We start from the raw sequence: 69954 nt of genomic DNA on the forward strand, positions 1-69954 counted from the left end.
ACTTCGTCCTGAAAGCTTCTTTCTGATTTTTTTCAGGTCAAAACACACCATATAGCAGAAGATGGGCGTCGAGGACCTGTCAGGGGGACCACAAGGACGGGGGGCGCCCATGGGGTAGGGCGCACCCTCCACCCTTGTGGCTGGCTGGTGGCCCCCCTCTGGTGCTTTCTTCGCCCAATATTTTTTATATATTTCAAAATATTCTCTGCGAAGTTTCATGACTTTTGGAGTTGTGCAGAATAGGTCTCTAATATTTGTTCCTTTTCCACTCAAGAATTCCAACTGTCGGCATTCTCCCTCTTCATGTAAACCTTATAAAATAAGAGAGAAAAGGCATAAATATTGTGATATAATGTGTAGTAAGAACCCATAATGCAATAAATATCAATATAAAAACATGATGCGAAATGGACGTATCATCCCCCAAACCTGCTAGCAACTCCAACTTCTGCATCACCCTTGACTTGAAAGACTCCATGGAGCCGAGTACGAACTCCGTCTGCGCGCTTGCCTTGGGGGGCACAGTGATCGTGGTCTACCGCCGCCTAGATCGGCGAGTACTGGAGCGCTGCTTCCCCGCCTCTGCTCGCGCTCTGTCCTCTGCAACTGATCTTCCTCACCGCCCTTGCAGTGTCGATCCGGTCACACACACGAAATTTTACACCCAGCGGAAGGACCCTAGGAAACCGTGTACGTACCTGGATCTGCCACTGAATGAACACCGCCGCCACCAGAAGTGCCGCCTGCATCGCAGATGAGACCCAACCACCCACCACCTCCACGAGCTCTGCCGGCGCGTCGGGATTTTACAGGAGAACCCAACCGCAGCGCTGACGAGCCCGATTCGCCTCCTTGCCCTCGATCCCCCGAATCTGATAGCAAATGTGATAACCTAACTTGATAAGGATCACTAATCACAGGATAATTCACTCTGAGTTGGGGAAAGGGGATAGAATGAGCCAGCTATCAATTACAACTTCGTTACCGAACTGGAGAACGAGTCGTGCTATAAGTATCAACTCCAATGAGATAGGCCAACGGCCCACTAGCCCTATTCCTATTACAAGGCCCACAACCCAATAACCTTTATTCGAATCTTGCACCCCTTTAAACTACCCACAATGGGTGTAACATAGATGGTAACATCGTATATCTTTAGGCAAAACAGATGATGTGACGAGTAATTAATGATGAAAGAGAGACATGTAGTAACATAGCTAGTTACTGTAACATCGCACATACCAAAATAATATGAGTCTACAACCTAATAATAAATAAAGTGTTGCATGATACCACACATATGTTACTCTCCACTATAAAGATAGTAACATAGACTAGTAACATATGCATATTACTACTCTAAGTTACTTCCCATCGTGACTAGTCTTACTTCCTTGCCTCGCCACCCGGATGATCTTGGTCGCTGACACGATGTTGTTTCGGCATGCACAACGAAGGTGCTAGAAGCCATGGTGAATTGAATCTTGAAACCAAAACCGGCGCCAGCTTGACAGCACCCAAAGAAAGTAGAAACACGGCGGACACGTAAGAGGTAGTACCAGGCACCTTTTGTCCATTGTTTTCCCCAAACATACCACGGGAATCTCTAATCGTTCGGAAGTAGTGCAAGTGATAAGATGCCGTCCACTCAACCATCGGCAAGTTCGGCCAGCAGAAAAGCACACTTTCCGCCGGCCATTAGCGCGCGCAGCTTAGTCCGGTGCGCAGAGAAACGCACGACGGCTTCCTTCCGCTTCCGAATCAAGCCGCTCGTGCTTTCTTTTTTCTTTCTCGCGACGAACACGCTACTCGTACGTACCTCCGTTGAGCTGCGCCGCTGCGCCAGCGGGCTCACGTGTGCCGCGCATGGACGCATCAGAAAAGCAGCTGCAGTTACTTGTCCACGTTTGACGTACACGCGACACGTTACACGTATATAAATAAATGCCGGCGAAAAAACAAACTAGAAGACATGCTGTGGGCGCATGAGCAGGATGAGCTGCTGGACTGCTTCTCCCAGCTCGCCGTCCCTGGCGGCGAGGAGCGACAGGCCGGCTTCCGGCGGCGGAGGGGGGCATTGCATAGGGGAACGCCGGCGGCCGAGGAGGAGAGTGCTCCGGTGCGGTGTCTGCCGCGCAACGAGCGGAGGAGTCCTTCTGCTGCCGGTGACAGCAGAGGAGGATGCAGGTGAGTGTACATGCACGCATGCTTGATTTGCTGCCTGCTCGACTCACAGGAGCTCTCCTCTCGCCGTCGAATTCGAATCGGACCTTTGCGATGTGTCCGACCGTGTGCTCTGCCGACTAGAGAAGAGAACATTCCCTTTTGGCCGTCGGAGGCCGTGTGTGGGTCCGAGTTGACGTGACACTCGCGCTCCGTCACGGCGATCGTTTGATCACACAAACAGAGAACATCGAAAAGTACTCCGGCGTTTAAGCGATTTGCAAGGCCTTTCAATAACTCGTTGCAGATGCACCGACAACCCGATGGACATAAAGAATTGCCCTCGCGGTCGCGGGGCATAGGTTGGTGAACACATGCATGCACATGTGTTGTGCGCAACCACCATGAGAAAATCTTGAATTATAATATAAAGAAGCGCGCGTTGGGCCTAACTACCAAGGATTCACATTCGGAGGGTGGAGGCAGTACAAACATTTCTTGCGACGCACGTTTTTAGTACTCTCCGATCCTTTTTACTCTGCATATTAGAATTTTCTGAAGTCAAACTTCACAAAGTTTGACCGTATTTATATAAAAAAATATCAATATCTGCCATGCTAAAGTTATACAATATGAAACTTTAAGTCATGACACATCTATTGATATTAATTTCAGATTGTGAATATTGGTATTTTTTTTCTATAAAGTTGGTCAAACGTTACGAGCCTTGACTTCAGTCAAATCTTATATGCGAACTAAAAAGGACCGGAGGGAGTATAACCAGAACCAAACTTCTCTTTTAGAATTTTAAACTTTTTTGGCACTCCTTCTGTAAAATACTTAAAGCCAGACTTTAAAAAGTTTGACCAAGTTCGTACAGAATATACCGACATCTGCAACACCAAATTAGCTCCATTTTACATTCACGATGTTGTAGATATTGGCGGCTTTCTTTATGAATTGGTCAAGCTTAGAGACGTATTTCTTCCAACAAACATAGAACCTCACGTATTTTGGGACGGGTTAGAAAATGTCTAACATGTTCATGTATGATTAGAAAATCACATCATTTTGTTTCTAACAATGTTTGACCTCATATAACAAATAAAAGATATTTAGTGATTAACAAATCGGAAAATTAAGTGGTATAGATTTGGAATGAAAACGGGGGAAACCGAAAAGCCTGGCACGTACATGCAGGGAAGTTCTGTAGAACCCTGTTGGGTGGCATTTTTTCTGTCTAAACCGTGTCCGGTCTGGGCGGACAAATGGGGAAGTTGTAGGGGATTTCCTTACCTCAGTGCCTTAGTGAAACACTAGATGTGCAATTGTGCAAATGTAGCATGTTAAATAAGTATACTGGTGGAAGTTAAAGGATTGTGTAAACTTGGGCATTCTCCAGGCCAAGCTTTTTAAAAGCCCAACCTCAAAATCTCAAGCCCGAGCCCGGACCGACCTGGCCTCAGACACATCAATAATGCCTTTTTTATTAACTAATGATTTTTAGGATATTTAAAATATATATTATGTCTGTATTTTAATAAAATAATGATTTATGTCTTGTTTGGGCTTATTTTTGGGATTTCAGGCCGGCTTTGGGCAGAAAAGTTGAGCCCGAGCCCGGCCCAGATGTCGGGCTTTCGCGCCGGACTGTCCATGCCCGGGTCTAGGGTTGTGAAATACTCCACTACGCATACAAGGTCTAAAAGAAAACTCAAGTTGTGTTCTCTCCCAACGCATACTTGGTTGAAACCTGTTAGTGCTTTAAACATGAATTTGCACCGCGAAAATGCACATGCCATAGAGATAGGGGTGTAGGCAGGCACCAAGCTGCCGGGGCATGGCCTGGGGCGTAGCGAGCAAACGCTTCGTTGCATGTAGCAACAGTGATGCACTCTAGCTACAATAGCCATTGCAGCTTTAAGAGTGGCCTAGGGCGTAGGCAGATCCTGACTATGACATTGGTGACGACGGCTTAACATTTGCAAACACATGTATAAGACATGAGCCCTTTAAAACAAGTTTTGTGAATATAATATTCTCAAGTTTTCTAAAAAATACCAAAATAATACTCCCTCTGTAAACTAATACTCCCTCCATTCCTAAATATAGGGTGTATAGTTTTTGGCACGGAAATTAAAGAACACACGTGGAGGTAAAAACTATACAAGTTTTGAGCGAGATTACACCTAACTAATTGGCATGAGAAAATAGAGGAGGTTGCCTAATATAAGAAAATGTAATCACATCCCTAAAAAAATTATCCAAACGAGTGGTGCAATGCAATACACCTTATATTTTGGGTTTTTTATCAAAAATCTATACACCTTATTATATCAAGAAACGGATGGAGTACTATAAGAATGTTTAGATAACTAAAATAGTAATCTAAACGCTCTTATATTAGTTTATGGAGGGAGTAATAATCAAATGCATATGTATGGAGGGAAAACTTTTGTTTGTTTGGTTGGTTGTGTGAAGGCCAACCAAGTTAACTTATGGCGGTGCCAATGGTATTGTTCGAAATTGAAAGAGCTGAGCCTAACCACACCGATTAGTTCGTTTTTTTTAGGAAAACCTCACTGGTTAGTTGCCGAAAGCGAGCAGTAATGAGAGCACGCCCGCCCGCACGCACCCGCAAGAAATGCCAGGCTGTCGCCCGTAACAAACCTCGCGGGCGCGCGCCGTCCCGTTCCCCGATCTCGACGCCCACGCTCTCCACCCTCTTTCCGTTAGCTGACTGCCGGCCCCCTCCGCGGGCGCCACGTGCCCCGACGCCGTCAGCGCAGAGGCACATTCCGTCGCGCATCCCGGCGATGCGGTGACGGAGACCGCGGCGCGACCCCTATAAGAAAACGGAGCCGCATCGCCTCACACCGCCACCTCTCCCTTCCAGTCATCTGACATCTGCTCCCGTCCTCTCCTCTTCTCTTCCCCCCGAAGCAGCAGCGTCCCTCCTCTCCGCCCGGATCGCGATGGCCGCCGCCGACTCCAAGATCGACAACCTCCGCGACGCCGTCGCCAAGCTCGGCGAGATCAGGTGCCCCGCCCGACCCCTTCCCTCGCCCGGATCTAGCAGTGGCCAGTAGGCGCCGACTCCGCTCCCGCTCAACTGTTTCTCTGTTCTGTTTTGTCGGTGTCGCAGCGAGAACGAGAAGGCCGGCTTCATCAGCCTCGTCTCGCGCTACCTCAGGTAATAATGCGAATCCCCCCCGCCTCCATGGTTACGCTTGCCTCCGACGATCTGCTACTTGCGTGCCTGCGTGGGGTGGTTTCTGACGGCTGTGCTGGGTGGTATGTCTGCAGCGGCGAGGCGGAGCAGATCGAGTGGAGCAAGATCCAGACCCCCACCGATGAGGTGGTGGTGCCCTACGACACCCTCGCGCCCCCTCCCGAAGGTACCATCTCATCTCAGATGCTTCTTCGCGTGCTCGATTCGGATTCGATTCGAATCTTCACTCACTGTGTGTCTCTGTTTGTGTGTGTGTGCTGCAGATCTCGACGCCATGAAGGCTCTGCTCGACAAGCTCGTGGTGCTCAAGCTCAACGGAGGCCTCGGCACCACCATGGGCTGCACCGGCCCCAAGTGAGCACCCCACCCCACCCATCCTCTTCGCAGCTCCCGATCAGTTGATTTAGCTTGCATACGTGTGGATCGTGCTACTTTCAGTTAGATTCGTTTGAACACTGTAGTCTCGCAGCAAACTACATGCCATGCTCGTATCTTCGTGTGTGCGATCCTGCTTGTGCTGGCCACGGGTTACTGTTGTTGTTAGTTTTCCGGCTGGGCCGTGGTTTTAGCACACCTTTTCTCACATTCAAATGTTTGCTCAATTGCGATGCCATGTCATGTTGGTTTCTTCATGTGTGCAATCCTGATTATGGCCGTGACGAGTCACTATTGTTTGTTAGTTTTCTGGTTTGGCCTCCAAATGTTTGGTCAAATGCAATGCTGTAACTTTATCATCAGTTACTATGGGCTTGTGGCCTGCTATGGTTACCCATATTTATGTTAATCTTGTTTCCACATGTCACTTTTAGATCCACCTGCTATTATACTTATTCCAGTTCTGTTTGTGGAGTTTTTCTCCAAAGTTCATGATCTGGAAGTGCATGACATGTATAATATTCTTCTTGTCGCTTTCAAGGCTCCGTATGTTTATGTTCCTTCTCTTGATTCGCTGTGGCTGTAATACATATAGGTCGACCTGTCTGCTTCCAAGTGCATTAATGAATTAGTCATAGAATTGCCATTGCCTACTCATTTCATTCTTGTTGTGATACCTTTATTACTCTAATGTAGTCCAGTTGTCATGTCATGTTGTGGTTGCCCTTATTTTGCTATTGCCTACTCCAAATGTTTGGGCAGTTAATATGGGCTTGTGGCGTAGTATGGTTGCCTGTATTTCTGTTAAGTTTATTTGCACCTGTCACTTTTAGATCCACTTGCTATTATACTTATTATAGTTCTGTCTGTGGAATCCTCCAAAGTTCATGATTTGGAAGGACATGAACAATATTAATACGGGCAACTTTCTATACTCCCTATTAATACTTGTTAATATTCTCCATGTCACCTTCTATACTCTGTACGTTCTGTTCTTTCTCTTGATTAGCTGTGGCTCCAGTACTTATATGTGAAGTCGGCTGCTTCCAAGCATATCAGTGAAATTAGTCATAAAATTGCTATTGACTGTACTCATTGTTCATTCTTGTTGTGACATCTTTATTACTCTGACGTAGTCCAGTTAAACCAGTACCAGTTTCATGGAGAAATGAAATTGTGAGTGGGAGCTCCTTTGATCCAAAAAAATAGTTCGATTAATCTGGTTCTCTGATCAATGTTATCAAACATTAAGGCTATCAGTTCTCTTTATCTTTCCATTTACGTATACTTGCAGCAATTTGACATATGTGACTGCTGCCAGCCTGCACTGCTGAATATGACCATCCACTTATTTTCTAGACTCTGTTGGCCAGTGAAACATTGATCATTTGAACATGGCGTTGTGGTAGACTATGAATAGAACATGATTTACTTAGGTATTTATTTAGGTGTATGTTTGATACAGCATGCCAATATTTATTTAGGTGTATGTTTGATACAGCATGCCAATATTGGAAATATATTGGAAATATTGGAAATATATTGGAAATATTGGAAATATAGGTGTATGTTCCACTTCATTTTAAATATAGGGACCTTCAGCACGTAATAACATAGCTCACTGCATGCAGGTCTGTCATTGAAGTTCGCAATGGGTTTACATTTCTTGACCTTATTGTGATTCAGATTGAGGTATTCTTAGTTTCTACTGATATTCTCTGTGCACCGACTTGATGTAGTGTGTAATTGTTTGTGCCTTACAAGTTTCACCTGTATGCAGTCCCTGAACAAGAAGTATGGATGCAGTGTTCCTTTGCTTCTAATGAACTCTTTCAACACTCATGACGACACACAGAAGGTTGATATCCCACTTCCCCTATTTATTTCCTGTTGAAAAGATGACTTTCTAAATTTGGACCAACATACTTGCATAATGACCTGCTTGTAGATTGTTGAGAAGTACTCCAACTCCAACATTGAAATTCACACTTTCAACCAGGTATGAAATTAGTACTTTCATCTGTTTATTCAACTATATCAGATTTTACCCCACTACTTGCGGCGTCAATTAACAGACACATGTTTCTCTCAGAGCCAATACCCTCGCATTGTTACTGAAGACTTCTTGCCACTTCCAAGCAAAGGGCAGACAGGGAAGGATGGCTGGTTAGTTTTCTCTAACTATTCTTGTCTTATTCTTGGAATACCAATGGATGATCATTTCATTTTATGATATTTCAAATATTAGCTTTGCCTTTATGCTTTATTGATTCAACTTTGTCGGACTTGACTGTCCAAATAATTTTTTGAAGTCTAATATTGTGGTTTTTGAATGTGAAGGTACCCCCCAGGCCACGGTGATGTGTTCCCCTCTTTGAACAACAGTGGAAAACTCGATACCTTACTGTCACAGGTGAGCACAAATGGCTTAACCTTCTATGTAGGCGAACGGATTACTTTGACAGGTTGATTGGTTGCATACTACTCCCTCCGTCCCATAATGTAAGACATTTTTTGACACTTATATTATGGGACGGAGGGAGTACAACCTTATCCAGATTTTGTTTTTTGACATGGATTAGTTTGCCTTTGTGATCCACATCTTCATAGCGTGTTTTGTTTTGAAGTTTACAAAAAATCTATGTAGTGTATGTTTCTTATACAACAACAACAACAATAACATAGCCTTTAGTCCCAAACAAGTTGCATACTACAAACTTCTTATAATTTAAATAAATAAAAAACCACCTACAATTTGCACATCATCTGTAGGGACTTACTTAACTTTGCTTACAGAATCCAAACACCTTCATATATTATTGTGCTTACTATTTTGCCAATCTTCTCTCAGGGAAAGGAGTATGTCTTCGTGGCGAACTCAGACAACTTGGGTGCTATAGTTGACATCAGTATCCAAATATGATCAGATTTATTAATTTCCAATCTGATTCTTTTCACCTTTTTAGTGTTACTTTGTGCCATAAATGGAATCCTTAACCATCACAGAGATACTAAACCACCTGATCACTAACCAGAATGAGTACTGCATGGAAGTTACTCCAAAAACATTGGCTGATGTCAAAGGTGGTACCCTCATCTCATACGAAGGAAGAGTCCAGGTACACTAATACTTTCCTCCTGGCTTGCCTATTACTAGCTCTTAATTATCTTTGCTGATAAGCAAACATTGAAAGTAATGGCTGCAGTGTAATTTGCAAGTTGCAACATTAACTTTGAACCTACATGACATGAATGAATCACTCATAATTTCTCTCTATTACATGCAGCTCTTGGAGATTGCCCAAGTCCCTGATGAGCATGTAAGTACCATCTCCGTGAACTGTGTTGTTCCAAGTCATGAGAGTATTATGAGGCTAAATAGCTGATGAATACTTTCCCTTTGTGTATTTGTTCAGGTGAATGAATTCAAGTCGATTGAGAAGTTCAAGATATTTAACACCAACAACCTGTAAGAATCTAAGCCATGTCTTCATTTGATTAAGAACTCTCTGTTCCTTCCTAACAGCTTCTGGCATCAGGTGGGTGAACTTGAAGGCGATCAAGAGGCTTGTAGATGCTGAAGCACTTAAGATGGAAATCATTCCGAACCCTAAGGTACATCCGTCATCCTTAGCGTGAATCTCAGTTCCATTCTGTTCATTTGCTTTTTATCTAAGCAGCTAGTTCTTGCAGGAAGTTGATGGCGTGAAAGTCCTGCAGCTAGAAACCGCAGCTGGAGCAGCGATCAGGGTATAGGCAAACATATCTCAAAATGTTGTGTTGGGCTGCCCACTTTTTGTTCTTGATGTACTCAAATGCTTTTCTTTCCTTCTAGTTCTTTGAGAAAGCAATCGGCATCAACGTTCCCCGCTCAAGGTTTCTGCCCGTGAAGGCTACATCTGATTTGTTGCTTGTGCAGGTATATCTGAAATCCCTTCCATGTTTTCTGGTTTGGTGCCATGATGAGACAACTGCTGACCTCATTTTTTTTGTCCCAGTCTGATCTCTATACCTTGGTTGATGGCTACGTCATCCGCAACCCAGCCAGAGTGAAGCCATCGAACCCTTCAATTGAGCTTGGTCCTGAGTTCAAAAAGGTAAGCCATCTTAATCATAAGAATTTTGTCAATTAGTTGATAAAGAAATTGTGTTGAAGAAACACGTGAATGGTGAAAGAAGCTGAAATGTGGTTGTGACTTGCATTTTTTTTCCCGACAAATTGTAGGTTGCCAACTTCCTTGCCCGTTTCAAGTCGATCCCCAGCATCGTTGAGCTCGACAGCTTGAAGGTCTCTGGTGATGTCTCGTTTGGCTCTGGAGTCGTACTCAAGGTAAACTTCTAGGAGTAGTTAACATTCTCCTTTTTGCTGCAGTTAATTATTGTGTACGAATGGACCTAATGCTAATCAAATCTGCTCATCCCATCTGCAGGGCAACGTGACCATCGCTGCCAAGGCTGGAGTCAAGTTGGAGATCCCAGACGGAGCTGTGCTCGAGAACAAGGTAAGCCTTCATTTCACATCCCAACACCTACCCAATCTGAAACTGTGTGGGCTATGTCATGATTGTTATGCATGGTGTCTGACTGACACGTGGCCTTAACTGGCGTCTCCAGGACATCAACGGCCCTGAGGATCTTTGAGCGACGCCCGCCGCCATCGCCAGTCGCATTCCCAGAAACCTTCCGGTCCTCCTTCGCTGAGTTAACCGTCCTGTAATTTTCGTGTGCATTCTGCTGGGGTGTTGTCCTGGGATAGCCCCTTTACATAATAATTGTAATCCCCTCTGTGATGTTCATCTACACTTGTTCTTCCTGGGTGTGCCAGGGACGTAAAATTTCTTTTGGTTATATGATGCCCATAGTTTTCACATGCCTAAATTTGTTTCTTCTTTCGCCCTGCTGGGCTGTAAGAGTTGCTTTTTGCTAGAGTATTTTGTGTCTCCTTTGGCAGTTGTGCCATGCGTAATCCACACTTGGTTGTGGCCATTTTAGATCACAAAGATACCGTCTATTGACAATCTTTCTCGTGGAACCTGAATTGTTTGCTTCCATGCTCCCATTGTGCAAAAAATAAAAAATAAAAAAATAGTGGCAACTTTGTCATGAACTGAAAAGGGATCGTGCTTGGCAACTTTGCATGTGCTTATTCCTTTTCCCAGTTGCCTTGACAAGTATTTTCAGACTGATTGTTGGTTGGTATAGGTGTCGATCATGGTTGCAAAAGAACATGGGCATGAATAAGCCTGCACGGCAATCCAACACTTGCATTGTTCGCATGATATCATGATTCAAAAATCAAATTTAAGCGCCCAAAAAAATGGTAAATGTTCACAAGGCGTCTACAATCCTTAGTAAAGAGTACAAATCCAAATTTGAAACACATAGATAATCTGAAAGATACTCCCTCCTTTTCGGATCTCAAATTTGAAATCTCATCAACCAATGCAGACGATGAGTGGAGGAATGTACCTCATACTTTACAAAACTACCTCGAATAATTTGATGCATTAATCTGGATTAATTGCAGTGCATGCATGCTTGACCACTACTCCCTCCTTCAAATGGATTACAATATACGGATGTATGTAGACATATTTTAAAGTGTAGATTCACTCATTTTGCTCCGTATGTAGTCCATAGTAAAATCTCTATGAAGACTTATATTTAGGAACGGAGGGAGTAATGAGTAGGAACACTACATGCATTGGTGAGTTCATTTTCAATTCTTTCATGAAAAGATTTAATGCACCTTGGAATCTCAAAAGAAGATGGAGATGAGCCCTTTAAATCTGAAAAACAAAAAAACTGAGATAAACCCTATAAATCGGAAAGGAGGGAGTAGTAGATATATGTCCTGTGAACATTCAGAATTTTCTGAAACATCCAAATTTGTTTTTTCATGGCATGGTACATGGTATCACAGTATATTTCCCACACATTGTAACTGAAGAGTTTGCAGGTACAGTCGGAAAAACAATTACAGAATTTAGTTTCAAATTGCCATGGCACTCACGACACAAATCTTTTGGGTAAGCTGACAAAAATCTAAATGCACCATCTATTGAATCACTCAAGACATCCTTTGGAAAGGAAAAGGAAAAAGGGCTGAAAAGGGACTTCGAGAAACACAAGCATTTACAATTCCAGCAGCAGCTTAAACAATCTACCACAACTGTGGCCAGATGCCATGCGATGACCCAAGGATCCCACCCATGCCCAGCTCTATCGACGACCAATGTGATTGCTGTGTCGATGTCTCGCGGCTGGTGTTTAACAAGAGCAATCTCATTATGTACCGCGACGGGTCTTGAACCTTCCCAAACTCACACGGCTAAATGGTTGTCGATATCAAAGCTACGGAGATCTGAAGGGCCGGCCCCGATCCTGCAAATTGAAGTAGGACAAGTTATGTAACTTATGTTACAACATGATTTTCAAAAGAAAGAAAAAGATACCATGTCATAGTAATTAAGTACAATAACTGCAAGAATCTATTAACAGTTCATTGTGCAAAAAGTGCTGCCCGCATGATATTATGGAAAGCTGGAAGGTGGATTATGCATTCAAGTTCAGAGATCATGACAGTGAGAATTAACAGGTCAAGGGGTATTGATCTTGATAACGACCACAGGCTGCAATTATGTGAGTTGTACCTCTTGTTTATAGTGCAATAATGGAATTTGATGTTCCCAGCCTTGACATCTTCAATATACTGCAAAAGTGTGTACAGATGTAAGAAGCTTATGATGTCAAAAGTGCATAACTGGATGTACAGATGTAAGAAGCTTATGATTTGCCAGAAAACACAATGCTTGAACTGGAGGAGAGGGGGCGTACCATTCTCAAAGTGACGATGATTGAAGAAAATGCTAGAGAATCGAATGGTATATCATCCAGAGCAAAAAGTGCACATTCTAGCGACTCGGATCCAGGTGAGAAACTGGGGGTCTTCATTCTTGCTCGGAAAATAATGTAACTCTACTGCATGCCATCATAATACACAAGAAGAATCCACTTAGTGTATGAAGTTAAGCATGAACTGTCCGATTAGGCTACTTTTCACTCACTTGGCCAATAAGCGGAATATCCAACTGAGCAAAAGGTGAAACTATCTCTACATCTGCACAAGCTTCTTCCAACGTTTCCCTTGAGGCTCCTTCTGCTGCAGACTCCCCGACTTCCAAATAACCAGCAGGAAGAGTCCTGTTGATGTAACCTTGATTAGAATGATAGACCAGCCCCAAAATGACAATGTCCTTAGAGAAAAAGGAAATGCTTTGCAAATGCAAATCAAAGAATGTGGCAGAAAGCAATTGGAAATAATAAGTACTAGTGCATTAGAGGGAGAAAATAAGAGGTCTGTTAAACAGGAAAGGAGCAATCCTGGACCGAGGAAAAAATAACAACAAAACAAACACCATTGCTGTACTCCCTCCGTTCACTATTATAAGATGTTTTTACTTTTTTTCTGAATCGGATGTATATAGACACATTTTAGTGTACTTGTTCACTCATTTCAGTCTGTATGTAGTCCATATTAAAATATCCAAAACATCTTATAATAGTGAACGGATATAAAGATCTATGCAGTTTCATACCACAAATAGTACGAAACAGTTGAGTACATACTTCCTATAGATGTAAAATTGATTTTGATACAACATATGCAGGAAGAAAAATATGCTTGATAATAACAGTATAACATAGTACACACATGCAACTCACCAGTACATTACAGACAACACCGAAAAGCCTGATTACAGCCAATAAAATGGATTCGTCATAAGCAGCTTACCAAAGGCCATAAGCCGGTTCAATCTTTCTTCTGCAAAGGAGGACCTTGTTATCGTGCTCCACAAGGCAACCGACAACCTATAAAGATGACCCAGATTAATGACAAAACAAATGGCCAAAAGCTAACACACCTACAAATGTTATTTGCCATATGAATTTTCATAGTTGAGCAATGACAGATATCAGGTCTGTGCAGTGGAACTCAGAAGCAGTTGGCATTCGAAGCAAGCAAATCACACTATCTCGGTTCAAAATGCATATGCACATATTGTCTGAACTCTGAAGATGATTCATACTCTGATCTTCAGTTCATACCATTTTGGGGTTTTCGTAGTGCACTCTCCCACAAGAAGAACAGACAGCCCTCATCTTCTCATCCCCGTCTGGTACGGCCAATTTCGTCGGACTTCCACAAGCTGGGCAGAAAGGGATCCTCGACTTGGGCACCTGCATAAGGGACGGTTAGCGGTGGTTAGGCGTGTATTCGGCCAGCAACATGCGTTTAGACCAGCTAGAGGGCTAGAGCAACGAGTATTATTATCTGATGAAATCAAAGCTATCATCCACTAATTTCGATCCTGAATCGACGCCACATCCGCCACACGCACGCTAGATAATTGTGCTAGGGAGACAGAGCACCCTGGTTGCAACCAGTAGAGGATGCCTCGTGGCTCACAGTTGCTAAGGCAAAGCATCCCTTCCCATCCACCAGTTGCTAAGTCAACGCACTAGGTGGTTCCATCCATCGACGGCAATTATTCTACGGCCCCAGAATCTCAGCTCGCGACGCCGGCAGCCGGGCGCCTAATCGGCGGCACGGTCAGATATCATACGGATGGACACGTGAGGAGGAGGAGGAGGGGAGGACGCAGGCTCACCGCGGGGGCCGGCGGTGGCGATGGGGCGGAGGGGGAGCTGGCGCCGGCGCCGGAGTGGTTGGAGGCCGACATCCGGAGCGGGCGGAGGCGGGCGGCGGCGGCGGTGCGGGGAAGGGGCTGCGCGCGGCGGGCGAGGAGGCGGGCGGCGTGGGGGAGGAGGAGGTGGTGGGATCTGAGGAGGAGCATGGCGGTCGGGGCGGGCGGGTTTAGTAGGGGGGGAGGTTGGTTGGTGGCGTGGGGTGCGGATGGGAGGAGGACGGCGACTCGGGGAAGGGGAGGCTGCGCGGTGAGGTCGGCCGCGGAACACGTCGGCTCGGTCGGCCGGGCGGTGGTGGTTCGGCTGGGTGGCCGGTGGCTATTGGGCGACGCGGCGGGACGGGGTGGGTCGCCACCGGTGAGCGGTGACGGGGCCGGCGCGCTCGATAAACAATTGGGAAAAATGGCGTGGCGGGTTTATCCTCGGTGTCTTTTTGTCCTCGTGAAAGACATTTTTCAAGGGGGGATGCATGCGTTTCTTCTTTTCTTGTTCCAACCGGATCGCCTCATTTTCCCATTATTACTTACTTTGCGCAGCAGCGAAGTTCATGATACAGAGTGATGAAAAGGAAGAAAGGAAAAAGGCAAAAGCGAGTCAATACAATCCTACTAGAATGTGACACGCGTCTTTGCCGTGAAGTTCTTCAGTTGTAAATCGACGAGTACATAGGAGCATCTCCAACGGCCGCATAAAAATTCCGCGCCCAATAAAAGTTTTAGTGCGTCACTTTAGCATTTTTAATGCGCTGGGACCAAAATCGCTTTAGCAGACGCCCAAAAACGCGTGTCCAAAAAGCAGACAGTGTAAATTATGAAGCGCGCGCAACCCGGAGACCAAAATATGCTGCGCACGATGATGTTTTTCTGGAGCTGTTCGGCGCCCCAAAAGAATAAAATTTTAGTGCGCGGAGCTTTTTTTGGGCGCTTGTTGGAGATGCTCTAATTGACGAAGGTTTTTGCGCCCTCAACTTGCCCGCCCGTTTGCGGAAATTACACGAGCGGGCGGCGGGCTCGCGGGGCGATCCAATTTTTTGGTAGCGATCCAAACAACCACCAAATTCTATGGGCTAGCCAATATTTTGGTACCATCGACATTGGCTTGTGTTGTTTCTTTTTATCGATATATGGTCATAGTTGGTGCAAACGGTATGGTCTTCGAGGTGAAGAGAGGTACTGGGTGGCAGGGGCGGAGCTAGGTTGGGGCCAAACCGAGTCTTGGCCCTCCCAGCCCAGAAAAAAACTAGGGAATTATGACAGAAAATGTGTGCCTGAAAAGACAAGTGTTGTGTATAATTTCTTAGTGTGGCCCATTCAGCAAGCAGCCTGGTTACTGTATACTGTAATTTTGTTGCACGCCGTAGCGTTGGTGTCTACTTTCACATGAGCTCTGCATGGACACCATTATTATCTACGAGTAGGCTTATTAACCCTCAGGCAACAAAGCACACTCTTAGGAATGACCACACAAACGAACCTCGAAAGCCCGGGCCACCACAACCCATCATTTTTAGAAAATTTAGCAACTTGGTATGTTCTCGAAGGCCCTTCCCTTATCTGTGCATCATTTATGATAGTCTCTTCACGGACCTACATCGGTTGTGATTAGAGATGAAAAAGGTAATTTTGTTGTGGCTCAGTGCAGTTTCATCCCTGTTGCTGCAGATGTAATGACCATTGAAGTGTTAGCAATACAGAATGGTTTGAATTTTGCTAATCTCATGGGCTCAGCCCCAGCTAATGCTTCGGTGCCTTAAAGCATCTATCTTTGTATCTATGACATGTGGGCCCAATAGATGACTGACCCATATGTCAATGATCCAAAGGCAGGTGCCTTTAAGGCACCGAAGCTGTGTCCTGCTACTGGATAGGTCATGTTTAAACAATGTTTTTGTTCTGCTAATAAAGCAACACATGTGCTAGCTAATTATAATTTTTGTAATAAGACTTTGCTTGATTGGGTAGATGAGCCCTCAGCTTGCTTAGCCAACAAGCTCGTGGACCTAGGGAAGGCCTTGATGCGGGGTGTCGAACATGAAGGTTCCGAGAGTGAAAAATGATGGTTTATGCAAATATTTTTTCTTCGAAGGAGGTGAAGTGTGCCATTAAACTCACAAGGATGGATTCCACTCTAGGGCTTGATGGATTTTCGGTTTTGTTCTGCAGTAAGTTATGAGGAGTTCTGAAACATTCAGGGCTCTTCGGTTACATAGGGAGACTCAGGGCATCTTCAAAGGCTTTCCTCCCGCATCCGTCTGCGGACACAGATGCGGGAGGTCTCTATCCAACGCTAGCCGAATACATTTTGACAACAACTCAAACTAACCAGACGAATTTTGATCAAACATGACCGAATTTCATATAAACACGACTAGATTTCATATAGACATGACATATTTTATTTAAACTTGACGAATTTCAACTATACATGACGGATTTAATTACATTTACATCAACTAAGCGGAGCTTGTCCGACTAGGTCTAAATGGTCGCCAGCGCCCGTTCCCCGTGTCCGACAATGAACCAAGAGAACTGAACCTTCGCCTTTTCCAGCTCCGCCTCGGCGCTCTCCAGCTCTACCTCCGTAACCTCCGCCTTCGGAGGCCCGGGAAGTGAAGTGTCCGCCTCCACATCGCCGCTAACCGACTAATCGGCCGAAGATGCTCAACCCACCAAGCTTGGCGTCGACGGGAGGGGAGGAGCGGTGGCCTTCCTGGGACCAGAGCGACGACAACCTGTCACACACTACTCTTCCTCGTTGTTGCCGGCACCCGTGGACGTGCCGGCTTCTTCGTGGTGGCGGCGAGGCGCGGCCTCGGCATTGTCCTCCTCCTCCTCGCCGGTCTCGCCGAACACCACCTTGCTCGCGTCGTCGTCGCACTCCTTGTCGGCGGCGGCCATCTCCGCCACCCGCTGCCGGTACTGCCAGCGGGTGAGGCGGGTCTCGCGTGCGGAGCAGTAGGACTCGAGCAGCACCTCCTGCTCCGCCATGTCCGCGTCCGGCGCGACTGCTTTGCCGGCGGAGATCTGCTCTTCCGCCTGTAAATGCTATTGGAGGAGGTGGTTGTTGTAGGCGGCGTTGGCCCGCGCGCTCCCAAAACTGCTCCTCTCGCACCATGTCCATGTAACGGGCACGTGCCTCGCCGATGGTCATGATGCAATTCACTGGCGAGGATGGCATGAAGGAGGAGGATGGTGGCGCGGAGGAGGAGGGTGGCGCCGGTTCGTCGTCGACAACGCCCTTCATTGGGACGTCGTCGTCCTCCGGCTGCTTGTCGGCAGCAATGGCGGCCATATCCTTCTTGTCTAACATCAGCTCGTCCCAAAGAGATTTGGCGAGGGAGGGATCCATGGTGGGAGTGGTGCGGACAGGGATCTGAGGTGCATGACTGCGGCTATGGCTGAGGCATCGGTTTTTATAGCAATGGTGGGCGGCAGAGGGACGGACGGGTGGCGCTAGAGGAGACGCCTCGGCAATCGTGTGCCATGTCTGCATTGATGGCACACGATTGTTCGTCTACGTTCGTGTGTCTTTGGTTTGGATCCTTCCGATCTACGTTATTTTTCATCGGCGGTGGTTGCTGTTCTGGGGTGCTGGTCCTATAGGGCCTTAGCACGACGACTTTCCGACTGTCTACTACAACAAAGTTTGCCCGACTCCGGTGATGGAGGGGCGATGACGGCGGCGCGCCTTCGACTCGCTTCGGTGCTTGTAGTCGTCGCTAGGTGGTCTACGGATCTGGATGTAAATTTTATTATTTCTATTGTTTGTTGTACTACCATGATTGAAGATGAATAGATTGGAAGTTTTTCCCGAAAAAAAAGAAGCTAGCAGGGATCGGTCCGGACTCGTGCAAACCTCCCCACGTTGGTCTTCGGTTTGCGAAAGAAAACGCGTCCGGACCGCGCCGCCAACCGAGACCGAGTTGGATGGCTTCCGCGGTTCGGACAGTTGTGGATGGTTTAAGGATCGGTGTTTGTCAAGTTTTGCCCGTGGCTATCAATGATCTTGTGGAGCATACGTAGACCCACAATAGAAACCAAAGAGCTAATGATTGAGTTGTGCACTTAAAATAAATTTTATGTAAATGCTATTTATGTTCGGTACCAACATTTGTTATTCACGTGCGACATTGGCTTGTATGATCGACGTGCATGGATTTGAGAGTCCAGACTTCAGATATGTGGATGCCGGGAGCAAAATATAAAGGCAGTCCGGGCGTGTCCGCAGACGTATATGTGGCCGGATTTGTCAAGTCGGATTGTAGATGCTCTGAAAAGATGGTGTTGTTAGGCATGGCGAGCAGACATATATCACATAATTTAAATCGAAAAGCTAGTCATCATTCATCCATGTCACGTAACTTAAATCAATAAGCTAGTCGCCATTCATCCATATCACATAACGTACACTGAACAAAATACATACATACATGGTCCTAAGAGGGCAGTTCACAATCTCAGATCAAGTGCCACGGCAGGGATCCCAAAAGATAGCCAGTTCACAGCCTCCTATTAGCGGCATTCATGTCAATGCCAAGCAATGTTGGTGACGATATGGATGAGTCAGCTCTAGTTTTTAAACTACTGGGATATGTCACCATGCTCAGCGTTTCCTCTTAAGGCCGCACCGCTGGAGGAGGTACCCGATGCCGTCCCCCAAGGTCGCTTTCCTATCCTCCTTGTTGTTCCACAGCACAGGCACGGTGGTTCGGCCGCTAGGGTTATACTCATTGATATCACGCAGAGCACCGACCACCAACGCGTACGCGTCTTCGCCACACTTTTCTTTCAGTTTTCCCAGCTTCTCATCGTCCTCGAGAAGAATTAGCTTACACCAATGCGTGCACGATTAGGTTAGATAAACGAGAAATACTAAGTCCATTCTGAAAATGGGAGATGTTAACAAACAACTTCAAAACTTACAAGGACCTTGTGGCTGGGCTGACAGGCAAATTATTCATACATATAGGAATTGCATATCGTGCAAGTGTTGTCTGAACCTTAAACTCTACTACGTACCACAGTACAACAAAACATGGCGAACAAAAACTGTTTATGCGTTCTCAAAAGAAAAGAAAAAACTGTTTATGCTTGTTACAAGACGAAGACACGTATGCTTACGACAAGTTCAGGAAAAAAAAAACTCTTGTCGAGCTTTGAGCTCAAACTACCGATGTATTATGCCAAATTTCAACAGCTAAGAGACGGAGAAGTGTCTAACTTAGCCAAGCAAGAAGGAACTGAGAATGAACACTTGATGAAACAAACTTGCCATAGCTGAGTCCGAGCAGAGCAGGGAATACCATTTGCTCTCGCTAATTTAGCTGACTTAAGGAATATCATAAACATTTTTTTATAAAAGGAATATCACAACCTTGCTATTACCATGCTACAAAGTGGCAAGTTTTTTATCAGTGAAAAGTTTGGTTGCATCACACACAGCCCCATGAGCAAATGCTAGATGTACTCTGTTCTAAGGGCTGACGAATTGCAGATAACTTAACTGGTATACAACTGACCTGACCGTCAGCTTCAGAGAAAAGTGACAAAAGGAAGAAAGCAAGTGGCGAGTAAATACAAACCGCCATTTATTAAATTAGATGCTATGCACCTCAATTGAGAGCAGCTAACATTAACATAAGGTTCTGCCCTGGGAACTTTACAGTGTTGCTTCCCGGCATTGAAGTAGCCAAAATCTATGCATATGCCTGGACTCTCGACGAGGTACTAAATGAAACTTAGCTAACCTGCTACTGTAAGCATAGAAACACATGGCTAAATTTTCAGATTCCTTCATCAAGCATCCACCGAATAATTGAAAGCTCAAGATTACAGGTTATTAGAGAACAATAAATGTGAAGATTATTACCTTCTGTTTGCCTTTGCCGTCATCAGGGACAACTTTAAAAGGGTGCCACTGTGGATTTTTAATCTCATCCTCCCACTCTGAACAAAGAATGGTAGCCTCAATTTCTGACATCTTATGTTTGCAAGCATTGGCAAATGAACGTGAATCAAGATCACCCATTCTTTTAATGCCGACATTTGTCCGGCAACTTGTAACATCCCCCAAGCCCTGCGGCGTATGCAACAGTTAGCTCTAAGATGCAATTCAAATAAAATACTGGGGAGGTGTAAGTGTTCAATCAATGAGGTAAGGTTACCTTTATTAGCTTCTTCCAAGCATCTTGCAACTCATCATTGCTCTTCAGGTCCTTCGTAACCAGAATCCCATGGATTGATTCCATGTATTCTATTTTATCATCCTTCTCTTGTAGCTCCTTATTAAGTTCATCTATTTTCCTCTTTGATTCAGAGTCTTTCTGCTTCATCACTTCCAACTGTCCCTTCAGCTGCTTTATTTCAAACTCAAGGTTCCCTGTGGCATCCGGTTTCTGCTGGAAATGCAGTATCGAGTAACAGATGTGACTTTATATTCACATATAATTTGCATCCCTAGCTGGAGTAGGAGTGATATGCTATCATTTATAAAGTCACAGCCTGACCTTATTCCTTTCTAGTTACTGACCATGTTGTTTGGTGTTTTATGAACACGCGCAGATTCGAAAACCTTTTGAACTGGTGATTTAAATGGTTTCACTAAGGGCTGACAGTTGGACTAAGTAAGCTAGCATGAATTCGCAGAACTCGAGGAATCTGAATTTAAAACTAGCCTAGTAGAACTCTATTACGAGTAGTAGTATAAATATACGAGGAACAGGGGATTCATGACAAAAATTGAAAGAGATTTCCAAGTTTTTTTTTAATGGGAGACATTAGGCACGTACCATTTTCTTCTCCTTGTCAAGATTCTTCCTTGTGCTAAGCAGCAGAGCAAGCTTCTGCATCTCAGATTGCATCTTGGACTCCAGTTGTGCAATAGTTTTCAGACCACCATGGCTTCGCAGGAACTCCCCAGTGAGCCCTGCAGTCCTCCAATCATCAGCCAGGGCAACCCATCCGAATATCTCCCCTGGCAGTGGTCGGAAGGTGTGCGCCTCCCAGCCCCGTTTGCCACGCCCTTGTGCCTCGAAGTGGTTCTCAAAGTCCAAGGCTTTGCCGAGACAAGCATAGTCTTGTCCAAACAACACAATGGCAATCCCAGTGTGGTGGCCGAATTGGTCGCCCAGAGGGATGACCATGTGCGGGCAGAAGCGCAAGAGCCGCTCCTTCAGGATCCCACCTCGCCGCATCCCCCCATCTTTCCACCCACCCATCCACTCAGTAGGCACATTGAGCAGCACGCCCATCCAGGGCCACACGAACTGCTCGTCTCCAACATTTGAGCCTGCTCCAGTTGCGTGAATCCTACCAAAATGGAAAAAGGAAAATTTACAGCCGCCGCATTCCTGTCCTATGGAGCGAAATTGAAAAGAAAGGGGCTGGCATCACACGTACCGTTCAGGTTCAGGTGCCTCGTCAGAATCCATGGGCAAGGCACAAGAGGCTGGTGTGATGATTTATTTATTTCGTAGCTTCAACAAAGTCAGTCGGTAGTGTATGCTCTGTGCTTCATTTTCAAGAATCTCAGTTAGTTGACTAGGCATGTATAAATAGATCAGAAACTAAAAATGGTGGTGCACACTTGGTAGAAATTCATTAACATTATTGTGCTCACTATGGAACAAAGTGCATAGTGGTGTGTCATGTATTGCACAAATACTGAGTGAGTGAGATGGGAGGTGTGATGGCCAAAAACCGAGAAAAAAAGTCACAGACAGGGCGAATACCAGTTCCAAGAAAACAGTTTACACAAAACCAATAGGCATAGTGGCAGATTAAATCATCCTCCAAATTCAGTTTGGCATTACTTTCTACTCCTCCATAACAAAACAAAAAGGGTACGAGACATGATGAGGGGACAAGGAGATGAGGGTATCAATACCAATTCAACAGGTCTGGGCAATATGTGCTTGGAGGTAAACTTTTCATCTCTAATAGTAAAAGAGAAGTTCTCCTGTAAAGTTTCAGCAGAGCAAATAGGCACAGAAAAAATCGACAAGGACGAAGAGATCAATATCTAATATTTTATATTTATTTGATACCTATGTGCAATCTGTACTTGGAGACATATTTTTCCTATTAATTTCGTGAACCAACCAGTCTCACCATGCAGATTCTAGTTCCAGAATGGACCAACTTATTTCATGCGGGATAAAGCCAAGAAAACGGGCCTTATCAGAACGTCGACACCAATACATTTGACACAAATAGAACCAAGTATTCCCTTGGAATCCTTCAATAGCAAGGTCAAATCCCTGGGACTCTGCTCTAGACTAGCGAGAGAGATTTTCACCAAAATTCCACAGGGTCGCGCTGTGTTTAGGGCCTGAATCCAACAAAAACAAATCAAAACAAGAAACTCTCCGCCCGAGCGGCAGAGAACCATAGGGATCCGAAATGCATTGCAGATGAAGGGACAAGGGGCCTAGGGAAAAGGAAAGATTTTTTTTAACAAAAAATGGGGAAAAGGAAAGATTAGGAAACCCTAGAAGGAAGTGGCAGATGGAATGCAGGATGTGGATGGGATTCGGGGGAGAAGGGTTGATTACCGGCGGCGGCGAGGCGATGCGATGCGCGGCGGGCCGCGTTCGATCGTCTTCACTTCCCCTGTGCTGCTGGCTGCTGCTCGTGGTTTCTTCTTCTTCCTTGAAGCAGAGGGAGAAGTAGAAGGGGAGGGCTTGCCTGGGTTGGGTCAAGGTCAACACATGGCTGTGGAAAAGAAAAGAATTCGCCGTCTACCTCAGGGCCCATCGAGTCAAAATTCCAGTGGCATTCACGACTCATACACCCCTAAGAAAAATCATGACTCGTACAAATTGCCCTAAAATGACTGATACAAATAATTTGAAATATCATTTTTCATGAAAACAATTCCTCTTTTTTTTGCGGGTGAAAAACAATTCCCCTTGAATCAGATATCACAAGTACTTTTATGTACATTGCATCAATCAATTATGTAACTCTTGTATACATGCACACTTTCCCATTGCATAGTGACCCAAACAATTGTTCAGGCTGGCCTCGGACACCGCAGTATAGGTAAAATATATGTCCATCTGAAATTTAAAATTTAAAAATTATATTATTACAGTACAATCTCTTTGGGACCTCTGTCGGAGTACTTTGTTCATTGAAGGCGTGGATCTTGAGTTGTAGAGTAGAGCAACGACGCGGAGGACGAGAGAAGGGGGAGTTCCATTCTTGGCTATGGCACACCATCCAGGGCTAGATGAATTAACCATCCATGCTGCGCGCCGCAACATGCTACACATTGTTGGTGCTTTGTGGTAGGTCTATATATAGGGTAACGATATTCTAAGCGTGAGTGTAGAATATCTTATTCTACACCCCCTAGTAATGCTATGTACAAAATCTAGTAAAACGGTGTATAAAATGTAGTAATTCGAATTTTTTTTATCATCTAAGTTTGTAAATTACTATATTGTTACGAAAATTACTATATTTTACATGGTGTGTTACTGTATTTTATATGTACCGTTACTGGGGTGTAGGATAAGCTATTCTACACTCACGCTTAGTTTAGAGTTACTATATATTCTGATCACAACCTGACATGCCCCGCTAGTAATACATTGAACTTCCCTGTGAACTAGGTTGAACTTCCGCCAACATTGCCCAAATGGGTCTTGCCATATACCGTTGGAAAGCTATGGACATCAGTATCATGACCCAACTTAATTTTTTGGCAAAATATAAGCGGTTTAAGAGCAGTTTTGAAAACCGTTTTTTCTTCGCACAAAAAACGTGAATCGTATTTTCGATCGCATTTCTAAACCGTTTATCGGAATGAGGCATATAATATGGCGTTGGAAAGCTGCTGCAAAACCACTCCTTCCACATGTTGAAATTTTTCTCTAATTTCCTATGGTTAAAGAGTAATTTGAAAAAACGTAAAATTTCGTAAACCGAACAGCTGAGTTCGTTTTTTCGATGTTATTTCTAAACGGCTAATCCAATGGAGGCATATGATACGGCGTTGGAAACCTTATGAAAATGCGCTACTTTTTCATCTTGAAAGTTTTTTTTTCTAATTTTGAATGGTTTAAGAGTAATTTAGAAAATGGTCTAAGTCCTTGTATTATATATATATATATATATATATTCTAATCACGGGATCAGAATAATATTCTGATCACAACATGACATGCCCCGCTAGTAATACGTTGAACTTCCCTGTGAACTAGGTTGAACTTCCGCCAACATTGCCCAAATGGGTCTTGCCATATACCGTTGGAAAGCTATGGACATCAGTATCATGACCCAACTTAATTTTTTGGCAAAATATAAGCGGTTTAAGAGCAGTTTTGAAAACCGTTTTTTCTTCGCACAAAAAACGTGAATCGTATTTTCGATCGCATTTCTAAACCGTTTATCGGAATGAGGCATATAATATGGCGTTGGAAAGCTGCTGCAAAACCGCTCCTTGCACATGTTGAAATTTTTCTCTAATTTCCTATGGTTAAAGAGTAATTTGAAAAAACGTAAAATTTCGTAAACCGAACAGCTGAGTTCGTTTTTTTGATGTTATTTCTAAACGGCTAATCCAATGGAGGCATATGATACGGCGTTGGAAACCTTATGAAAATGCGCTACTTTTTCATCTTGAAAGTTTTTTTTTCTAATTTTGAATGGTTTAAGAGTAATTTAGAAAATGGTCTAAGTCCTACCGAGTTCATATTTTCGAGCTAATTTTTTAATCGTTCTTCCAAATGTAGCAAATGATATGGCGTTGGAAAGCTTGAAAATGTGCGAAACTTTTTGGTATGTATTGTTTCACCCAATTCTTTACGGTTTTAAGTCAGTTTCGAAAATGGAGAAAAACGTATTTTCGCCGTAATTTCTACAAACTTTATCGGAATGGGGCAAATAATATACCGCTGAAAAGCTACAGAAAATGCGAAACTTTTTCGTGTTGATGGTTTTCTCTTTTTCTTAGCCGTTTTCAAGTAATTTCAAAAACGGCGGGATCATGCGTTCTGCCTATATCGCAAAACAAATTCTTCGAAAATGCACCGCGTGAGGAACCTGAACTTCTCGGCGCGTGTACCTGAACTTCACTCTGTTTTTTCACGTGCTTTTCTTGCTCGTAGATCTTCATCCACTGCTCGTAGCTCTCCATCCACTCACTGGAATTGAGCAAGTGATATACCGATGGAAAGCTATTGTAAACACGCAACTTTCCCGTGTTGATCGTTTTTTCATAGTCGCTACAGTTTTAAAAGTTTTTCATCTCAAATTCATTCACTATAGTAGTTGAACTTCGTTCTGTTTTCACGTTGAACTTCTGTGACGTATTTTCCTTTGTAATTTTCTCATCCATTTCGTCAGTGCTGCACAAATGATATTTCTTTTGTTCAAACCTCTCTCACAATTTTTTTTAACTTTCTTTGATCGAGGACTTGAACTTACACAGATGATATTCCTGTGGTTTTGAAGTAAATTAAAGAAATGAAGAGATCATGATTTCTGCCCTTCATTGCAAATGGAAACGCACTACGTGAAGTTGTTGGACTTCACGGGCATGTCTGTTTGAACCTCACTCTGTTTTTGATATGCTGTTTTTTGCACAGTGTGAAGTAGTTGAACTTCTGGGGCATGTCTGTTTGAACTTCACTCTGTTTCACTTTATTGTTTTTTTCATATATGAAATACACACCATGTAGTACGTGAACTTCTGTTTATTATCACTTTGAACTTCTCTCTGGTTTGAGAGAATTATTTTAAAACACGAAAAACAACATATTTTTTTATGTATTTTGGACATCTAAATACACGGTGAACCTGTCTCACAAGAATTTTTTGAACTTTTCCTCACCGAGCACTTGAACTTTTAGCAACCATTTTTTTTGTTTATGAGTTGTTTTTAAAAGTGCAAAAAATGGCATTATGTTTTTTATTTTTTGAACATATAAATCCTAAGTTTTATTAAACTCCGAACTTCTCTGTTATTTCAGTTTGAACTTCACCTTTTTATATTTTTGAGTAAAGAATTGTATTCGATTTTTATACAGAAAAATCAAACATGGAAATACAAGACGAATCTCTCTCGCAAGAATTTTTGAACTTCCTCGGACAGAGCGTTTGAACTTCTTTCAACAAACCTTTTAAGCTTTTATTTTTTATACTTTTATTCTCACCTGAAATGCATTTCTCGCAGTACCTGAACTTCTTGTTGTTTTCACCATGAACTTCTGTCACATTTTTGTGCATACGTCGAATTACACCCAATAGAAGGTCGTACGTCATTTTTTGCCATTTTTCAAACATGTAATTGGAGGTCAGACGTCCCGCAATATAAATTCTAAACCGTGCACGAGGTGCACATGAACTTCTTGCAACAAATATGACTTTTTATATTCTTCGGACTTCTATGTTATTTGAAATTGAACTTCTTAGACTTATTCTTAGAAAAAAATATTTTTTCAAATAAGCATCAAACTTTTTTTTAAATTGAACCTCATACTTTTAATTTTCCTATAAATGGAAAGAATATGAGTTTTCTGTAAACATCAAACTACTCCTCTTTTTTAAATTGAACTTCGTCATTTTTATACTTTAGTAACAAGCAAAATCTGAGTTTTTATATATAAATAGCGAACTTCTCTATTTTTGTAATTTGGACTTCTAGGTTTGTTTCTTTTAGTTATAGGAATATCCTAGTTTTGTAATAAGTATTGAACCGGATCGTTATTTAAATATGAACTTGTAGAGTTTTTTTATTTAGAAATGGTGAAAATCCTTTTTAACGATTTTTGAACTTCTCTATTTTTAGAATTTGAACTTCTTGTTTTTTATGTAGAAAGGGTGAAATATCCACTTCAAAGTGCCATGTCATCTTTTGAAATTATGTGTTATTTTTTTGAACTTATTATGATGTTCCCGTCACCATATTTGGGTTTTCTATTTTTTATACATTGAACTACTGTGTGATTAATTTTGAATGTATTGTTTTCATTCTTTAATAATGACCAAAATTAGAGTTTTCTATAATCATCAAAATGCTCTATATTTTTAATAAACATCAAGCCGCTCCATTTTTTAAATTTGAACTTCTATGGTCTTTTAACGGTGAAAATCCCTTTTTCATATAAAATTGTTTGAGATGCTTTTGTTATTTTATTTTAACCTTATTTGGCTTGTTGAAACTGAAAAATATGATGTTTTTAATATACATCGACATGCTCTCTTTTCAAAATTTGAAGTTCCACAATTAGAGAAAGAAAATAAATAAATGTGGATAGCCATATAAACAAACAGCTAGTGAATACACAATTTCAAAAATTAGAACGCAATGCTTCTGTGCATCTTCATATTTACTCATACCAAATGGGAGGGGTCATACACAGAATGAGAAAACAATAGAAAAATATGTACATCTCATATTTTTATTCACAAAACTCAACTTGTTCAGGATAAGAAATCATCATAATTTCTCCAGCAACGTTGATTTATTTTTACAAAGTCTTAAAAGCACTAGCAAATCTCACCATACATTGTTAAGTTAAAAAGGAAACTCTCTTTAAAATACAAACTGACATGTGCTACTTTGTACAGAACTCTATCCCTTTCTACATAATGATTGAGTTAAGCATCATGAAAGGAGAAAATAAAAATCTTCAAGGCAACCAATCCCTTTCTTCACCAGACTTCTTTCCATTTTTAATTAGAACTTCAGCAATCGGTGACTCCATTTGCAATTTTTTGGGAGTACAATCTGATGAGGATTAGAGTCATTTATAGAGAGAAGCAACACCACATGATAGACAAACAAAATTGTGACAACATACGATTAATAGAATTTGTAGCAACAACAGAATGGGCGGAAGTAACTTTGTCAACATAATTCCTTCCATTGTGAGATCGATTGAACTGCTACGAATCTTTCAGCCATCTCTGCTTTTCTCTTCAAAAAACATAGTCGAATTGATGTGGCTGGATAAGGTTGACCTGAACTGAAGCAACCGGAGGTGGTGGCAGCGCGAGGATCATCAGTCATCACAGCGATTTGGTGGCCTTCCTCATCCACGAGGAACACCTGGACGACCCTGATCCAGATCCTCGTTGGGGAAGGGACGGAGGATGAGCGTCGGGGAGGACCGGTGCGGCATGGGGGTGGTGGAGCAGCACCGACCAACAGTGGTCGGTGGCATGGCGGGGCGGCGCTGCCGCTGGTCCATCTGGACAAACAGATTGAAGAAGGAAGCAGAAGATGAGCATGAGTACATGGGATTCAGAGGGGGTTGAGGCGCTGAACCTCCTGGTGCTACATCGTTGAACGGACGGATTTGGCAGCGGCGAACGACCTGAGTGCTGGGGGTGGGATGATGCAAGGGCTCCAGTGGAGATGACCGACCAAGGAAGGCACAGTTGCTCGCAGCCATCGTGTTGGCTGCTGCGGTGGTGGGCCCACACCGGGAGGAGGCTGCGTGGTGGCAGGGGAAGCCTCGCCACCGCCAAGAACAAATAGAGCGACGCATGACGGACCTCCGCCGTGCCGGATCCTGCCGCCAGCCTTCTTCCGTGTCACTGTGACGGACCTCCGCCGTGGAACCGCGCTCCGCCCTCCCCCACCCCCCATCTCCACCACTTCAGTAGATATCTCCGATCTCCCGTCAATGTCGCGGCGGCGGTTGGACGTGGGGTTGGTTGCGGCAGTGGGGGAAGAAGCATGAAGCAGAGGTGAGCTGCAGAGGCAGGAACTGATGGAGGGGATCCCGACTGCAGCAGCAGGATCTGGCGACTGGGGCCGTGGCCGGCGACCGCGCGGGTAGGATTGGAGCGCCTCGTGGCCGGCGACCGCGAGGGCGAGGCGGCGGCTCCGGTGCCCGCGAGCGCATGAGAGAGGAGGCGGTTTCTCCGGCGGCCAGCGGGCATGCGGGCGTGGTGGCGGCTCCGGTTGCTTGGTGGGGGTGGGGAGAAGTTCATGGCGTGGGGATGAAACCGGTCGGAGGGGTCTGATGGGCCGGCCAGGTTTCCCCTTTTGCGTTTTTGGAAGTTCGGGAACACCTCACCGGGCCCTATATAGATGCACCGTGATCCAAATAGTTATTCCAATCCCAGGATTAGAATAGTGTTGCCCTATATATATATACATAAACACTATTCTGATCATGGGATCAGAATAATATTCTGATCACAACCTGACCTGCCCCGCTAGTAGTACGTTGAACTTCCCTGTGAACTAGGTTGAACTTCCGCCAACATTGCCCAAATGGGTCTTGCGATATACCGTTGAAAAGCTATGGACACCAATATCATGACCCAACTTAAATTTTTGGCAAAATATAAGTGGTTTAAGAGCAGTTTTGAAAACCATTTTTTCTTCACACAAAAAACGTGAATCGTATTTTCGATCGCATTTCTAAACCGTTTATCGGAATGAGGCATATAATATGGCGTTGGAAAGCTGCTGCAAAACCGCTCCTTCCACATGTTCAAAGTTTTCTCTAATTCCCTATGGTTAAAGAGTAATTTGAAAAAACGTAAAGTTTCATAAACCGAACAGCTGAGTTTGTTTTTTCGATGTCATTTCTAAACGGCTAATCCAATGGAGGCATATGATACGGCGTTGGAAACCTTATGAAAATGCGCTACTTTTTCATCTTGAGAGTTTTTTTTTCTAATTTTGAATGGTTTAAGAGTAATTTAGAAAATGGTCCAAGTCCTACCGAGTTCGTATTTTCGAGCTAATTTTTTAACCGTACGTCCGAATGCAGCAAATGATATGGCGTTGGAAAGCTTGAACAAATGCGAAACTTTTTGGTATGTATTGTTTCTCCCAATTCTTTACGGTTTTAAGTGAGTTTCGAAAATGGTGAAAAACATATTTTCGCCATAATTTCTACAAACTTTATCGGAATGGGGCAAATAATATACCGCTGAAAAGCTACGGAAAATGCTAAACTTTTTCATTTTGATGGTTTTCTATGATTCCTAGCCGTTTTCAAGTAATTTCGAAAATGACGGGATCATGTGTTCTGCCTTTATCGTGAAACAGATTCTTTGAAAATGCACTGCGTGAAGAACCTGAACTTCTCGACGCGTGTACCTGAACTTCACTCTATTTTTCATGTTCTTTTCTTGCTCGTAGATCTCCATCCATTCACCGGAATTGAGCAGGTGATATACCGATGGAAAGCTGCTGTAAACACGCAAGTTTCTCGTGTTGATCATTTTTTCATACTTGCGACGGTTTTAAAAGATTTTTATGTGAAATTCATTCAGTGTAGTAGTTGAACTTCCTGCTGTTTTCACGTTGAACTTCTGTGACGTATTTTCGTTTGTAATTTACCTCATCCATTCGTTAGTGTTACACAAATGATTTTCCTTTTGTACAAACCGTTCTCATAATAATTTTTTTTAACTTCCTCTGACCGGGGACTTGAACTTACACAAATGATATTCCTGTCGTTTTGAAGTAAATTAGAAAATGACAAGATCATGATTTCTGTCTTCATCGCGAATGGAAATGCACTGCGTGAAGTAGTTGAACTTCGCGGGCATGTCTTTTTGAACCTCACTCTGTTTTGCTGTTTTTTTCACTGCGTGAAGTAGTTGAACTTCACCCTGTTTAATTTTATTTGTATTTTTCTTTATATGAAATACACACCATGTAGTACATGAACTTCCGGTTGTTTATCACTTTGAACTTCTCTCTAGTTTGAGAGAATTATTTTAAAACACAAAAAACAACATATTTTTTTTATGTATTTTGGACATCTAAATACACGGTGAACCTCTCTCACAAGAATTTTTTGAACTTTTCCTCGCTGAGCACTTGAATTTCTCAACCATTTTTTTCGTTTATGAGTTGTTTTAAAAAGTGCAAAAATGGTGTTGTGTTTTTTATTTTTTGAACAGGTAAATCCTAGGTTTTAATAAACTCCGAACTTCTCTGTTATTTCAATTTGAATTTCACCTTTTTATATTTTGAGTAAAGAATTATATTTGATTTTTATACAAATAAATCGAACATCGAAATACAAGGTGAACCTCTCTCGCAAGAATTTTTGAACTTCCCTGGAGAGAGCCCTTGAACTTCTTTCAACAAACCTTTTAAGCTTTTTATTTTCTATTCTTATATTCTTATCTGAAACGCATTCCGTGTAGTAGTTGAACTTACTGCTGTTTTCACCTTCAACTTCTGTCACGTATTTTTGTTCAACCTCTCTCATGAGAATTTTTGAACTGTCTCACGCCGAGCAGTTGAACTTCTAGCAACAAAACTTCCGGCCTTTGCTTTTTCATTCATTTTTTCATACATTGAAAATTCTTTCATACAAAAATTTCATGCACACCTCGTAGTACGTGAACTTCTGGCAGTTATCAAACTGAACTTCTCTCGGTTACGTGAAAATATCTGAGTTTTGTATAGACATTGAACCACTCTACCTTTTTTTATTTGAACTTTATTTTTGTATTTTTAGAAATGTGGAAATTATAGGGTTTCTTTTGAAACGTCAAACTTCTTCGTTGTTTTGAAATTAAACTTATTGGTTTTATTCTTTAGTAACTAGAAAAATCTAGTTTTTCAAATAAATATCAAAATGCTCCGCTTTTTCCAATTGAATTTCTTACTTTTATTCTCTAGTAACATGAAAAAAAATGAGTTTTCTAAATACATTGAACTACTCCATTTTTTGAAATTGAACTTCTTAATTTTAATCTTTAGCATTGGGGAAAATCTAAGTTTTTATAAACATCAAACAACTTCATATTTTTTAATTTTGGACATCTTGGTGTTATTCATTAGTAAGGGGAAAAGTCCTGGTTATGTAATAAATATTGAACCGCTCAATTACTTAAAGTTGAACTTCTATGTCTTATTTCTAAAAGAAGGAAAAAATCAGTTTTTCTAAACCTTTTGAATTGCTCGGGTTTTTTTTAATTTGACCTTCTTGATATTGTAGTAAACATTGAACTTCCCCATTATTTAAATTTGAACCTCTAGGTCTTTTTGTAGAACGGGGAAATTCCATTTTCTCTATAAATTTTGAGTTGCTCTATTTTTTTAATTTGGCCTTCTTGGGTTATTCTTTAGTAACGGAAAAAATCCTAATATAGTAATAAGCATTGAACCACTCTATTATATGTATTTGGACTTCTAGTTTTTTTAACGAGACAATCACCTTTTTAAGTTTTATTTTCCTTTTAGTAATGAAAAAATCTCAATAATTTGTAGTAAACATCAAACTTCCTTCTCTTTCTCGGTTGTTTTCTTCGTTCTACATGAGAAAATATATTTTTTCTCATTTTGTGTACTAAGCACACACACACACATCACATCCACACATTTTTTGGTAGTCAAATGAAAAAGGTTACAGCCCCACAGGCATAAACAATCGAAATCCCCTTAATTTTGAGCAGTAATAGATGAAGTTCTCATGTACAAAATTGTCTTGTCTCTTATACTAGTGGGTGGAGCCTCACAAGTGGACGGCGGCGCGCGTTGTTGGATAGGCGAGAAGGAAGAATGGTGATGCCTGGGAAGGTTGGATTCAATCGTCGCTTCAGTCGTACTTTTTAAATTTAGAAACGGTGATATATCCGCTTCAAAGTGCTCTGTTATTTTTGTAATGCTCTATATTTTTAATTTGAGCTTCTCGGTTTTTTTGTAACGGGAAAATCATAATTTTCTGGTAAACATAGAGACCTTTCCGTGATTTATACTCGAACTACTAGTTTTTCTTTAAAAATGGGCAATTCCATTTTTTATAAACTGTTTTTAAAATAAGAGCAGTCCAAAGATATTACATCGCATGTTTAGAATCAGAGCAATCCAATGATATTCCAAATAGTAACAAAATGACCACATTATATACAAAGAGAAATGCAATGTTCGGGTATCATTTTTCTACTACGCACACACCTTTGTTCTCATCCACCTCCCAAAGAAAATCAGAGCCACCACCACTGAAAGCTACTCATGTAAATAGAATAAAGATGAATACTTTTTGCAAAAGCAAGCGACTACAAGTTGAAGGGACTAGTTCTAACGCGTGTAGTATTAGCTCCTTCGTGTTGACCAATTCCACCAAGAACAATCCATGTGTGGAACAGGCCGAGCGGAATGAGGGAACGTGAGTAGGAGCTTCTCCAACATGACCTGCTGAAAGAAGTTAGGTGCATCCCTGGCGTGCAGCTTCTTGCGCCCCTTCTCCATCTCTGCCTAGGCCGTTTACCCATGTGGCTTCTCAGGCACTACAGAGTTGAGGCCTTGAGGGTGCACGTTCGCTCGGGGGAATAACATGGACTTCTGAACTGTTGTAGAACAAAAAAAATATACAAGCGATTCAGCCGCAAGCTCCTCAAAATTGTAACAAGTCCAGCACATCACAGTGGCGATTATACAGGTAAAAACAAGTTCACAGAGAGGATACTGGGAGCCGTGGTCGTGCTGTGCTACTCGCCGAAGTTGGACGTCGCCATTAGAATTCTGAACTTCTAGGGGGCGGCGGCTGCTGCTTGATGAGGAACCAAAAACTGCCTCGTTGTTGTCGGTGTGGCCAGCGTGGCAGGCGAAAGCAGAGTGCTTCTCGTGGCCCATGCACGCCACCAGGTCGTCGGCGCTGGCGAAGCTAATGGAGAAGACGTGGGTGAAGCCATGCGTGAGCGCCTCCTGGTTCAACACATCTTTTCCCCTACAACCCAACACAAGGAGCAATCAACCTAACTCTAGATAGAAACACTTATGAATGGCGATGCCTAATCCTGATCTGTTGTTGCTCAATTAAAATCTGACATAGTTTTTGTTCACTGGTGCAGTAAAGATGCAGCAGACATTTTGAAGTGTACCGTGCAGTAAAGATGGAATCCCTTTTTTGGAACAAAACAAATGAAATGCAAATGCATACCACCTGAAGAATTTGACGGTGTCGAGCTCCCCGGCAAGCTTGGTGAGCTCCTCAATGATGTCGTCCACCACCACGCCCTCCTTGAACCTTACCAGGCACAGGTGCTTGAACTCCATGGCTCAACAAGTCACAAGTGCAAAGCTGCGCCAAGCTTTCTCCTCCGGTGGCTTTGCACTTTGCAGCGGATGCGTATCATCACGCCACGGCGCTGGCCGTTTTATGGACGGGATGAGAGCTCTGCTTTTTAGTTGTCGGTGTGGACTTCTGAACTGTTGTAGAACAAAAAAATATACAGGCGATTCAGTCGCAAGCTCCTCAAAATTGTAACAAGTCCAGCACATCGCAGTGGCGATTATACAGGTAAAAACAGGTTCACAGAGAGGATACCGGGGAGCCGTGGTCGTGCTGCGCTACTCGCCGGAGTTGGACGTCGCCATCAGAATTGAACTTCTAGGGGGCGACGGCTGCTGCTTGATGAGGAACCAAAAATTGCCTCGCTGTTGCGGTGTGGCCAGCATGGCACGCGAGGTGGTCCGCGTCTACCTGCACGCGACGGGGGAAGTGGTGCCTGAGCTCTGCCGGCGGCATCCTCGGGGAGGCGGAGGGTGCAGATCGTAGGTGGGATCTCTGCGACACGTAACAAATACGAGACGCAGGCAGCGGCGCGGCGCAGGTCGCGTAGGAAGGGAGGGAAGGTCGAGACGGAGGGAGAGGGGAGGCCGTGTCGGAGTGGCAGAGGTGGTCGGGGTGGAGGGCGGCGCAGGAGGTGGTCGGGGTGGAGGGCGGCGCAGGAGGTGGTCGGGGCGGTGCCTGCGGTGGTCGTAGGCGGCGGCGGAGGTCGTCGGGACTGGCGGGTTGTGCGGTGGTGGCGTCCGATTCAGGCGGAGGTCCAGCGGCGATGGGATCGGGGGAAGGCGGGGATCGGGATTGGTAAGTGGTGGGTCGATCTGTTCGGGTCGTGGGGGGTGAGGGTTTCTTTTTTCTTGTCCGCGGGTTCCGCAGTTCGGGAACATATCCACCGGGCTCTATATAGAGCACCGTGATCCAAATAACTATTATGATCCCAGGATCAGAATAGTGCTACTATATATATATATTATATATATATAGGGAAAATCCATCCTACCACCCAGTGGTAGTTACCCCACATATCTCGTATACTACCATGTGGTAATATATATACTATTTTATTATTTTAAATATGTTCATATACTATATCTAAGATATTTCAAGGCAAGCTACATGAAAAAATTGCATATGAGCCCATAGTTTTTGTTATATTTGTGAAATACGTACATATTTGTTCGTAGAAAAGAACTTACTCAAAATATGGTACATACTATCTAAAAATTAGTATATATACTACCTAATCATTGTTATATACTACATACTACACGTACATATTTTCGGTTTTGATAGATACTACATACAACATACAAATTGCAAGTGGTGATAACTACCACTGCTTATAGGAAACATTTGTCCTATATATATATATATATAGACACACACACACAACAATTGCGTGCAAAATTTTGAGTGCTTGATTGGTTGTTTGTTAAGTTGCCATCTTCCTTTTAATTTTCTAGGAATTGTCTATTTGTATGTGGCGCGGATGAACATGTTAGTTATTGTTATTGTGTGTAAGATGGCAAAAAATTTGAACGGCACATCTTATATTACAATCAAACCAGGGGAGACGGTAAGGTATTGGCGTATTGCAAAACATAGGCCTTTGTTATACTCCCTTCGGTCCTTTTTAGTTTGCATATAAGATTTGACCGAAGTCAAAGTTTCTTTACTTTGACCAAACTTATAGAAAAGAGTATTAACATTCACAATACCAAATTAATATTTTTAGAATCATTATGAAATGTAGTTTCATAGTATATATAGTTATTATTGTGAATGCTTATATATTTTTAATATAAATTTGGTCAAACTTGGTTGAGTTTGACTTGATAGAAATTTAATACGCGAAGTAAAAAGGATCGGAGGGAGTATGAGATAGTTTTTTTAGTGAATTCCGTTTTTTACCCTCTATTTTGACATTTTTTACACTAATTACCCCATTTAGCAAGATTTCATCCATTTTACCTCATTTAGCAAAATTTCTACCACGATTTACCCTATTTAAAATTTTGCGATTGTTTAGACCGTCAGGTCCCAATTGCCAGGTCCAGCTGGCATGCCACATCAACGTTTTTCTTCTACCTATTTTTCTCTCTTCTGAACCAGTCCTCACAGCATATCCCGACCGGGACGGCCTGATGGAGATCCCTCGCGTCGTGTCCAACGCACAAAGCCTGAGTCGGCCATGCTCCAAACTCACACCCAATTGATTGCATAGCCCGTCTAGGCTTCCGACCACACGTACCCATCAGGCTCGCTCGAACCTAGGGTCAGGGATTGTCACGCAGCGGCGACGATGGCGATGGCGTGACTTCATACCTCCTCGAGCAACGTTGTATGGCCGCGACATCAAGGCAAGAAACGTCCCTGTGGAATCCGGCTCTCTCCAGCTCACCGACGTCGGCGTGGGCGCGTCCATGTAAATCACCCCATCAGGCTGTGCTCAGTTTATGGCGGGTCTATGGCGCCCGCCGGTCTAACAAATCAGAGAGGTTGGTGAACAAACAAGCCCTCTCAGTGGTACCCCATTCCACATGATTTTAACCATCTCTATCATAGCAATTTGTGTATTCTAAATTTTTCATAAATCATGCATTGGCCCGTGAGGCGTTTGATTACGACAGAATTAAGATGCTTATTAGAAGACCACGTGTATACATCTTACTCTTCTACAACTGACGTACATTACTTTAAAGTTTTTTTCAACATTTTTAATATTATCAAAGTTCTTTTACTTGGTTTGTGGCGGGATGGTGCGTGTGATTCGAAGGAAGGCGAGCGATGCGTGCCGTGAATATTGAAGGCCAGAGTGGTGTGGCCCAAGTCAGGCGTTGTGCATTGGATGCAAGCGGGCTGCTCTGGTGTGATCATATTGAGCCGGCCCGGTCGGGAGATGCTGCGAGGACCGGTTCAATATGAAGAAAAGTAGGCAGGTAAAAACCGTCAATGAGCATGCCAGATGGACCTGACAATTGGGACCTACTAATCGGAATGCTCATAAAATTTTAAACAGGGTAAATCATGGCAGAACTTTTGCTAAATGGGGTAAAATGGATGAAATCTCACTAAACGGGGTAATTAGTGTCAAAAATGTCAAAATAGGGGGTAAAAATGGGAATTCACTCTTTTTTTTGCGGGAATGTTATATGAGATAGTTGATACATTACATACATGGAAGGTTACATTTTTGTGCTTCGTGGCAAGCTTTCTCATGACGTGGCTTCTTCTTGCTCATATCATTCTTGTGCGGCCTATTGTCGGATAGGTACAAGTGCCCAAAGGTCCTCTGAGCCAGGCAATCACTATGCCAAAAGAAAACATACACACACAAAATTATATGTAGATGTATCAGCAAACCACATCGTGTACATATTTTAGTTCGACAATAGAAGACATCACTCCCTTATTTAACTTTTGCGACAATGATGGCAGCGACGATGCTTAGATTTCTTATCTTTTCTCTCCTTTCTACAATTTCCTCTCCATTTTCTTTTCCTTTTTCCTATGTGGTCCAGACTTGTATGGCTTCTCATCCAATGCTTTCATATACCAGCAATCATGAGGAAACTTGGATCTCAAAAATAGCGACCCCCCGACCTTGTACTCAGTGTTCCCATTTTCCTTCCAAACTTATATCAGCTAGGTTTGTTGTCTCAACAATGCGATAAATCCTTAAGGTATGGGCCAAGTTCATCCATCCTAGAGCCAGTGGCCCCTCTTCCTCGCTTCACCTTAACACATCATCAAATTACATATACTTTTTCAATAAAATTGTGAATGTGTAACAGATGCCAACATGCATAACAACATGGGTTAAACATATACACCCCCCCTCGGAGAAAACATTGCCTAATAAGATATGCCAATCTCAACGGATTAATGTGATACTATGACTTACATGTAGATAATCTGCATCATTAGTTTGGCATAGGCTGAGAATTCTTAGTTATCTGTCATGTGTCAATCAATATACTATTCGCTTGTTCTATCAAGAAAAACTAATGGACATCGAAACTAACCTTGAATGCATGAAATTTTTAGTTCCATCATTCCCAAGAGGCCAAGACCATCCTTCTAGTTGCAATAAGAACTATTATAAGTTGTGCCTTCCTCAATCTTTGTTACGAACACTCTAATTTCTCGAGTCACATCTATGTTTTCTCGCATCTAGTCACCATTCTCTCTATTTCTTCTTTTTAGGTTGAACTCTTCTCCCTGGCATGCATCACTTCAACAACCTCCACAACACTGGTTGTGCAGGGGAACAATCAATTGCCATTTTAATAATAAATGCATGAGAGCTAAATGGTTCATTTTCGTGATATAATGAGTAATGTCAGTTCAACAATATTTATAAATACTAGATGATACTCCGCGCGTTGCTGCGAGGACTGCCTGCTATATATTTTACTCATATTAGATGATACTCTGTGCGTTGCTGCGAGAACTTCCTGCAATATATTTTAGTAATATTTCATTATATGAACATGAATATTTGGATTAATAATATAAAAGTAAAACTTAAAATACATGCAACTATAAAATATTTATTGAATATAAATCAAATAATATAATTAAGTCACTTAATTCTTTTTGCATGCATGTTGCATGATGAAGTGGGCCTTTGTTTATTCATAATTGTTTGATGAGGTGGCATAGTTGCATGTTGAGATAAATATATTAGTGGGGATGAATTTCTTATGTATATAGGATTCACTAATTAATACTACCTCTCTCTCAGTTTACAGGGTGTGCACGTGCTCCTAGGTCGTCAATTTGACCAACCTAATACAAGTCATATATTACAAAAAATATACCAATATAAACTTCAAATGTTCTATTTTCAAACCATATAATTTTTATGTTATATAGTTTATATTAAGGTGATAAAATTGGCAACCTAGGTATACGCGTAGGACTTGTAAACTGAAACGGAGGTAGTATGTGGGTGAGGTTTCCCATAAAAAAATCAATATCTCTCATCAGTAGGATCATGAAAATGTGAAGGTGGTTATGAATTCACAAAGGGTGGAAGCTCATGTAGGATAACCGGCCATAGCAAGAAAGTCGATATATTGTTAGTTGTAGTAGGTATAGAGAAACATGATATTAAATAAATCTTGAAAGAATGAAGCCTGTAATCAATCTAGAGAAGTCACTAAGAAACATCAGCATGATGTCCACATCTTGTGTCCTGGCCCTGACATAGATTGATTGAAAGTGGGAACAATAATACACTTCAATACTGATTTTTTCCCTCAAGGAAACATGAACATCATGTGCACAACTTAGCTATTAGCCCTTACACAAACAAATTGAAACTGGGCTTAGTGAGGCATTTGGGTGCTGGAACAAATTTTCATACAACAACAGTCATTAAGGACAAAGATGAACCTCCTATGCATAGGTTAGCTATTGCCCTTGCGCAAAGTGGTTGAAAGTGGGAAGAGCTGAACTACTGAATTGTGAAATGGAACTCCCACGTTCTTTATCTCTATCTGATTTAATATTTTTGTGCTTGCTCATGGGTGCTCTGCTTCGGAGTTGTGAAATGGAACTCGCATGTTTGTTCGAAGACCAACAACCTCTGAAAAGCTACAGGCCATAGCCTTCTTCCAGCACTTGCTAGTTACATATTCGACCTAACATTTTCAGCATGTGTGACGATACCAGGTGGAAGAAAAAGGAAGATAGTTTTTTGAATAAAATAAGGAGAAATCAAACATCTTGATTTTGACTGCTCAAAGTACACCTACATGTTTGTTTTTATCAAGGAACTACATTTTTAGGGAAGTACATGTTCGTGTTTGTTCTGTTTTGAAAGTCAAATCAAAAGGAGCGAAATCACTAAATAAGGGGTACCATTGCAAAGGCCACCCTACCTTCTTAGGCACTGACAAAGTCGCAACCTGGGTATTTTCCTTTTTGTTCTTCGTAAATTCATTTATTCAAAACATCTTATACCTTGAACCGCGCGTCCAAATTCCGAACCGTTTTGAGCGTTGGATTTCTTATGTTGAGATCTTTAAAATTAGATCCATGTTAATACATTTCAACGGTTTTTTAGAAAAAAAAGAACAAAAAAGTGCGGTGAATAAAGGAAAACCCAAAAAGGGTAAAAAGATGAATAAAAAGAGGGAAAACTAGAGTCCGAAAGCACGACTGCTGTTTTTCATGTTTTTTTGCTTCGAGAAGCATATTTTTTTTCTGAGAAGCACAACTCACTAGAGCAAATCTGTGCTTCCATGTGCTTCTCGTGAAAGTATAGTTTTTTCTTTCTTTCGAGAAGCACAAGCAAATCTCAACTTTTTTTAGAAGTACTAGCAAAAGAGCCCGTGCGTTGCAACGAGAGAGAAAACATAACACACGCTCTTAACTCAACAATCATCACTCAAGACCACAATAGGTCCATCTCTTCTATTTTTTCGAGGCATCATATTTTGTGTTGCCGCTTATCCTCCTTTTCACCCTCGCCGACGATGGCCTCGGTGTTCACACAAAACAACAAAAAACATGTGTTGAATATGGTTAATCCTAAGGCGTCTCTCTCTCCCTCTCTCCTCCCTCTCCCCCTCTCTCTCCCTCCCTCTCTCTCTCTCTCTCGCTTTCTCTCACTCTTGTGATGAGAAATCTGTTGTTTTCGCCTGTGACATTTTTCAGAGGTATGCATGTGTAGTTATTGATGTTTCCTTTTCCGTATATGGTTATAGTGGGGTGTTTATTTGCAATCCGGATCGCCGCCGGTATGAAAAAAACGAATCTTACGCTATAAATTATAAGTTTGCTTCCATAACAATATTTTAAAAATATTTAACAGGTAAAATTAACATCATATTTAGATTCCACACATTTTTCTAATAAAATTTCATATATAATATGTTAAAATCAAAGTTACGGTTTAAAAGATACAGATAATTTAGAAAATCATTTGGTTTGACTCAAATATATTCCAAAATAATATTTAAAAATACTTAATAGGTAAAAATAATCTCATATTCATATTCTACATATTTTTCTAATCAAATTTTATATATAACATGTTCAAATCGGAGTTACGATTTAAAAGATATGGATGATTTTAAAAAGCATTTGTTTGACTTAAATATGATTCACGGATGAATTATCTAAAACATCAGGTTTTCAAAAAATGTAAAATAGCGGTTCGGGTGTGACTTAAAACCAAACGACGGGTTGATTTCAAGAAAAGACAGGTACTTTTGTGTAAAATACAAAAATAACGATTCGTTTTAACTTAAAACAAGATTGCGGGTTGAATTCTTTGAAATAGAAGGATTTTTCTGAAAAATGCCATGACGGACGAAAGAAACCTAATTTGCTTTGTTATTAGGTAAAGATAAAGATAAAGATTGTTTCCGTGCTCCTTGTGGAAGCATTTTTTTTCTTTTCTGAGAAACAGAACTGATCTTCGCAATTTTGTTTTTGCTCAAAATGTAAAGAAAACATGGCAGAAACAGAAAGGGCAAAAAGGTCCATCTAAAACCCAAATACGTGCATAAAAAAATCAGAAGAAATGTCCGGGACGGGGATCGCACGCCCAGCTCCATTGCGGCAGACGGCGCCACGAGGGCTAGGAGGAGGACGACGACGAGGTCCAGGTCACGTGCAGCGTCTTCGTCGATTGCGCCGGTGACGCGTGCGCGGCGGAGCGGGTGAGGCGCCGGCCGGCTGCCGATCACTCGGGTAAGAGCTACAACTACCACCTACTGCTACTAGTGTGTGTGTCAGAGCTGAAGTATCTTCAGTCCCGCATCCCCTACGCACTTTGGGGGCAAGGCTGGTTTATAGATCCCGGCGTCAATTGGCAGGGTTAGCCACCAAGCGAAGGTAGCAGCAAGCAAGCTAGGGACGGTAACACTATTGATCTCTCATGTGCATCTATAATAGATTTCTGAGCACAGCATGTTCGTTTTTAAGCAGCATATTTAGCACTGTAGCTTGTATCGCTATATACTATTGATTTGTATGCTGTAGATCTCAAATGGATGTTATTGGTCAGAGAATTCTGCGGCTGATTTTCATATTATTATTCAGCCCACACCCCGCAATGGCACTGCTTCTTAATCCAAATCCAGGACAACAAACCTCTGAAAGCCATCACATCTATCAAATCAGTATGTGAACATAGCATGTTTTGCATCAGCATGTTGTTAGAGCTAACATTGATGATTTGGTTGCTTTGGTCATGCCTACAACCACTGCAATCAGCAGCATCACACATCTTGTTAGAAGTTTTGGAATCATGTGCCATGCATAAGTATCCAATGTGTGCGCAGGGACGAAGCTAGAAAAAATTGGCACTCGTGTCAGCCAGTACCCACTACATACTAAACTACATGAGGGAGATATAAATAAAACATACAAATCCGAAGATAATACAAAGAATGAAAATATGCAATCAGCAAACAATATGAGAAAAGCTTGCCATAGCCAGTAAACTCAAGAAATCACGTACATACAAATTAAGAAGAAAAAAATCTAAGAAAAAAATGGCTACTTTGGAGTTAGATTCGTAATTTCGAGAAACAGATGAACAAACAAAACATATCAGACTACCAAAAATGAATATCGTCAAGCGAAAATATAAAGTGACTCCAGACTCACATTTCCCTTCACGCCCTTTCACCTCTTTCTTTTACGAGAACATGAACTTTCACCTTCTTAAAGAGATCAGTCATGCCATCATTTGTAATGGAAGAAAATATATTTGTCCCCACATACGGAGTAGCAAATTAGTCAATCACTCATAATCTGCTCACCCATTTTGTTATGCAAAATATGGTTGCCAATATTAATTTTTTAAAAATCATCGACAATCAACAAAATTAGCACCAAATTTAGAAGTAGATGCACCAAATTTTGCGTATCTGCGTACGATCATGGTGTACCTTGCAGGAAACCTAGACTAGGGGACTTCCGTCAGCGACTATATTAGATTAAAATTGTGTCGTTGCCGCTGCGGCCGCCCGCCCGCCATCAAAACAAACTGTTGTTGATTCGCACTTGTGTTGTTCCACTGAGAGGTGAGAGAGATTGGAGATTTCTACGATTTTTTTTGGGTGCGAGAATTCAGGACCGAGGCGGCGAAGAGACGAATAGGCACATGGGACGTGCGACCTGCACGTACGGCCGCGTATATCGGAGGCCAAGCAGCGATCAGATCAATGTTTTGTGGGCTTTGTGTTGGCTACTTATTACCTTTTTGTTTGCACGACTGTAAATCAGGCTGACACTTTGGGCCTATGCTGCTTTTTAGCATCTGGGCTGGGTCAATCGATTTTTCTGGCTGGGGTCAAATGTAAAACTTGTTAAGCGTGTTAGAAGTAACGTCGAACCGCACTGGTGTCAGTTGACACCAGTGCTTGTACGGGGAACTCCGTCCCTGTGTGTGCGGGCCTGCTACTGCTAGTACGCTGCATGCGACGGGTTTAGCTATAAACATTTGGTCGTTTGAGTCACTTAAGTTTGTATATGTGTGAACGGTGTTCTTCAATGGCAGTATCTGAATAGTGAGTCGTTTTGTGTATTGCGCTGTGCATGCTTTATAGCTAAAGAAATGTCCAATTCCTAGACCAGATTTAATTTGTGTGTGAATATTCCGACGATTCTCTTGTGATGGGTTTACTTCTGTAAACTGTTTGCACTCCAGGCTCATTTAAATGACTACTCTCTGTTCTTGAATGAAAGATTCCAAGTTGAGGCGGAGAAAATGCTTGTCTTCTACTTGTGCTCTTCTTCAACAAATGTGTTCTTGATCTTTTATAGATTTATTTTGGCAGCAGTGGCCATGGACGATGTAGTGGGTTCCTTATCCAAGAAGTGGAGGCTGGACGAGCTGGAATCGCAAGAGCCCCCGATGAGCAGAGATGGAGGCAGCATTGACGATAATGCGAACCCCGACCTCATCAGCCGCCTTCCCGAAGAGATCGTCGGCAGCATCCTCTCCCTCCTCCCTACCACCAAGGGCGCCATGCAGACATCTGTTCTATCCTCCGGGTGGCGCCACCTTTGGCGTACTGCCCCGCTCAACCTTGTCATCGACCAGGCCCCATCAGCCAGGAGAGCAAGCGCATCACCGTCGTCTCCAAGATCCTTGCCGCACACTCTGGTCCTGCCCGCTGTCTCTTCTTCAACCAACCCGGTGGCATCTGCCTCCGCCGTGAGTTCTATGCCAAGTTCGACAGCTGGTTCCGGTCCTCTTCCCTCAATGGCCTTGAGGAGCTCTACTTGTATGGAGGTGATATGTTGCCGTGCCTGCTGCCATCGTCCGCCCTCCGCTTCGCATCCACGCTATGCATCGCCAGCATCGGCCACTGCGATTTTGCCTTGATTAATGATGCCCTTGCGCTTAGCTTCCCTCAGCTGAAGCAGCTCAAGCTCTATCGTGTCTCCATCTCGGAGGTGACCCTCCACCACCTGCTTGCCGGCTGCACTATGCTACAGAGCCTTGATCTTCGATGGATCCGTGGGCCCAGCAGCATCCGGATCATCTCGCCGACTGTCCGAAGTATTGGCATATCTGTTTGTGACTACTACGATGAAAAGCTTGTGTTCCCGGAACTTGTTATTGAGGATGCACCTTGCCTTGAAAGATTGATCCCACATGGTTTAAGGGGTGGTCCAAGGACAATCAGGGTCATCGCAGCGCCAAAACTGGCAGTGTTGGGCTACCTGTCTAGGCTAATCTCCGAACTTGTTATTGGAACCATAAGGGTTAAGGTAGACCAAGTCTTGTTCTTCTAGAAACTTGCATGATGAATTTGTCTATTTCCTATTTGCATCGCAGTCTTTGTTTTCTCGATGTCCCATGTGTATCTTTTTTTCCAGGAAATGATCCCTATCATGTTCACCACGACGGTACGCACAGTAAAGGTCTTGGTTCTACAATCTGTCGGCCCTAATCTGGATGCAATTGTTGCATTCCTTAAATGCTTTCCCTGCATGGAGAAGCTGTACATTCAGGTGAAATATCTTTCTTGTTAAATGTTAGCCACTCCAGCAGAAAGTGTAAAATTACATGGATTTAAACCTAGTTTCAACTTCATCAGTCATACATCTCTTTAGATACCTAGCTTGGACATATAGTACATTTCTGGTAAAAGATTTTATTGTCAATTTCCCCAGATTTTACTATGACAAATCTAGTGGTCAAAACTGCCTAGACTAGAGGAGACCTTGAACTTAGAAGCAATCTGTGTTTTAAAGTTAAAGGGGGTAGGGGGGTGGGAGGGGGGACTATATTGTTCAATAATCCTCACTTACACATCATGCAACTAATCGGATGTGGTTAATTGCCAGCTATCATAAACTTACTCTTTTATTTCCTACAAAAACAATACTGTTTCTACTTCTATCAAGTACTTCCACCGTTCCTAAATATAGGTCTTTCTAAAGATTTCAATACGGATAAGTGAATCTACACTTTAAACTACGTCTATATACATCCGTAGGTAGTCCATGTTGAAATCTCTAGAAAGACTTACATTTAGGAATGGAGGGAGTAGTATCTAAACTTAAATTTTCTTTTTGCAGTCACTTCCTAGAAGAGTAATTGACAAAAAACTACCACATTTCATGTATCCGTCCCACAGAACTACCACATTTTGAAAATTGACCAAAAACTCTAGATTAGTGCTAATTTCGTGACAAAAAACTACCAAGTTGAGTTGATGACCGTTTTTATGATTTAAACCTGTTTATGACATGTAGGACCAGCAGCAAAGTCAACTCTGTTTATTTTGACCGTGAAGTTAACCGTTATGACAAATGGGACCAACACGTCATCATCAACCTTCTTTTTCCTCCCCTCCTTCTCTATTTGACATTTCAACAAGCACCTTATGTGCATCGGGCAGCACCACCGTGCCGACGCGTCGACGCCTGTGAGCAGCGGCAGCCCGTGGCACCGGCGACCTTCCTCCTCCTCCTCCTGCTCCCTGCTCCCTGTTAAGTGACAGCGCCCCTGCCTACTGATGCACTGCTGCTGCCCCGCTCCGCTAGCTCCGCCCACTGCCGCGCTCGCCTGCCGACAGCGCCCAGCCCCGCCCCGCTAGCTCCGCCCACTGCCGCGCTCTCCTGCCGACAGCGCCCAGCCACGCCCTGCTAGCTCCACCCATTGCCGCGCTCCCGCCGTCGTTGATGCTCACCATGGCCGGAGCACCACTGCCGCCCGCGCTCGCCTTCTTTTGGCCGTGCCCGCGCCGCACCCCTGCGCCTCGCCTTGCCCCCACCGGCGCGTGCTTCGGCCGCCGCCACCCGTCCGAGGAGCGGTGACGCATGGGATGCTGCTCCAGATGGTGGTGTAGGGGAGCACATGAAGTGTTTGTTAAAATGTCAGACGGAGAAAGAGGAGGAAGAAGAAGAATGACATGTGGGCCTGACCTGTCATCACGGTCAACATGACAGTCAAAATAAATGGAGTTGACGATTTCCGCCATGTCAGCCCTGACAAACGGGCCCCTCCTGTCATAAATGTGTTTAAATCGTCTAAACTGGCCATTTTGTGAAAGTGGTAGTTTTTTGTCACAGAATTAGTACTAATCTGAAGTTTTTGGTCAGTTTTCAAAATGTGATAGTTCTGTGGGACGGATACGTGAAATGTGGTAGTTTTTTGTCAATTACTCCTTCCTAGAAAGGACATGACAAAAGTTCAGCAACATGACACACTTGTTGATCCTATCGAATGCCTTGACCTTCATCTCAGAGCAATCGTAGTGAACATGTATCAAGGCTTGGGACCAGATGTTAACTTTGCAAAGTTCTTTGTTCTGAACGCAAAGGTGCTCAAGGTAATGAAATTTGTTGTCTATGGTAGTAACTGCAATGAGCAATGGATGGCTGATCAGCATAGAGAGCTACAACTGGATAGCAGGGCTTCTGGAGATGCTCGGTTTGATTTTGTGAGATATAATGGTGAGTGCACGTTTTCCAATATGAAGCACACACATGATATGTGGATAGATGATCCCTTTGATAGCTCACTGTGTAAATGTTGTTCACCGGTTTGATGCCTTTCGAAGAGATGCCTGTTTATCTTGTCATCTCTTTGGTTCCAGACATTCTGATGTGTTTTATATAATGAGCTTCTGCTTAGACAACTTTCTACTACCTTCTGGCATATGCCAACATGTTTGTTTGGAATTGCAAATGAAATAGCCATGTCTTGGTTTGCTCAAGTGTTGGGGAAAATCTGGGAATTACTAGACATTTCAATGTGGAATGCAGTGTTTTGTTTTGCTTAAGTCTTGGGCAAGATCTGGGATTTTATGGTCTATTAAAGTGTATCTAAAACAGCTACTCCATCCGTATAGTGTCAAAAAGGTTCTTGTATTATGGGATGGAGGGAGTATGTTTTATTTTGCCAAAGTTCTGGGGAAAATCTTGGAATTATTTTACCTTGCCCTGTATATCTAAAACAGCCGAAGTGGTTTGATGCTGTGTAGTATCTTTTCATTATGACAGTTCAACGAGTTGTCCTTTTTATATAATTGTGACGACACACTTTGCTAATTGTGTTAGGTTGAAAGCCTGCTAAAATACAATTCTGAAGGTAAGTAAGCTAAGCATGCATGCATGCTTTCTGTCTGCGATCTGACCCGGGACAGCCCTTCCAGCCACAGGCACATGTTTAAATTTTGAGGCGCCGCTCTGGCCACTAATTCAAATCCTACTTTTGCCTGTCCCCCATAGTGTTTCTGACGTGCAATTGTGTACTTGACCTCTCTTCTTCACCCCGACGTGCATTTGTGTACCTTTTTTTTGAAATAGAAACAAAAGATTTGCCTCATCAATTAATTAAGAAGAAAATTGCCCAGTTAATTAACGGAAAACCGATACAAATAGACCACATGTGGACTACTTGCTAAGAAAAAAACTCGATAACTCCACGGTCGACCCGGCAAACATACATAATGCGCAGCAACCACAATCTCTCACACTTCTACGTCACAAAGAAACCCCCAACCTAACCAAACCATGGTTGAAGACAACAGACAACACCAAATCCACGAAGACGAGCCAATCCGAGATGGTGGTCGAAAAGACTGAGAATCATCCATTAAGCAGTTGTGGACGCCTTATTAAGGGTGTCACTCTTCTTGCCTATGCTTGCGAGAGCCTTTTTCACCTTTTTTATTTAGCCCGTAGAAAACTCCTCCGCTAAAAGGCAAGCAATCGCCTTGCCAGACCCAAGGCTAGCTACCTCCAAGGAGGCGAGCAAGCCGCAAATCTTTTTCTTGAAGACCACCTCATCAATACGTGCCAACATACCTTCATGGTCAAGAACGGGCGACCGGATGGACTTTAACGCCTCAGAATGAGGTGCCAAAGCACCTACCTCATCAACCTCGGCACCCACAGACGTCACCTTGTCCCTCACAGACACCGCCACAAGAACATAATCAGCCACGGGTACCACCGACACGAAGGACTCTCGCGCCTCCAGTTGCCCACATGCAGAGGTGAACCCTGTAGTTGCGCCTCAAAATTAGGTGCACCTACCTCATCAACCTCGTCACCCACATACATCACATGCCCGATCTCCTTCAGAAGCAGCATTGAAAGAGGTGAAGTGGGCTCGCCACAACGCTCCTGCAGCTCGGGCATAATCTGCAGCACTGGAGTCACGACTGCGTCGATGACTTCATTCCCAGAGGCAGACAGCAGCACAGGCCTTGATTCCAAAATGTTCGTGACCTCATTTCTTTGTGATTTTAAATTTTTTGTGAATTCAAGAAAATGTTTGAGAATTCAAAAATTGCTCACAAAATTTCCAGAATGTTGAAAAAAACAATACAAACATGAAATCAATTTTTTTCACGAATTAAAGAAAATGTACATGATTTAAAAAAAACTTGCAAATTTATTCATGAAATTCAGAAAATGTTTCTGGATTCGATGTTTTTTTCAATATTTTTTGTGAAATCAAAACATCTGTGGATTCAAAAAATATTCATGAATTTTCAAAATGTCTGCAAATTTTAAAAACTATTCATCAATTTCAACAAACGGCCGTGGGCACCGAGATTCTCTAGGAGCTTTGCGTGCAGGCTTATTGTGTGCCCTCCATCATCCGCGTAGGTTATCTTCGTGACTAGCCGCAATGTTTGTTGGTGCAAAATTTGTTCTTGTAGTAGGGCTTGCATCCTCGTCCTCTCCTATTGGTCCTTCAGGTCTGGGGAGATCATCCTTACTATCGTCTCCATATTTTGCACGGTGATCTCTTGTAGAACCACATTTATCTCGCACCCACTAGTTAGCACCGCGAGATTTGTCTCCCATCCACTAATTAGGGCATGTACAATGGTGACATATGGACACATATGCCCCATGACAAAAAGTAATTTGAGGCATCTATATTTATTTTTTCTCCCTAATGCAAGCTACTATTAGTGGGCCTCATTAAGAAATAGAAAATAAAGACTCTAGTAAACATGCATCTCTACTTTCACTCTAATCTTTTCAGCTTTTGTCACCGGACCACACTTTTTCTCTTCAAGCACCCGCCTCCTGGAGAGAATCCCGTTTTCCTATCTGAACCTACTTTATGTCATATCCGATCCTACATGGCATACGAGGCATCACCTTGAGACTATGCATTATACATGCCCTTAGCACAACTAGTGCTTCGGTGGCTGCCTCCGAGAGGTTCAATTGTTCCGCGAAAGTAGATCATCTAGATCAAGATCTTGCATGACTACGACCTGCACCCATGACGGCAGAACCTGATCCTAGGTCAAGTGCTTTTATCAAGGTCCTTGTCGGTACAGAGAACTGAGGGAAGCTTGGATCTTCCAATAGAATATTCTTCTTCTTGATAGACGACTTAATCTGCTCCAGCTTCTTGCTGGTGGTGTACCTTTTTTAGGGGATGCTGGTGGTGTACCTGAGAAGCAATAACTTTTTGGCTTTTTAGATGGTTTTTTCAGGTTTTTTTTGGCTTCTCAGTTTTCCACCGAATTTTCTTAACTTTTCGACATTTTCTTTTAGGAAAAATATGGGAAAACGTGTTTTTTTTGCTTCAGCGAGAGACACGACAGTGCCTCTCGAAAAAAAAATACATTTTCTTCTTTTTTTCCTTCCGCGAGAGGCACAGCCGTGTCTCTCAGGAACGAAAAATGTGTTTTCTTTCTTTTTTCCCTTTTGGAAACGAAAAAAATGCGTTATTTTTTTCTTTCGCGAGAGGCATGGATTTGGTTCCGTGAGAGCCACGGGTTTGCTTCCGCGAGAGGCACGGGGGTGCCTCTTTCAGAAAAAAGAAAAAAAGTGCGCTCCCGGTTTAATTTTTTTGTGAAAAAACTTCGTCAAAATCTACCAACATGAGATCTAGTTTTAAAGATCTCGATGCGAGGAATCCAACAATGAAAATGGTTCGAGATTTGGACGCATGGTTTAAGAGAGAAAATATTTTGAATAAACGGATCACGAAAAAAGAAAAAACTATCAGGTTGCGACAAGTGAAGCACACATGTTCAGTTCGCACTTGTGCCATAACTTTGAGGGCTCATTTGGTTGCTGAGGATGGAAAACCCAGGGTAGCAATCACCGGGAGAGATTTTTCCTGTGCTCATGGCATCCCCTCTGGGCATCACGGGGAAGGGCAGGGAAGTTTGACAAAGATCGTGGGCATGAGGGAGCAGACGAGGTCGTAGGCTTTGCTGCTTGAGAGAGGAAGGTGTTGGAGGACGCGAGGGGATCCGCGAGACGAAGGAAGTTTGCTTTCGCACGAGAGAGATGGGGTTTCGTCCCCGATGTCCGCAGTCGTGGATTCTCCCCCCGTGGATATGTCGTGGATTGGGCCAGGATATCCCCGTCCGATGAACTTCCAAACTGACTGCCGAATAATCCGGGGTTCGATTGGCCGGTGCTTTCTCCGCCCAGGGATAAGGCCGGGATCCCGGGGGGAATCGGGGGAACCAAACTAGCCCTGAGAGTTGGGAGTGACCTTTGTAAATAGTGCTCCTTAATTAGTGATTTCGTCATGTTCGGTTCGCTGTGTCTCAAAAGGTAAAACAAATTAAAGAAACATTCTGACTTGGGCCAGCAACAGCAAGAGGCCTAATACCCAAGCACCTGGGCAGGCCCATGACCAGTCAATCGTCGCGGCTTGGGCTCAAACCGGACGAGAAACCCTCACCGCCGGGACGGGGGCGGGGATCGCACGTCCAGCTCCATCACGGCGGACGGCGACGCAAGGGCTAGGAGGAGGACGACGACGAGGTCCAGGTCACGCACAGCGTCTTCGTCGACTTCGCCGGCCGGCTGCCGACCGCTAGGGTAAGAGCTGAAGTGTCTCTAGTACATTACTCCCTCCGTTTTTATTTAGTCCGCATATTAGCTTTGGTCAAAGTCAAGCTTTGTAAGTTTTGACTAAGTTTATATACAAAAATATTAATATATACAATAAAAAAATCAATACCACTAGATTCATTATTGAATGTACTTTCACATCATATAGATTTGTTATGGTAAATGTTTATATATTTTTCTATAAACTTGGTCAAACTTTGCAAAGTTTGACTTCGGTCAAACCTAATATGCAGACTAAATAAAAACAGAGGGAGTACTTACTTTGGGGCAAGGCTGGTTTATAGATCCCGGCCTTACTAATTAGCAGGGTTATCCACCAAGCGAAAGTAGCAGTAGAGCAAGGTAGAGCCGTAGAGACAGTATCCTAGTGATCGCTCATATGCATCCAAATCCAATGTAGATTTCTCAGCTCCTGTAGTTTGATAACAGCTATCGGTCAAAGAAGTCTGCGTCTGTTTTTTTTTTCAATTCTGTTCCCAACACTACTCCAATCTGTTAGAACTCTTTTCGTATGAAGTGAAATGTGCCATTTGCATGGGACCCATCGCTAAATGATGTATGAATTGCATAGAATCGATGGGATTTGAACACGGCTACTGAATCCAATTAACCAGTGAGCTACATTGGCTCTTTTGGTCGTATACTTACCCTGTCTAAAATCGTATGTTGTTCCCGAATTCCAGATGCCTTAATTTGAATATGACCAAAAATAAAATAAAAACTTCATCCGACATTTCTGAAATATGCCTTTATTCGGAATTTCGTGAAATTTCAGTCAAAAAAGCAAAATGGGCAAAATCTGAAGTGGTAAAAACAACATTTTGTTTCTTTTATTGAAAGGCTTCCACAAAACAGTGAATTCATAAAAAATTACAATTTTGAAAAACTAAATAAAGAAGCTGCTCACCAATTGTTCATGCCAATAGACTTGCACCGACCAAAAACCACAACCACACTTAGACATGAGCTGAAGTTCAATAAACAAATACATTAAGATACTCTTGCTTGAAATACAAATCACAACCATAGACACACAGTCGACATGCTTCATGCCAAAAGCAACGAAACGATATGAGTTAGGCGACCAAAACAGTTATGGTGTCTGCACGTGCTCCGTAGTAGTGTGATCTGCAAAGGACATGCAACGAAATCATCTTAGACGTCATCGCAGCTATCTTGGCAACTGCAGCTCATCATACTGCTAGAGCAAAAATAGTACTGAAATATCATAAATGTTAATCAACAATTTTGTAATGGGGAAAAAGAGAAATAGTACCTTTGTTCGAAATGGGGGCAGAGCTCAAGCTGTTTCTTTAATTCACTCACAAGAGAAGGGATGCATGATATGTCCTTACCACCAACCCCAACACCGCAGAGGAACAGCTCAAATCTCTCAGCTCTTCCAGCAGTGTTTGCCACTTCTTTCAGCTGCTCATACACTCCACATTGTAGGAATATTTCTCTGTAGTTGCTGTTCTTTTGTACCATCCAGGTCATGAGTTCAAGTGTAGATCGCCTTATGCTAGGAAAATCGGTAGTTGTATACTTGTACAATTCGAGTATTTTGTTAAGCTTCATGACCAATGTGTCCAGAGTAAGATTGGTACCCTCTAGTGTTTTGGCAAAACCACATGCATTCAGGCCTTTGCAAATCTGGAAAGTGAGGCCTATAAAACTCTCAAGCACCTTTCCCGATTCAACCCAAGGGCCATCATTCTTTATGGACATACATAATATATTCAACAAAAGAAGAAGAAGTTATTTTGAAGGAAAAAAAATCAGTAATTCAAGCCAGCTACAGGTGAAGTACAAAAGATGTGCTTTCTTACACGAGATAAGTTTTCACTGGTACATGCTGAACGCTCCAACTTGGCCACCTCATCAACTATGGCATTTAGCACCTGATCATTTTACAAACAAAAAGAAAAATATCATTTTTGCCGAATCACTGCTCTGAAATACTCCATATATGCAAATTTGCAGTCCAAGGAAAACAAAGGTGGTCGGGGCACGAAAATGAGGCAGAACATGTAGATTACAGGCTGTGCGTAAAGAAATAGAAAAAAAGAGTTAATTAAACAAAGTTACCTCTGGCAGTGCTCCGTCTATTACTGGTATGTGATGAGTAGAATTTGCTGTCACTCCATGGGCACGCAGATTCTGTAGGAGCTTTGCATGCAGGCTTCTTGTGCGCCCTCCACCCTCAGCACAGATTATCTTCTTGACTACCCGCGACGTTTCAGGGTGAAGATTGCGTTCCTGTAAGCGGGCCTGCATCCTCCTCCTTTTCTCCTCTCGGTCCTCCTGGAAGAGCATCCCCACTATTGTCTTCATCTCATCCTCAGCGATCTCTTGTAGGACGGCCGCGGCATTTTTCTCACATCCACTAGTTAGCACAATTAGTGCTTTGGCAGCCGCCTCACAGCGGTTCTCCTGCTCCGCTGAAAGTAGATCATCCAGATCAAGATCTTGCACGGCGATCTGCTGCTTCTGCATCCATGATGGCAAAATTTGATCCAGGCCAAGTGCTCCTATGAAGGCCGTGGTCGGTACAGAGAAGCTTGGATCTTGCAGAACATTCTTCTCCTCGATGGACGACTTAATCTGGTTCAGCTGATCCCTGGTAGTGTACTCAAGAAGCAGTAACTTGGCAGCCACTTTGGTGATATCTACGTGTGGCTCCTTGGAGAGAAGACACTCCTTGAGCTTCCTTATGATCTGAGGTGATCCCCCAATCTCTTGCTTTTGATCTTCATTCAGTGCTAAGCATGCTATGACTCTTGCTGCTCCCACGTGCTCCAAGATTGTCCCGCTGTCGGTCAGGAGGTTCATATATTTTGCGGCCTTTTCCCTGAGGCCCTTCCCAACATCACCAGGCTTGGCAACCAGCTTGCTCAAGATTTTGAGCGACATGCCAACAATAATCTGTTGGTCAATCATCTGTATGGCAGTGGGAGGGATGTCCTCTTCTCTTTCAAGCAGAGGAATAATCTCTTGTTCAATCCAAGAGTCGGAGATGCTGCTGCCACGCCCACGCTGGTTGAGGTTGGTGAGGTCTATGATCTTGGGCAGTAGATCACTGAGGTCGCCCTTGGCCTGCCGACAGTTCTGTTGGTTATCTGTGAGCTTGTCTAGGATGCGCAAGCCAAACCAGACGAGATCCACATCCATGTTGCTTGCCGTCTCCACCAGGGAAGAAGAGATGAGAGACATGGCTTGAGGACAAGTGTCGACCGGAATGTCTGGAGCTAGTTTGAGAACTACTCTTGCAGCATGGCCTCTCATTTCCTTCTCGTCTGGTGTCCTAACCAAGCCTAGCACCCCGACCAGCCTCCCCAAAGAGTCAGCGTCGAGAGATGCTCGAAGCCTCGTGAGGGCCAGGCTGTTGTACTCCACTGATCTGAGGATGCGGTCCATGGCTCGGATCCCAACCAACTGGTCATCCACAGTGGAGTCAGACACCACCAACTTCATGGCGAAGGTGATGAGGTTCATCTTGAGGGTGGTGCGCACATTCCCAGTGATGAACTCTAGGTAGTTATCACTCAGGTAGCGGTACATTATTTCTCGGCCGGACGACCCAAATAATCTATACTTGACTCTGATGTGGAACCCTAACAGCGAATCCGGGCTCAGCCGCATGATGATGAAGATGATGCTCTGGGCGAGCACCAGCCCGTAGAAGATGTTCAGGGACAGCCTGATGTTCTGGTGGTCCGCCGCGTCTCTGTCCTTGGGGTCCACGTAGTCCTGCTTCTTGAGACGCCCAAAGGACACGGCAATGCATATGGCAACAGCGGCGATCTCGACCAGCCGCATGACCACAAGGATGACCACCCCGAGGCATCTTTTGGACATGGTCAGCTCCTCAAAATGTTTATGTTTTCTAACCTGCAGCCTGTTTCTTCTCGTGCCTCTAGACTGGTTTTGTTGTTGTTGTTGATAATGCTGGATTCTTCTTCTCCACAAACTGGGTTGTTGCTCCTTCTTATCTGCCGACTTCAAAGCGTCTATCAGCAATCCTGGTGTGCGTATGAAAATTTGGTATGTGGGATCCTCGTAACCACCCAGGACCCTGTCAATCCATTGTGAGTTGAGTCGCCACTCTTACAAATACATCTATATATAATTACTAGAGAAACCCTCGTCGCTAACAGCATATCACATCAGCTTGACCTGACGCTGATAGGGCTAATGTCGCCGGGTTTTGAGCTTACCATCACCATTGGGTCCAGCTAAAATCTCACGGCAATCATGGTTTACCGATATCAGTAGCTATTCTGAAACAATGGCTATAGTTAAGCCATTGATCTCAGCTTGGCTCGGTAGCGATAATAATAGTGCAATCAGTTTTTTTTTTTGAGACAACCGCGCGAAACTTTATTAACCCGTCACAATGTTTACAGGGATGAAGGGAAGATCTCCTGGATGGCCTAACCAAACATGGCGGCCTAAACCAAGAGTAAGAGAATGTTTCGCTAGGCTGTGAGCTTCAAAATTTGAGCTCCTAAATTCATGAACTATATCACATGAAATATAAGATGAAGATCTAACTGACACTTCCTTCAAAACCGCTCCATAAGAAGCACGGCTGTCACCTTTCAAATCATCGATCACCACCTTGCAATCCGAAGCAATATGGACACGTCGAATGTACAGATCATCAGCAAGTGCCAACGCTTCCCTTATAGCCAACGCTTCAAGTGTGGGTGGATCATCAATGTGATGATAACTTGATCACCCACTATCTAAGGGCATCGTTACTCCTATTACCCAACCTACGCACGAGCTTTGGGCCGGCCCATATGCAGGGCATGGCCCCCTTGTTTTTTGTGTTTTCTTTTCTGTTTTTGTTCTGCTACTTAAAAGAATGTTTGGGATTTAAAAAAATTGAATTTTAAAAACTGTTACACAATAAAAAAATCTTCATGAATTTGACAGATGTTCCTAGACGTTAAAAAATGAAATTAAAATTTTCATTAATTTGATTATTTTTTCTGAATTTCAGTTTTTTTGCGAATTTGAAAAATGTGTTCCGAATTTCAAGAAAATGTTCGCAAATTTGAAATATGTGCCTGGATTAAAAAATTATTCATGACTGATAAAAATAGTTTTGAATTCAAAAAATATTCGTAGATTTCATAAATTGTTTGTGAATTTGAAAATATGTCCCTGGATTTAAAAAATAGTTCATTATTCTGAAAAAGTTCCAAATTCAAGAAACGTGCATTCTTTTATGAAATTTTTTCGGATTTGAATTTTTTTCATGAATTTGAAAAAATGTAATTCCAAAAATTATTTATGCATTTGATTTTTTTCTATTAAAAAACTAGAAAAAACTTAAAGAAAAAGTAAAAACAATTTGAGAAGATTCTAAAACCTTCCCAAAACTAGAATGGGAGTGTTCCTAAAACATCTACTGCACTTCTATTTCACCCCGTTCAACACAGAGTAAATAAGTGGGCCGACCCAGAAAAGAGGGGACACGGCTAGGGGATTTAAGTTTGGTGGTTATCCACCGACCTATGCGACAAATAGGATTCGCCGTCCAGCTAGCCCAAGTCATCCCTTCTTATTCTTCTGTAATTATCTTACGGTGTTGAGATCATCACCCTCTCTTCCCCTTTCTTTATTTTATTTTCACTTAGCCGAGCCCAACGGCTGGGTGTTGGCTTGATGTACATATGTGATCCTGGGGCATCACTAGTTGGTAGATGCCCCTTGGATGGGCCTCCTAGATGGGGCGCGCAAGGGCTAGCCGCATGTGAAAAGCACAATTTGTGCTTCATGCAGTGAGACGCTAGTTATAGGGAATCACATGTGTCCTCCATGGTGGAGCATAAGTGTGTCCGCGCAGAAGCACAACTGTACTCCTCGTGAAGCACAAGTGCGGGAGCATAAGTCCATTATGCTGGAGCATGTAATGCACTACACGGGAGCACACAAGTGCAGTACATGAGGAACACGCAATCGCTACACAGAGGGAGTGCAATTACACTATCACTGGGAGTACAAGTTCACTACAGTAGAGCACAAGTTACATAAAGAAAGAGTTTGTTGAAACCTATCAATGTATGATCTAGCTTTGAAGATCACAACGAGTAAAACAATGATGAAAAGGTTCGTAATTTGGATGGCAAGTTGAAGAGATGTTTCATTTAAAGAAACGGATCTAGCAAAAAAAAGACAGTACCAACCCTCTTCATCACCCTCGCATGGCAAACAAATCCACCACCAGAGGGGTTGGGGGTACCCTTTGCAAGAGTTTCTTTCCTTTTTTGTGAAAGAAAGTTACTCTTTAACTAGTGATTTCGTACGCGGAAACATATGAAATCTGGCACATGACATACGTTAATATGAAAATTCCTTCCAATCTATTTAAAATTTGAATTCCCATGGAGAGTTGACTTCCTAGGTGTGAGGCCCAAATTAAGTTTTTGTACGAATTAAGATGATTTTCAAATTATCAAATTATGAGAAGAGCAAATGACCTCTCAAGAATGCGTCATCGAGTCATAAATGTTGAATCATAGATGGGCTTTGGCCCATATAAGACAACAATTCTTGATTAATCTTCAAGGCCTATGTAGGTGAGTGGTGAGAAATTTAGTACCACCTTACTAGTTGAGACCCTTAATAAGGGTTGATCTACCACATGCCATTCAGAGTGTGAGAAGATGAGTGGTATACGCGCACTCCTCCACCTGCCTCGCGCGAGTCGTGTTTCGTGAATGAACCGAGCTCATATTTATGCGCTTTATTTTTGCCGGTCAAGAATGGTTAATTAATTCCAGATTAATTAACGAGTCGCTAAGGGAAGTGCCACTTTCCAAGACGAGCTCATGCCCATCTACCCGACGACCTATATACGAAGGCATTGACCAATGCAGCCAACACACTCACTCCCTCCTCGCGCAACCCTAGCCGTCCTCTACTATTCCTCTCACTATGCTGTATCCGGCGATCCCATCCTGATGACTGTGTGCACGGTTGGTCAGGAGAGTAGGTGTCTCCGAAACCCTGTCCTTCGAGATCTTGCTCGGGAGAGGGACAGTAAGGTTTTTGAGGAACGTTTCGGCGTGGCTGCTCCCGATTTTTTCCCATCTCCATCATCTGCTTGGACTACTTCCCCTGCATTGGCTTCATGGTCAATGACAACAATGACAAGAAGAAGGCTGCAGGAGAGGCTGAAGCCGCTGCTTCTGCTGCAGCCTTAGCCTGGCCTACTGGAGGGTATGATTTGTTCATCCCCTACTTGCTCGTTCATGTGCTAGCCGTATATATTATGTTCATAGATGATCCGGTTCTATGCTACATACGTGCTCACATATTTACTATCGATATTTACTCATGGATTAGATTACCGACAATGTGCTAATATTTTCAGCAATAAACACCCTACGAAAAACACCTCCAATCGACATGTTCTATCACTAAACTAAGCATGGATAGCTAAGCGTGCTGCCACCCGCCAGCCTAAATATTTGGTGATTTTGTGACGTATAAAATTTAAAATAGAGAGGACGAGACGATATTTTGTATACGTACCCGATTGATTCGACGAAAGCGATGATGGTGACGTACCAAAAGTCCTGCTTTTTAATGAGGACCGCGAATCCACCGAGCAGGACAACAGTCGCCCAGATGGTCGCCAGCGTGCCCAGGCCGTTCATGGCCTTGGAAACGAATGCCTTGCAGAGAATGGCGAGGTTGAGCCATTCTTCTGGCAGCAAGGTCGCCTCCTCCTCCTTCTCACGAGCAGCGGGGGAATCCACCATGGTTTCTAGCTTGGGTGACCAGCAGCTTGCAACCGCGCACAACACTAATGTTCACGTACATACATATATAAGGGTGCAGGTTTTGCATCTACGACGAGCTGTCAAGGTGGGTCTTTTTCTTTTGTAGCTTACAAGCTATTTTGGATCAATACGAGAGACGAAAACGCAAGCAAAGATTAAAGGGGACTTCATGTGCGACAAAGAGCACCGCCCTCCTCTGGTCCCTAATCTAACAGGACGAATGGAAATGATCACAGTCATTTAGGCCTGTCCTGTACCGTGATATGTACAGATGCCTCGACATGGCTTTCGGAAAATCACCAGGACACGGAAATCAAGGGTTCCACCCAACAAAAGAGGAGGCAGCTTGTTCTCCACTTATTATTGTTGTAATGATCCTTCACTCACGGTGCCACATCGAGTAGTTCTAGATCCAGGATTTGGTGACAAGCGGAGGAAACTTGGCGGAGAAGAAGAACCAGCATGAAATAGGTTGAGTTCAACTCCGTTTCAGATTAATGTCTAATGTCTCTCACACTGCTTAATACTTTTTTTAGAGGGAGAGGGTGCTCCGTACGTAGGGAGAGGGACCCCGCTCTTGTTCTTGTAAGGTTAAATGTCTTCATTGGCGATGGTTGTTGCACCGGCGCGCTGGTCCTGTGGGGTCTACGAACGATGACTTCCTGACTGTTTACTTCAACAACGTTTGACTAGCTCTAATGAGGGAGGGTGATGACGGCGCCGCACCTTCGACTTTGCTCTATTGCTTGTAATTATCGCTAGGTTATCCACAGACCTGATTGTAACTTTTGTTGCCTCTAGTGTTCTTTGTACTCCCCTGATTGATTATGAATAGATCTAAAGTTTCTTCTACAAAAAGGCTCTAAATTGGGCGTTGTGGCCCGCCTAGTAGTTGGGCTCACTTGCCGATGCCCATGTGCATCTTCACTCGCATGTACTCCCATGGGCCTGACAAATGTTTTTGTGGGCTTTGCTTCACTACCCTCACCTCCCTCCTACCGCGAGTTTCAGAGGAAACATTGAAGGCAAAGGCTTATTGCCTGAAAAAATGTTTGCAAACCAAAATAAAGAGTGGTTTAGCTATTACGAACTTGAATGTTCAAAACAATTGCCTACCTATGACATTTGTTGTCAAGCTCTTACGTTTTCCAAACACTCCTTGGGTAAGCTGGTTTTCTTCATAACATCCCATATGCCTACCAAACTTCAACAACCATACATGCTTTCTTTAGAAAATTGTCAAGACGCATGTTCCCACGCTAAAGAAAGTTCCTTTGTCGTCACAAATGATGGCAATGCCACATTCTTCTTGTCCGACACCTGCCTCACTAGCTACCCTCACTAGTAGAAAACGGGCCTATTGTCCCGGTTCATAAGGACCTTTTGTCCCGGTTCCTGAACCGGGACTAAAGGGTCGGTACTAATGCCCTGTCCCTTTAGTCCCGCTTCAATCCAGAACCGGGACAGATGGGCCTCAACGTGGCCTGTGCGCGGAGCCCAGGCAGGAGGGCCTTTGGTCCCGGTTGGTGGCACCAACCGGGACCAATAGGCATCCACGCGTCAGCATTTCTGTGGCTGGGTTTTTTTTTGAAAGGGGGGGGGGTTGGGGGTTTTGGGGGGTTAATTTAGGTGTTTCATATATTGTGTTAGCTAGCTATAATTAATAGAGAGAAGTGTCCTCTCTTATGTCCGTGCTTGGTCGACACTACGTACTATACATACGTATAGAGAGGACTAGACACGCTAGCTAGCTAGTAAGCAAACGAAGGAAACAGAAGATCGTCATGAACATATATGCATACAGAGAGAAGTGATATCGACCACCTCTCCTTCTCCGAGAGATTGGTCGAACAACAAGTTCTGGTATATCTATCCGACACTACCGGCTACATATATACAATAATTATCTCTTACAAATATAATCTCCTAACATACGGACGCATGGTCCACATAGTATTCTCCGTCTTCAGCGATCACGTGGTCAAGAAAGAATGCCGCCAATTCCTCTTGAATTGCTCGCATGCGAGCTGGTGCTAGGAGTTCATCCCGCTTCCGAAACATCTAATTTGAAGAAGGGGGTCAATACATATATATATGAATGAATGAAACTCAACACAAATGATGGTAATAAAATAAAATTGTGAATGTTGTTATTTACGCACTTCATATTGTTCGTCAGAGTAGCCCCGCTCACAGGTCGTGTGGCGGATGGACTCGCAAACGTAGTATCCACAGAAATCATTCCCTTGTTCCTGCCACAACCACTTTACAAGAAATAGAGGTCAATCAAACTGATAAGCAAGAATGCCAAATGGTATTGATGAAACTAGAGCTTGAATCACTAGGAGATGCGCGGAACATGCTACTATAGTACTTACTTTCGGGTGTCTAAATTGCAGCTTCTTCGGCAGCTCCGGAGCTTTTTTGGTGAATTTTCTCCAAACCCTGCCAGACAAAGAAAACAATTACTTGATATATCAGGAAATGAACAAAGTTGCTAATATGGTGGATAATAATCAATTTAACTTACTTCTCGAGTATTTGAGTCATGTTCGCATAGTCCTGGGGATCTTTTCGTCTCGAGTCTAAAACGGTTACTAGTCCCTGCTCAAGCTTAATCTCTAGGAGAATATAGTGGAAACTGCACACACATGCATAACTCATCAATTACATTACTATAACCTTGACTAATATATAAGGGAAACTGAATATGCACAAGACAGTAACACTCACTTGAAGTTGTAAGGAAAGAGTATTACATCTTTCTTTTCATTTATTACCAACGATCGTAGCAAGTTGGCCTCGGTATCTGCGGCATGAAATTTAACCTGAGTTGCATCTATGGGATTTGTGTTAATGAACCCAATATCACCGATTTGTCTTTTCTTCAATTCGACGATCTTCAATCTGCATAATATAGTGAGGATAATTATAAATACATGCAATGAAAGAGCTGAGCTATATAGAGAGACTTAATGACAGAAGTAATACTACTTACAGACAGTAGCAGGTGACCGTTGCTTTATCGAGGGCCAAATGATTGAAAAACTGAAAGAACTCCTCAAATGGAACAGGCAACAGTTCAATTCCAACGAGGTCATGCTCCTTTTTAACTCTCACATACAAAGTACTCCTTCCCCCAGACTCTCTGCAGATTTTCAAGTACCAATCATGCAATCTTCGCATCATCGTTGATAGAGATCTTTCATCTTTGACGAGAGGCTTCCCGTACTCGTATCTTTGTATCTGCACCTCCATGAAATCATAATGTACATCGTCGGGTAGGTAATCTCTAAGATTGCTATAACCGGGCACCATCCTCGGATCATTAGCGACGATGTCACTAGGCACCTTGAGCGGGGGGCACGATTGCTTCGCTTGTTCGCCGAGCTGGGCAATTTGTTTCCCAGCTCGTCGTTCTTTCAGCCTTTGATCACCGACAGTACTTCCCGACCGCTCCGCTTTGGCAAATGCCTTTCCAATAATGCGCTCATAGTTGCCTTTCGGCGGAGACTTGGGTGGTTTTGTCAGGGCAGCCAGAGTGCGCCTCGCTTTCATCGGATCTACCTTCTCCTTCGGAGGTGGATGTTTCTTTGCTTTCACCCCTTCAAAGAAGTTCCTCACTTCTTCTCGCGTGATCTCGGCATTCTCCTCCGGGGTCCTCTCGTATGGTAACTTCTTTGGAGTCTTCAGAGAAGGACCGAATCTGTATGTCCTCCCGCCTTTGGCTGTACTGCTAGACGCCGACAGAGCAGACGGAGTGGCTGTCTTCTTTACTTGCTTACGAGGGGAGGAGAAGGACTACGACACGCCGGAGCAGCCGAAGCGGCGACGGGTCTCTTCCGCCCTTGCTGATGAGGCGGAGAAGGAGGAGGCTGGCTGCTCGGGCGTGCCGGCGCAGGCGGAGAAGGAGGCGGAGTGCCGCCACGCGCCGGAGAAGGAGTTGGCCGAGTGCCCTGATCGTCACTCGCCGGAGGAGGAGGCGGTGGAGGAGGCGGAGTGCGCTGACTCGCCGGAGGAGGAGGAGGAGGCGGAGGCGTCCAGTTCGGAAGGTTGATGAGCACCTTCCGCCATAGGCATGGAGTCTTTAGAGCAGAACCTAGCCGAGTCTCCCCTTCACTGGTAGGGTGGTCAAGTTGGAGGTCCTCAAATCCCTCCGTTATTTCATCGACCATCACCCTAGCATATCCTTCTGGAATCGGCCGGCAGTGAAAAGTTGCGCCGGGTTCAGTAGGAAAAACAGAGCCAACAGCCGCCTTGACCTTCATATTAATCCATTGCGTCATACGGTGGCAATTTCGAGACTCCGTGATAGCATCCACGGGATAGCTGACAGGAGCCGTCAAGACATGCTCCGGATGAAGCAGCTCGGTGGAAGCCACGCTGCTTCTCCGCTGAGATGGCGGGGTAGCTTCGGGGGAAGCTTCGGCAGTTCGTTTGCTGCGATTTGCTTCTCGTTCCTCTATCGCTTGTACCCTAGCGTGCAGCGCCTGCAGTTGGGTTTGCTCCACTTTCTTCCTCCTCTCGTGGCATTTGTAACCGCCTGCGTCCGGAAACCCAGCCTTCCACGGAATGGAGCCTGGCGTGCCTCGTGTCCGTCCAGGGTGCTCAGGACTCCCGAGGGCCATTGTGAGCTCGTCGTTCTCTTTGTCTGGAACGAACGTCCCTTGCTGCGCTGCTTCGATATAGTGCTTAAGCCTCTTGACTGGTATTTCCATTTGGTCGTCCGTCCAAATGCACTTCCCTGATACAGGGTCCAAGGTTCCGCCAGCCCCGAAGAACCAAGTCCGGCAACGGTCTGGCCAGTTAATTGTCTCTGGTTCGATCCCTTTATCAACCAGACCATTCTCAGTCTTGGCCCACTTAGGCCGGGCTGCGAGGTAGCCACCTGACCCCGTGCGATGGTGATGCTTCTTCGCAGCATTTTGCTTGTTTGTCGCCGACATCTTCTTACTCTTTTCCGATGTCTTGTGGGCCACAAATGCGGGCCAGTGATCTCTGATCTTCTCATATCTGCCCTTGAATTCTGGTGTCTCTTTATTTTCGACAAACTTATTCAGCTCTTTCTTCCACCTCCTGAATAGTTCTGCCATCCTCTTAAGAGCAAAAGACTTGATTAATTGCTCTTTAACTGGCTTCTCCGGATCATCCTCTGGCGGTAGGGTGAAATTTGACTTCAGCTCAGTCCAAAGATCATTTTTCTGCATATCGTTGACATAAGACACCTCAGGGTCTTCTGTAGCCGGCTTTAACCATTGCTGGATGCTGATCGGGATCTTGTCCCTAACCAGAACCCCGCACTGAGCAACAAATGCGTTCTTTGTCCGAATGGGTTCAATCGGTTGGCCGTCGGGCGCGATTGCTATGATCTCAAACCTTTCATCCGAGCTCAACTTTTTCTTCGGGCCTCGTCTCTTTACCGAAGTTGTGCTCGATCCGGAGGGCTAGAAAAAAGAATAAAGACTTAATTAATATGTGTACATACCAAAACAATGAATGCATCAATTAGCTAGTCAGCACAAGCTTAACTAATATATATACCTGGCCGGACTCGGTTCGGTCATCGGAGACATCATCACGGTCTCCTTCTTGCACCGGCATTGGGTCACCGGAGCCGTCCTCACGGTCTCCTTTTTGCACCAGCGCATTAGGTCACCGGAGCCATCATAATCATAGCCAGCTGCTTCCAGACCATCGGTGTCGTTGAGAAACAACGAGCAGACGGCATCACTTCCTCGTGCGATTATGTCCCCCAACAACTCTTCTTGTACTTCGTCTCGGGCGTGTCCATAGTTTCTACAAATATTACAACATGGCAATTATTATTCAAACATGACAGATGGATATATTAGTGGCAAACGTAGAACTAATATTAATTAGTGGCCTCGACGCTGCTTCTCTAGGGTTTGGGGTGGCCTCGACAACGCTTCAAGGATAAAAAAAAAGAAGAAGAAGAAGAAAAAAAGAGGAGTCTTCTCCTCTTTTTTTCTTCTTCTTCCTCTTTTTTTATCGGGAACGAGGGTCGTCGAGGGTCACCGAGCGGTAGAGGAAACCCTAAATAGCAACTATCGTGGGTGTGAGATACATGTGGCCGTCGGTGTCGGACACTATATCCACGTCCCACAAGTGACATGGGCGTCGAAGCCCGCATCACTTGTGGGACGTGGATGTAGTGTCCGACACCGATGACCACATGTATCTCACACCGACGATACTTGCTATTTAGGGTTTCCTCTACCGCTCGGCGACCCTCGACGACCCTCGTTCCCGATAAAAAAAGAGGAAGAAGAAGAAAAAAAGGAGGAGAAGAACGAGGGTCGTCGAGGGTCGCCGAGCGGTAGAGGAAACCCTAAATAGCAAGTATCGTCGGTGTGAGATACATGTGGCCGTCGGTGTCGGACACTACATCCGCGTCCCACAAGTGACGTGGCACAAACCGGGACCAATGCACCCTTTAGTCCCGGTTGGTGCCACCAACCGGGACCAAAGGCCTCTTTTCAGCAGCCCAAAGGGCGGGAAGCGGCGGCCTTTGGTCCCGGTTGGTGGCACCAGCCGGGACTAAAGGGGGGCATTGGTCCCGGTTTTTGCCACGAACCGGGACCAATGCCCCCCTTTAGTCCCAGTTGGTGCCACCAACCGGGACCAATGGCCTTGCGCTGGCGCGGTGGTGGGAGTTTAGTCCCACCTCGCTAGCTGAAGAGCTCTCGCACCTGTTTATAAGCCCTGCTTTGTGTTCCCTTTCGAACTCCTCTGAACTGCAGGCTTACGGGCCTAATGAGACACTGCAATGCCTGTGGGCCTACTGGGCCTGTTGCGGGCTGCTACGTCTTGAGCTTGCGTTGGTTTTCCCCGAAGAGGAAGGGATGATGCAGCAGAGTAGCATAAGTATTTCCCTTAGTTTTTGAGAACCAAGGTATCAATCCAGTAGGAGGCCACACGCAAGTCCCTTGTACCTACACAACACAAAGAGCTCAACGCAACCAACGCGATTAGGGGTTGTCAATCCCTTCACGGTCACTTACGGAAGTGAGATCCGATAGATAATATTTTGGTATTTTTGATATAAAGATGCAAAGTGAAAAGTAAAAGGCAAAGTAAAAACAAAACAAGATTAAAGTGATGGATATTGATATGATGAGAATAGACCCGGGGGCCATAGGTTTCACTAGTGGCTTCTCTCGAGAGCATAAGTTTTCTACGGTGGGTGAACAAATTACTGTTGATCAATTGACAGAATTGAGCATAGTTATGAGAATATCTAGGCATGATCATGTATATAGGCATCACGTCCGTGACAAGTAGATCGAAACGATTCTGCATCTACTACTATTACTCCACTCATCGACCGCTATCCAGCATGCATCTAGAGTATTAAGTTAAAAACAGAGTAACTCTTTAAGCAAGATGACATGATGTAGAGAGATAAATTCATGCAATATGAAATAAATCCCATCTTGTTATCCTCGATGGCAATGATACAATACGTGTCTTGCTGCCCCTTCTGTCACTGGGAAAGAACACCGCAAGATCGAACCCAAAGCTAAGCACTTCTCCCATGGCAAGAACTACCAATCTAGTTGGCCAAACCAAACGGATAATTCGAAGAGACTTGCAAAGATAACCAATCATACATAAAAGAATTCAGAGAAGATTCAAATATTGTTCATAGATAGACTTGATCATAAACCCACAAATTCATCAGTCTCAACAAACACACCGCAAAAGAAGAAGATTACATTGAATAGATCTCCACAAGAGAGGGGGAGAACATGGTATTGAGATCCAAAAAGAGAGAAGAAGCCATCTAGCTACTAACTATGGACCCGAAGGTCTGAGGTAAACTACTCACACTTCATCGGAGAGGCTAGGATGATGTAGAAGCCCTCCGTGATGACGGCCCTCTTCTGGCGGAGCTCCGGAACAGGCCCCAAGATGGGATCTCGTGGATATAGAAAGTTGCGGCGGTGGAATTAGGTTTTTGGTTCCTGTTCTGATCGTTTGGGGGTACGTGTGTATATATATGAGGAAGAAGTACGCTGGAGGAGCAACGAGGGGCTCACGAGGAAGGGGGGCACGCCCTAGGAGGGGGGGGGACGCCCCCCACCCTCGTGACCGCCTCTTTCGTTTCTTGGAGTAGGGTCCAAGTCTCCTGGATCACGTTCGGTGAGAAAATCACGTTCCCGAAGATTTTATTCCGTTTGGACTCCATCTGATATTCTGTTTCTTCGAAACACTGAAATAGGCAAAAACATCAATTCTGGGCTGGGTCTCCGGTTAATAGGTTAGTCCCAAAAATAATATAAAAGTGGAAAATAAAGCCCAATATAGTCCAAAACAGTAGATAATATAGCATGGATCAATCAAAAATTATAGATACGTTGGAGACGTATCAGGCATCCCCAAGCTTAATTCCTGCTCGTCCTCGAGTAGGTAAATGATAAAAAGAGAATTTTTGATGCGTAGTACTACTTGGCATAATTTCAATGCAAAATTTCTTAATTGTGGTATGGATATTTAGATTAGAAAGATTCAAGACAAAAGTTCATATTGACATAAATAATAATAACACTTCAAGCATACTAATAAAGTAATTATGTCTTCTCAAAATAACATGGCCAAAGAAAGTTATCCCTACAAAATCATATAGTTTGGCTATGCTCTATATTCACCACACGAAGTATTTAAATCATGCACAACCCCGATGACAAGCCAGGCAATTGTTTCATACTCTAACTTTTTCAAAACTTTTTCAATCTTCACGCAATACATGAGCGTGAGCCATGGACATAGCACTATGTGGAATAGAATGGTGGTTGTGGAGAAGACAAAAAGAGGGGAAGATAGTCTCACATCAACTAGGCGTATCAATGGGCTATGGAGAGGCCCATCAATAGATATCAATGTGAGTGAGTAGGGATTGCCATGCAACGGATGCACTAGAGATATAAGTATATGAAAGCTCATCAAAAGAAACTAAGTGGGTGTGCATCCAACTCGCTTGCTCACGAAGACCTAGGGCAATTTGAGGAAGCCCATCATTGAAATATACAAGCCAAGTTCTATAATGATAAATTCCCACTAGTATATGAAAGTGACATAACGAGAGACTCTCTATCATGAAGATCATGGTGCTATTTTGAAGCACAAGTGTGGTAAAAGGATAGTAACATTGTCCCTTCTCTCTTTTTCTCTCATTTTTTTATTTGGGCCTTTTCTCTTTTTTTATGGCCTCTTTTTTTTCCGGAGTCTCATCCCTACTTATGGGGGAATCATAGTCTCCATCATCCTTTCCTCAGTTGGGACAATGCTCTAGAAAATGATGATCATCACACTTTTATTTTTCTTACAACTCAACAATTACAACTCGATACTTAGAACAATTATGACTCTATATGAATGCCTCCGGCGGTGTACCGGGATATGCAATGAATTAAGAGTGACATGTATGAAAGAATTATGAATGGTGGCTTTGCCACAAATACGATGTCAACTACATGATCATGCTAGCAATATGACAATGATGGAGCGTGTCATAATAAACGGAAAGGTGGAAAGTTGCATGGCAATATATCTCGGAATGGCTATGGAAATGCCATGATAGGTAGGTATGGTGGCTGTTTTGAGGAAGGTATATGGTGGGTGTATGATACCGGCGAAAGGTGCGCGGTATTAGAGAGGCTAGAAATGGTGGAAGGATGGGAAAAGGTGCATATAATCCATGGACTCAACATTAGTCATAAAGAACTCATATACTTATTGCAAAAATCTAGAAGTTATCAAAGCAAAGTATTACGCGCATGCTCCTAGGGGGATATATTGGTAGGAAAAGACCATCGCTCGTCCCCGACCGCCACTCATAAGGAAGACAATCAATAAATAAATTATGCTCCGACTTCATCACATAACGGTTCACCATACATGCATGCTACGGGAATCACAAACTTTAACACAAGTATTCTTTAAATTCACAACTACTAAACTAGCATAACTCTAATATTATCACCTCCATATCTCAAAAAAATTATCATGCTTCAATCTTCTCTTAGTATTCAACACACTCAAAAGAAAATTTCACATATCTTGAACACCAAGCATATTTATATTAAGAAAATTACCATGCTATTAAGAGACTCTCAAATTAATTTAAGTGAAGCATGAGAGATCAATAGTTTCTTTAAAACATATCCACCACCGTGCTCTAAAAGATCTAAGTGAAGCACATAGAGCAAAATTATCTAGCTCAAAATATATAAGTAAAGCACATAGAGCAAAACTACTTAGCTCAAAAGATATAAGTGAAGCACATAAAGTATTCTATCAAATTTTAATTCATGTATGGCTCT

The 69954-nt window shown here is 43.4% G+C and overlaps 6 protein-coding genes across 8 annotated transcripts; 2 read left to right on the top strand and 4 right to left on the bottom strand.

The window, feature by feature from the left end:
* Positions 1-5012: 5012 nt before the first annotated feature.
* On the top strand, positions 5013-10640 carry LOC125510368 (UTP--glucose-1-phosphate uridylyltransferase). Its single transcript, XM_048675516.1, has 20 exons — positions 5013-5203; positions 5309-5356; positions 5470-5561; positions 5659-5749; positions 7402-7462; positions 7551-7628; positions 7719-7769; positions 7863-7936; positions 8111-8183; positions 8622-8679; positions 8777-8889; positions 9058-9090; positions 9187-9239; positions 9310-9385; positions 9464-9520; positions 9606-9689; positions 9769-9867; positions 9996-10100; positions 10201-10272; positions 10385-10640. The coding sequence occupies exons 1-20, from the start codon at positions 5139-5141 to the stop codon at positions 10409-10411; spliced, it is 1410 nt and encodes a 469-aa protein (XP_048531473.1). The 5' UTR covers positions 5013-5138; the 3' UTR covers positions 10412-10640.
* Positions 10641-11640: 1000 nt separating this feature from the next.
* On the bottom strand, positions 11641-14862 carry LOC125510369 (nudix hydrolase 23, chloroplastic). Its single transcript, XM_048675517.1, has 7 exons — positions 14443-14862; positions 13880-14011; positions 13566-13642; positions 12838-12973; positions 12608-12748; positions 12424-12482; positions 11641-12154 (listed from the first exon to the last, which is right to left on the bottom strand). Exons 1-7 carry the CDS (start codon positions 14626-14628, stop codon positions 12094-12096), a joined length of 792 nt encoding a protein of 263 aa, XP_048531474.1. The 5' UTR covers positions 14629-14862; the 3' UTR covers positions 11641-12093.
* A 3923-nt stretch (positions 14863-18785) lies between these two features.
* LOC125510371 (factor of DNA methylation 4-like) lies at positions 18786-23178 on the bottom strand. 3 transcript variants are annotated; one of them, XM_048675520.1, is made up of 6 exons: positions 23031-23178; positions 21877-21983; positions 21267-21786; positions 20643-20873; positions 20348-20554; positions 18786-19306 (listed from the first exon to the last, which is right to left on the bottom strand). In XM_048675520.1, exons 2-6 carry the CDS (start codon positions 21906-21908, stop codon positions 19082-19084), a joined length of 1215 nt encoding a protein of 404 aa, XP_048531477.1. In that variant the 5' UTR covers positions 21909-21983; positions 23031-23178; the 3' UTR covers positions 18786-19081. The 3 variants fall into 3 exon arrangements, with proteins under 3 accessions (XP_048531477.1, XP_048531475.1, XP_048531476.1); XM_048675518.1 differs by having other exon boundaries at positions 20643-20876; XM_048675519.1 differs by having other exon boundaries at positions 20643-20876; positions 21877-21988.
* Positions 23179-33679: 10501 nt separating this feature from the next.
* LOC125507301 lies at positions 33680-34471 on the bottom strand. Its single transcript, XM_048671925.1, has 3 exons — positions 34356-34471; positions 33853-34142; positions 33680-33762 (listed from the first exon to the last, which is right to left on the bottom strand). The coding sequence occupies exons 1-3, from the start codon at positions 34469-34471 to the stop codon at positions 33680-33682; spliced, it is 489 nt and encodes a 162-aa protein (XP_048527882.1).
* A 9600-nt stretch (positions 34472-44071) lies between these two features.
* LOC125507302 lies at positions 44072-46459 on the top strand. Its single transcript, XM_048671926.1, has 3 exons — positions 44072-45224; positions 45333-45467; positions 46361-46459. The coding sequence occupies exons 1-3, from the start codon at positions 44748-44750 to the stop codon at positions 46457-46459; spliced, it is 711 nt and encodes a 236-aa protein (XP_048527883.1). The 5' UTR covers positions 44072-44747.
* Positions 46460-52625: 6166 nt separating this feature from the next.
* Positions 52626-59618, bottom strand: LOC125556581. The gene is made up of 5 exons (XM_048719282.1): positions 59361-59618; positions 53901-55887; positions 53642-53713; positions 53089-53528; positions 52626-52940 (listed from the first exon to the last, which is right to left on the bottom strand). The coding sequence occupies exons 1-5, from the start codon at positions 59588-59590 to the stop codon at positions 52889-52891; spliced, it is 2781 nt and encodes a 926-aa protein (XP_048575239.1). The 5' UTR covers positions 59591-59618; the 3' UTR covers positions 52626-52888.
* Positions 59619-69954: the final 10336 nt, after the last annotated feature.

Source organism: Triticum urartu, chromosome 5 (assembly GCF_003073215.2).
Source record: "Triticum urartu cultivar G1812 chromosome 5, Tu2.1, whole genome shotgun sequence".
Classification (NCBI taxonomy): Eukaryota; Viridiplantae; Streptophyta; class Magnoliopsida; order Poales; family Poaceae; genus Triticum; species Triticum urartu.

Excerpts from the sequence above, each read along its gene's own strand:
- LOC125510368 (XM_048675516.1), top strand. The coding sequence starts at position 5,139 with ATGGCCGCCGCCGACTCCAAGATCGACAACCTCCGCGACGCCGTCGCC. Across the intron at positions 8,184-8,621 it reads TCGATACCTTACTGTCACAG|GGAAAGGAGTATGTCTTCGT; the intron begins GTGAGCACAAAT and ends ATCTTCTCTCAG. Across the intron at positions 9,868-9,995 it reads TTGGTCCTGAGTTCAAAAAG|GTTGCCAACTTCCTTGCCCG; the intron begins GTAAGCCATCTT and ends GACAAATTGTAG.
- LOC125510369 (XM_048675517.1), bottom strand. The coding sequence starts at position 14,628 with ATGCTCCTCCTCAGATCCCACCACCTCCTCCTCCCCCACGCCGCCCGC. Across the intron at positions 12,483-12,607 it reads TCATCGTCACTTTGAGAATG|TATATTGAAGATGTCAAGGC; the intron begins GTACGCCCCCTC and ends ACACTTTTGCAG. Across the intron at positions 12,155-12,423 it reads TATTGCACTATAAACAAGAG|GATCGGGGCCGGCCCTTCAG; the intron begins GTACAACTCACA and ends TTCAATTTGCAG.
- LOC125510371 (XM_048675518.1), bottom strand. The coding sequence starts at position 21,908 with ATGGATTCTGACGAGGCACCTGAACCTGAACG. Across the intron at positions 21,787-21,876 it reads GAGGCACCTGAACCTGAACG|GATTCACGCAACTGGAGCAG; the intron begins GTACGTGTGATG and ends CCATTTTGGTAG. Across the intron at positions 20,877-21,266 it reads TTGACAAGGAGAAGAAAATG|CAGAAACCGGATGCCACAGG; the intron begins GTACGTGCCTAA and ends CTGCATTTCCAG.
- LOC125507301 (XM_048671925.1), bottom strand. The coding sequence starts at position 34,471 with ATGGAGTTCAAGCACCTGTGCCTGGTAAGGTTCAAGGAGGGCGTGGTG. Across the intron at positions 34,143-34,355 it reads ACCGTCAAATTCTTCAGGTG|GGGAAAAGATGTGTTGAACC; the intron begins GTATGCATTTGC and ends GTTGGGTTGTAG. Across the intron at positions 33,763-33,852 it reads CTGTGAACTTGTTTTTACCT|TTCAGAAGTCCATGTTATTC; the intron begins GTATAATCGCCA and ends GTTCTACAACAG.
- LOC125507302 (XM_048671926.1), top strand. The coding sequence starts at position 44,748 with ATGTTGCCGTGCCTGCTGCCATCGTCCGCCCTCCGCTTCGCATCCACG. Across the intron at positions 45,225-45,332 it reads TTGGAACCATAAGGGTTAAG|GAAATGATCCCTATCATGTT; the intron begins GTAGACCAAGTC and ends CTTTTTTTCCAG. Across the intron at positions 45,468-46,360 it reads TGGAGAAGCTGTACATTCAG|CACCACCGTGCCGACGCGTC; the intron begins GTGAAATATCTT and ends TGCATCGGGCAG.
- LOC125556581 (XM_048719282.1), bottom strand. The coding sequence starts at position 59,590 with ATGGTGGATTCCCCCGCTGCTCGTGAGAAGGAGGAGGAGGCGACCTTG. Across the intron at positions 53,714-53,900 it reads TAGACGGAGCACTGCCAGAG|GTGCTAAATGCCATAGTTGA; the intron begins GTAACTTTGTTT and ends TAAAATGATCAG. Across the intron at positions 52,941-53,088 it reads TGCCCCCATTTCGAACAAAG|ATCACACTACTACGGAGCAC; the intron begins GTACTATTTCTC and ends TGTCCTTTGCAG.